Below are 72,089 nucleotides of genomic sequence, written 5' to 3' on the forward strand. Positions count from 1 at the left end.
AGGAGGAATAAAAAGGATGTACCAACCGTTGCAAAAAGCATTAAAGTAGTGAGTGAGGGAAAGGAAGAAAGAGAGCAAGAACAGGCGGATGAGAGTTGGGATGATTGTGTGTCTGACAGCAGTGATGTGCCAGGTTTTTTGAGCAGTAGCCAACAAAAAAAAATGTACTCGGCTGAAATGATACAAAATTACCTGGTGCAGACAAAAAACCAACATAATGTAATCATAGAAGAATATTTCCCAGATTTGTCAGTTTTTTGTGCCTCAGCAAGACTCCACATAAGCCTGAAAGAGCAGTCTGTCCTGGATGAGCTGGAAATATACAGACTAAAAAGAATTGTTACAAAAGTGAGGAAGCAAATGGGCAGCGTTGATTTTAAAAACCTCGATGTCTGTGTTTAATTTATTTGTTTTTATTTTGCTTTTAACATCTCACTTGAAATGGATACCTTTTAGAGTGGGAAGTTTAAATGTAAATTGAGCCAGAGAGGAAAGAAAGAGGGCTTTAATATTTCAGACTGCAAAAATAAAACATATCGATGTCCTCTTTTTACAAGAGACGCACAGCGACGTTTTTAATGAGACGGACTGGAGAAAGGAGTGGGAGGGGGAAGTAATTTTAAGCCACAACACCTCTCTTAGTGGGGGGGTGGGCTTCCTCCTCTCCAAGTCTTTTAGTCCTGTCTCTCTGGAGGTCGAGCATTTTATCAATGGGAGGTTGCTTTTAATAAAAGCACGGTTTGACCTTTTTACAGCTGTTTTTGTAAATGTGTATGCTCCAACAAACGGTACAGAGAGGAAGCTGTTTTTACTCAAAGTTAACGATGTTTTAAACGGTTGTGCCACGGAGGATTGTTTATTCTTGGGTGGGGATTTTAATTGTACAGAATATGCATCTTTGGATCGCAACCATGCAGAGCCGCATCCAGCTTCCCAGCATGCTCTGAGGCAGCTGGTCCACTCCCACGGCTTGGTGGATGTATGGAGAAGGATGCACGCAGACACCAGGCAGTACACCTGGTCCCACATCAGAGAGAATAGAATCTCATCAGCTAGACTAGATCGTTTTTATTGTTTTAAACATCATTTTAATATTTTTAAAATGTGCAGCATATCACCTGCTGGTTTTACGGATCACTCTTTGCTTTTATGTAATGTTTTTATTAGAAATGTTTTACCCAGAAGTGCATATTGGCATTTTAACTCGGTTTTAACATTTGATAAACATTTTAAAGAGGCCCTTATTTATTTCTGGAGTGTTTTTAGGCAGAGAAAGGGAGATTTTAGCAGTCTTAGGCAGTGGTGGGACCATGGTAAGACTGAGATAAGATTGCTCTGCCAACAGCACACCCTCAATGTCACACAAGACATCATTAGATCTATGAAAGACCTGGAGAGTGATATAGTGGAACGAGAAACAATACTGTAAGTGAAACCACAGGAGATCGAGGATATATTGAAATCCTCAAAGAGAAAAAAATGGCTTTAGCCAACCTGCTGGACGTTAAAGTTCAGGGTGCACTAGTCAGGTCCCGGTTCCTCAACACCAATGAGATGGATGCTCCCACTAGCTTCTTCTTCGGCCTGGAGAAAAAGAATGGGCAGAGGCGAGTGCTCCACTCACTGCTGTCAGACACAGGGCAGGAAATAACAGAGCCAAGCCAGATCAGGAGGCGAGCTGTGGCATCCCAACTGTGGCACCGTCTTACCTGTGTGGACCCTCCCTCGGGCTTACTAGCCCAAATACAAAAGAAGTTGGTGGATTTCTTTTGGGAGGGTGCCACAGGGGGTGCTGTTTTTATCTAGAGAGGAGGGGGGACAGGGCCTTATCCACCTTGCCAGCCGAACAGCCACTTTTAGGATACAGTTTTTACAGAGGTATCTGACTGGCCCGGCTGATTTGGTGTGGAGAGATGTGAGCAGCTGCATTCTCCGACGCGTGAGTAACCTGGGGCTGGATGCTGCTCTGTTTTTAACTGATTTAAACATTTTAAAGTTAAGTGGGCTACCTCCTTTTTATCAGGGTGTTTTTAAATCTTGGGCCCTTTTTAACCATAAAAGGTGTCCAAAGACTGACTCTCTGTACTGGTTGTTGAGGGAGCCTCTCATTCACAGAGCCAGGTTGGACGTCAGCAGCAGCAAAACACCCGGCCTGACGGTGGCGCTGTGCCGATCCAAGACCCTGTGCCTTCAGCAGCTGGTGGATGCAGTGGGGCCGGAGCTGAGCGATGCCCCGGCCTTGGGCTCCCTGCTGGGTCTGCACTCTGTCCGGGTGGCCGAGAGGATCCTGCAACTATGGAGCCAGATCCTCTCCCCTGATGACAAAAGACTTTTAAGGAGCTATGGACAGGGAAGAGCCAAGCCGGACCCAGCAGACCCTTTCCCGGAGATCTACTTGAGCCCAGGGCTCGGAGAACTGACCGGCCCCCTGCTCAAGGTCGCAAACCAAGGACAAATGACCATCCACACAGTTGACAAAAGGATTTTATACAAACCTCCCATAAAAAAACGTACTGCCGACTTCCAGTGGAGAATTTTACACGGTGCCTTTAATTCTTTTATCTCCATTATTAATCCTGCTGTTTTTAACAAGTGTCCATTTTGTGGTTTTAGAGAGACTGTTTTCCATGTTTTTACAGTGCAAGAGACTCACGGGTTTCTTCTCTCTTTTAACATTGGGTTTTAGTCTTTTTAGTATAGCTTTTACCGAGAGTGTTTTTATCATGGGGGCTCCATATAAAAAGACGAACAAGGAAAAGTGGCAGCTCCTGAATTACCTCTCTGGCGAAGCAAAAATGGCCATTTATTTAAGTAGTAAAAACAGGGTTGAAAATAAGAAAGGGGAAGAGGCAAAAGCGATCTGGCTGTGTAACATCAGAGCCAGACTCTGGATGGAGCATCGTTTTTATAAACATATTGGAGACTTGGATGCTTTTAAACAACGTTGGTGTTATGAGGATATTGTGTATTCTGTGGTGGATGAGGATTTGCACTTTGCACAAGTTTTTAAGACATAGGTTTTAATGTACTATTTTAAGTGATTCGTTCATTTTATTGCACAATGAAGCACTTTATTGATCGAATGTATAATTGATCGTATGTAAATAAAGTGTTTTTGCAAAAGTAAAAAAAAAGTCTTCTTCTTCTTCTTCTTCTTCTTCTTCTTCTTCTTCTTCTTCTTCTTCTTCTTCTTCTTTCTTTTCCCCCTGTGTGTAATCACCTTGCTGCCCTGTGTTTTTGCCTGCCCCCTCAATCTGTGTCTTGTGAATTTGATTAGTCCTGTTTATATGTCTGTCTATCCTAGAGTCCGTACATTTCAAAGTTCCCGTCACTGTTTTCCATGGTGTGGTTGTGTTCACTAAGGTTTCTCTCCATGTTTCCTGTCTCTGTATTCTCCTTTTTGCCACTCGTGTTTCCTCTGGCCATCCCAGTGTGTTCCTAGTTTTGTTTTGGCTGCTTCTCCTTTCTTTATTGCCTTTGTCTTTTGCCTAGTGTTTTTTGTACCAGTTTAACTTGAATAGAAATGGCCTTTTGTTGTTTACAGTATATCTGTGTCCGCTTGGTCTGTGTTTGGGTGCATCTGTCTTCCATACTCTGTGACAAAACACCAGATACTGTAACTACTGGGCCTACAGGAAGAAGGAAAGTCTTGGCTGAGGAAAGCCAAGTGTTAAAGAGAAAACAATCTGAAGGGAGTTGCGGGTGTGCTAATATTGGAAGCATATTTTCTGTTAAATAATTAGTAAATGCATGTCATTTTACATCTAATGAGTAAAGCAAACAGATATTGTTCTAAACTGTATTAAAGTAAACAGGTATTATCTTGAACTGTATTGAAGTAAACATGTATTATTTGGGACTGTTTTAAAGTAATCCTATATATATAAACCTTCTTACTTACACTCCATGACCCAGACACCCTGACACACACACACATACACTCCCTGACCCAGATATCAACACACACACACACACACACACACACACACACACACACACACACACACACACACACACACACACACACTTCCTCTCACCCTGACACACACACACAATACACTCCCTGACCTAGATATCAACACACACACACACACACACACACACACACACACACACATACACTTCTCACCAACACACACACAGGTTCTTTTCAAGGTTCTTTCTGAGGCCAATATAATCTCAAGCACCAATATATCTGTGTACAATGTTTGATACAAATATATCTGTGTACAATGTTTGATACCAATATATCTGTGTACAATGTTTGATTGTTTGCGAAAGAATAGTTTGTGTGAAACCTTCCTTGGGAAATTAAAGGAGTGGAGTCCGGTGGAAGATAAGAAGTGACTCTCCGCCCCAAATATGTCCATATATACTGTTGTTTATTCATGTCAAATGCCCCCTGTTTCTAACTGGCTGGTCCCGATACCTGTATCGCACAGCAGTAGAACTGGGAGTCCAGAGTACTCTGTAAACTTGTATTGGTGTTTTTTACCATTAAAATCAGATTATTGTTATAACTTGTATGCCGGTGTTTTGAACTCCTTTTCTTATTAATCTGACCAGGCTCATATAAACGGACGGCGTGGAGCAGAGCTGGGCTTTAACCTCTTAAGCCCGAGGGTCCCCCCAGTGGACCCCTCCCACCGTTTTTTTTACGAGACTATGTCTCAGGGCTTCTTAACATTTATGAAACTATTAATGTTCCATACCCTTTTAACGGTAAGAAACTCAGCTAACTGACAATGTGAACCATTTGTAGCTAAAAGAAACACAACAGTAATACCAAGCCTTTGAATTAGCATGGAGCGAAAAAATGCTAACTAATGCTAACGGACTTTTGCACAGCACTCACGGTAGAAATGCCCTTATTACTTATCGTAACTGCACAAACAAGATATCCGATTAAAGCTGAGACTCCACAGATTCCACACATGTAATATCATCACTGTAGGACCCCGAATTCCTGGAGCTATCAGCCAGAAAAGAGAAAGTAAACAACATCCGGTTTCAAAAATATTACAATAATTACGTCTTACCTTTTTTGATTTGTGATCAAAGGTTGTGTTCAACGGAATAAAAACGCCGCTCAAGGTTAATCCAATGTCTTTGTGTCACGTAGAATTGTTTACTGATAATCCATCATCATATTTATGGCAATATACTGGGTATAAAGTTTTGCCGTCCAGGCTTGTACTTTCAGATATGTTTCGTTTGCTTCTCTATTACGTCCGCAATGGTAATGTTTACGTGGATTTGGGAACTGCCCATTGATTCTATTGGATGTAATGGTTAAGAAAAAGGTGTAAATCACCCAAATCGACCAATGGGTTCCAGAGATATGGTCCTGCGTAAAGTATAAAGAATGCCAGCCAGCTTAAGTACATTACGCAGTAGACTTTACTTATTGTTTACTACGTAAGGAAGCAGGACCCGGAGCGGACAGCAGATAACGGAATTGCAGTTTTATTGCTTATAGATTATCATAACATTTCAAAGGGGACACGGCCACATTGAATATTAACCTATGGATTAACTACATCATCGTTTTTATCGTTGTAATGCCATTGAAGACCAGTTTAGACCAGACAAAGAGGAAGGTGAGCCATGTTAGCCTAGCGCATTAGCGCTAGCGCCACTTGTTTTGATGTACGTTTTTGTTGATATCTTTCAGTGTTGAGGTGGGCACCGTTAGATTCTGTGTCTTTACGATCATAAACAATTTGTTGGATGTGCAGCTAGGATAAGTAATAAGGGAGCTAGGAGTGCTTTTCGGTGCAGTAATTGGTTAGCATTTTTCGCTCGGGGCTAATTCAGAGGCTCACTGTTAGCATTGTGTGTTTTTTTTGAAAAAATAAATGAGAAAGATCAGTTAAATGAGTTTTTCCCGTTATATGAATATAAAATATTCATAGTTTATTAAATATTAAGGTTCCTTAGACGTTGTTTCCTGCAAATGACGCGATTTCGGGTCCGTGGGGCCTAAGAGGATAACAGAGTATGTTTTTATATATATATATATATTTTTTTTTTTTCCCAACAGTTGTATTTGGATGGAATGAATACCTATAGTGATAATTCAAAGTAATAAAATGATTTTTACGGTGAAAAAGTTCAAATGGAACTGATGGTTCCAAAATTACCCAGAGGTGAGTCCGCCTGGACTTTATTTTTCTAAACCTCTCTAAAAAGATCAGATTTAACTTGTTTTGCATCAATCTTGATACAGGGTACTTATTATATGTTATAGTTTGGATTACTAAAGCTTTTAGTCTACTAACCCATCATTCAAGGGTGGTTTTCACTATAAGTAATGGGTTTTTTTAGGCGGACATTAGAATTTACATGTTTTTACTATGTTCCATCTGAATTTACTTTAAAATAAAAACATCTATATTGATTCTGACACTTCTACATCCAACTCACAGATGTAACCTTGCTTTGAGAGAAAAGATTATTAATGTACCCCTTTTAGAAGTGAAGATATAGTCTTTGTTGTGTTAGTGGCATTTTCGAGCCTGAAACCTGAAAAACAGGCTCAGGGCTTAAGAGGTTAAGCCACCACTACTGTGTTTGCTCCAACATGAGTAGAGCTATATGTGCAGCTCTTTATGTGAGAGAAACAGTGACGTGGTTTCCCCGGCGTCTCAGTCTGAAGTGCAGGCCATATAATTGCGAGAATGATCGCTGTGAGGCCGACTGCAGTAATAAAATCACTGCATCAGACTGGGATGGTGAGGAGAGAAGTGAGCTACAGAGCAGCTCTCAATGTACTGGTGGTTCCTCACTTTCGGCCCTCATACATTTGCACCAGAGGTTAAAGGATGAGAAAATGATCATCTGTGCTCCATACAGACTGGAGGCAGCAGTGTTACTGTGTATCACCCTCACACCTCGTCTTGTATCTTTCATTCCATCATTCAGCATCAAAATCATTTTCTTTCAAGGTAATCAAAAACCGGTCATGTGTTCTGGGAATCGTTGGCTTCACCCAGTCACATCATTATAGTCCGATATCAAGAGTGAGAGAGGAGTCTCTTCCCTACAGGCCGGCAGCCGTCACTTTAAGTGAGGATCTCAGGAATAATAGAGACAGTGCTGTGACTCTGAATCGACCAACAATCCCTCTTGTACGTCAAATATAGTCATCTGGTACCAAACCGTCTTCAAGTGAGTCAGGATTACTCCTTCAGTGGTATTTACAGAGATCAAATCCACAATAATAAATAAATAAGCAATTATCGAACGGACTGGGACTGAGACAGGGGGCAAGTTGGATTTAAAAGTGTTATTTGAAAAGGGCGCAACACGTTCTGGGGAATTTGGAGCATCAAAAATATGCTTTTAACTGCTTTCTCTAATCGTTATATGTACATTACCCTTTAAGCCAAATAAATCAAGCAAGCACTTGAAATACTTACAGGTCAAACTAACAAGATGACAGCAAGGATGAAAATAGGAAATCTATTTTATTATTTTTATTTATTTATTTAACAGGGACAGTGCACATTAATGAACATTAATAAAACACATTTCATTTTAAGTAAATACAATACATTTAAAACATGCAACAGACATTACTGGGATACTTAAAATAATTTAAAATACAGAACATTAAAACAAAACAAAGGAACATGTTAAAACACAGGCAGTGGGTTGTAAGGAGCAGAAGATTGGGTCAGTGTTGGCAGAGCTGATTCCTCACTAAGCATATTTTGTTTCAATGAATGAATCACAGTTTTCCTGACTGAATATTAACATGAAAGGGCGGAAGTTGCTTTAAAGATTGAACCCAAAAAAGTTGTGAAAAAAACCTTTTAATATAATGTTTTTATCAAAGTATTTTGCAGTGGACATTTTTGTCTCGAATGACTAATTTGCGTAGTCCAATCGAATGATACCGGAGGGTTAAGATCACGTGAAAATCAAACCTCTATTTTTATTTACAGGGATTATTATGTTTGGCAAATATTCTATTTGTTATGTGTGAAAGAACATTTGTATTCAAATATAGATTATCCTTGTATGTTGTTGTTTAAAAGCTTTCTTTATTTGTTGTGTTTTTGTATAAATTGCTTTTTCCTTTTGATTGGCTAAGCTGAAGGGAGGGGCTACTTCGGGTAACACCCGTTAGACTGAGCATAAAGTATTGAAATCGTATCTTTCTTGGATCTTTTTTGACTTATTATAGAACTCGTGTTTTGATTTTTTTTTGAGTATTTATTTTGTGTGTGTAGCTATTTTCTTTACATCTTTTCACCTGAATGAACATATTGGTATCTTTGCACTTCAGTTTGAAATACAAAGCCGCCACAACAAATCTTCATAAGTCATATTAATGTTGAACGGCAGTTAAAAAAGAAAGTCATAGACTTACATCACTAAATGCTACGCACACTATATGGTGCATACGTAGTTCATAGTCTGGGTTATCAGGGGTTGATGATGTCAAAAGCTGACAGGAAAAAACTGTTCTTTTGGTCCTCAATCTTCCCGCCACAGGGGTGTCAGATTTCAGCCAATCATCTTCTCCGCATAACAATGATGCCCTAGCCTTGGACTGTAGATTTGGCTTGCCCTTGTGAACTCACCAAGGCTGTTGCTTTTATTCTGGAAAACACCCCAGTCTGTCTATTCCAAGAAAACCTGAAGATCCTCCACAGCTTCATTTGTTACCTTCTTAGATGTTTTCTTAACAGCTTTCATTTCTGGGACAGGGACGATGTGATAGGCTCCCCAGGGGCGGATCTAGACAAATATTCATGGGGTGGCAAGAGGGTGGCAGGAGAATTTCAGGGGTGGCATCCCCTGGCAGAGGTATATGCTGATTTAATCGTAGTCATATCAATCAATGTTAAGTTGGAAAGCCACAATATTGATATTTTAACTCAATAACATTAGGGGACATTATTGTGGCACATCAGTAAAGCCATACATATAAATATATAAAATGGCATACATAATTTAATGAATTTTAACTGAATGAGTTGATTTCACTCTTAGACCAGCAGGGGTACCAAATCTATACAGACTGCTGCAATAAGTACATTAATTAACTGTCTCATCGATGTGTGTCTGTATGAATATGATAATATTAACAATCATATTATTCCTATTAGCTGTCAATCACTGTTATGATTCACATATTCAGTGTTATTATTAAATAAACTATATTTTTTGGAGGAGTTAATGATGAACATTCCTCAAGATGCTTGCTCACCCTCCTTCAAATTTGAAAGACCAGTAATTACTATCATAAATCAAAATAATCAAAAGAACAGTTTAGCGCCCCTCAACTTCATTGCAAACACTTACAACCTTGACTTTACATCAGAAAGAACAAACATTAAAGAAGTGACTAACTGCATCAATTAGGGTTAAAAAACATGTATTCAGCTAAAACATATGCATCGCTGCAGTTATTATCCAGTGGAAAGTCCTTACCTACTCTCCTAGTTAAATCAAAAGGGTTAGTTTTTTTTGGCTGGGCCGTGAAGTTTTACACACCGTCCAGGGCTCAACGCTAACTTTTAAAAGTGGCTGCCAGGCTGACAACCAGGCATCAGCTTTTGGTTGCTGAAAATACGGTTGCCATTTTTAGTCACCTTATATTTTAAATAATTAAGATAGCCTACTATACAGTTATACATCAACTTAATAATGAAAATGTGACACAAAAGAATGTTCAAATGCTTTACGATAAGTAATTAACAATTATTTTAAACTAAAGTGGTAGTAAACGTGTCCACCCTCAATTGCTGGTATACTAAATACCAGTAGTGCAACTGCTGTCATGTTCTTCTTCACAGATCCCTCACAAATGAATTGAGCAAGTCACTAGTTCCTTGGTCATCCGTTGTCTCCCTTTGAAATGTGGGTTTTCTTGACCTTTGTGCTGACCCCCACCATAGATCCATTGGCCCTTCAGCATTGAAGTCTTGACCTTTGTGCTGACCCCCACCATCGATCCATTGGCCCTTCAGCATTGAAGTCTTGACCTTTGTGCTGACCCCCACCATAGATCCATTGGCCCTTCAGCATTGAAGTCTTGACCTTTGTGCTGACCCCCACCATAGCACCACAGCATTGAAGTCTTGGATTGGCCAGACTAATACATTTCTAATGTTAAATAAATAAAAACCATTCACAGTTAACAATTAGATATTAATTATTAATGCTGTAAATGACCTTTAATATGTCTAACTATATTTAAAATGTGTTACCTTTTTATAGAAGTGATTATATTTGTATGCCAATATTTTCCTATGGTAAAGTTTCGTTTTGCACTTTTATTTTGGTAGTAATAAGATCGGGACTCTAATTTTGAAGGAACTTTTACCGGAAGTGAATGCACAACATTCCTCTTTGCTTTTGGTTCGGATTCACCTTGCGCTTGATCACTTGAATCACTTTGAACATTCGTTTGAGATGTTGACGGGTTGGCCGAACTTTTTACCCCACAGTCAAACAACTTCATTTGCTTCGCCATTTTTTGTAAAACAAACACACGACGCACCGCGCACGCGAGTAAACGTGCATCGCTTTCTGGCTCCTTAATCACACCAATGCACGTGCAACTTAAGTATCAGGTTCCGAATGGTCACAACAATAATAATATAATTAAATGTCACTCTTAATAGAACAAATAATTAACATTTATCTATTTCGGGGTGCACATTTAGCTGTTTGCTGTCCTTATTTATTTATGTCAAAAACTGGTTGCCACTAATGGCAACCAAAGGCCAAGAAGTGGTTGACATTTTTTCCTGAATGGTTGCCAATGGCAACCGTTACTGTCGAGCACTGCCGTCTCATTTGACTTTCTCAGGACTTGAAACTGTTTTTTGCGGGCAGACCCCCACAAAGAAGAAAAATATATTTACACACGTAAGGTCATCATCTTAACAGTTTTTTATGCTCATCGAGTCATCCATGAGCAGAGCTTCAAGTTGGCATGCCTATAACAGCTGAATGTGGCGATTACCATGTTGTTCAGCAAAACGCCTCACAAACTTATTAAGATCTAAAGCTTTGGTGCGTTTTGATTCCATGCTGAGTACAGCCAAACTTGACAGGCTCTTCTCCGTCATTGTAGACCGCAAACAGTGGCGGCTCCAGAGTATTTGTGTTGGGTAATCTATGGTAGGGCTAACCCATACAGTGGTGGGCTCAAGTCAGTATTTGCAATGCAATTACATACACGCCCCCCTTGACGGTGAAACGCCACATGTGAGGTTTAGATTATTCCCTGTCTCAATCCAAATTGAACTGTATGAAATAAAAAGGCACATTTATCTTGCAGTAAATAAAAAGGGCGACCTGGAGCCAATCCTGCAATTTCCCCACAGGTGAAAGAGTTGACATGCTGAAAACCCAATCCCTGCAGGGGGGTCTGTGGGGATTCTCCCCCAGGAGATTTTTTGAAATACTAACATAAAATACACATTCTGGTACTCTCTTGAGAAGAAAAATAAATAAATCTATTACTCCACGACATATTTAAAAAAATGAATGCCAGATTTTTGTTGTTTGTTACTTTGTTCTGAAAGCTGAACCTGCTGCTCCTCACAGAGAGAAGAGGGAAGAGGCTGTGAATTACTTTACATTGTGGATGAGGGTTGATAGCCCCCATTGTTCTGTGTGTAAAAATGAAAGACAGCCCACACATCAATCATCAAACCGTGGGGGCTTTCATTATGTGTTGATTTCTATCAACACGTAATGTTGTATCGATGTATATAGAGATGTACTACAGCAAAAGTATTCTCCGTCGGGACTTCCTGCAACAACACCACGCCGTTATCGTGATTCTGATTGGCCAGAAGACATTATCAAAGATGTTCTATTGAGAAAACAATCACTACATGACAACAGTTTTCAAAACCGTTTCTAGTCTTCGGTATTTCCAGACAAGTGGCTACTGAAATCAATCTTACTAACTGCTGTCTGTGCAATTTACTCCACGCGAGTTGGCGGACTTTATTTTGCTTACTTTAACATCATAGTTCATGGTGAGGCTAAGCCATTTCTTGGTATGGCTGTAGCCTACCCCAGCCATACCCTGACCCTGACCGCAAATACCTCATTCCTTCTGTCTACTTGGATCCAAAATGTTTCTCGTTTTGCGCTGTCCTCCCGTTCAAATGAAATCGCCGCCAATCATATTTCCAAGCTCGCGCCAGGGGGGGAGGGGTTACAAGGCTCATGTCTTGTGCTGCATTCACTTGCACTCGGACATTAGAGATTTTCTCTCATAAATGTCCGATGAGCCACACCTTTTCTTTCAAAACAAAGCTGCCAACTGGGGTGGCAGCTGGGGTGGCAAGGCATTTTTCTGAGGTGGCAGCTGCCACCCTGTGGCACCCGGTAGAACCGCCACTGAGGCTCCCTGATAGTGCTGTAACAGTGATCCAAATCATTCTCCTCTCTGTGCGGGCATTTTATAAACTGTCTCTATTTGGGGAGGTAATGGCTGAGGTTGCCTTGTTAAAATCACAAGAACATGAATTAGGTAGTCCCAGTTTGTCCGCTCCACACGCTTGCTGTGCCTCCTGCGGTAAAATGTAAAACAGACCAGTATGAATAAAGCAATTTCACAATGGGGGTCGAAGGGTATGCACATATTAATAAAAGTAATAATACAAGTTTCCAGATCAGTGCTTTTCCTATACTTCTGCCTCTTTTATGTTGTTCATCCATTCATCTGTTTTGCACATCACAGGATCACAAACTTGAGCTGCTGTCAGTTTTGTGTAAAGAGCACAGTGACATTCTTATCAGAGGAAGAACAAAGTCAGTTGACGAAGACATCAGAGGAAGGTGTGAAGAGGTCGGACAGAATAAATGTATGCTAGCATTTGCATTCACACACACAACAGCAATGCAGTGTCGCTGAGAACAGTCATCAAGAACGATATTTCTTGATCTCAGCAGAGAGCCTTGGTAATGGATTTGTAATTCCACAAATCAATTTTTTTCCATCAGTTGTTATGATGAAGGCTGAGCTATGAGAGATGAAATACCTAATAATGTATACAAATGCGCAGTTTGAAAGATGGATGGCATTATGCTGCTGTATGGATGTCTCCCTCAACCCCTAGGTCAGAACCTGCGGGGCCAATAACTTATAACAATAACAAAAAGTCATTTTAACAATTTGTTTGATAAGTTGGTGAATTGTACAGATATTAGGTATGCTGAAGTAGCATTTTCAGGGGAAGAGTAAAGAGAAAGTGCTTCAGAACAATCCTGACTGTTGCCCATATACCAACGAGAGATAGGTAGATACAAAGATGCATACATAGACCGAGGTAGAAGGAGTGCTCAGATCCTGTACTTTGTATTTTCTGCCTGTACTGTGACATGTTTACATGTTCAAAAAGGTCTTTATACCGCAGGTGCTTTTCACCCTCTGAAACCAGAGCCTAGTCTGCTCTGATTGGTTAGCTGGACAGCCGGCTCTGTTGTGATTGGTCAACCACTTCCACATCCCGCCCGTTAGCACAAAGTGTTGGATCGCTAGGGAATTCCAATCGAGGCGTTCCCTCTTGAGATCACTTTGGGATGTTAGCCTTTGCAGACCATATACATGCACACAAACGTATATAACACACTACAGGAAAGGGAAACCCCAATCGGGCCCCTTAAATACCTTTGTGACAGGGTGTAGATCTTGTTATTTACACATTTTGAACAGCTGTTGAGAAAGACGTGTTCTTTGTAAGTCCAATGACCATTTTGTTTTCTATGTTTTTATTTATGTAGATACAGTAGGGAAGTTGTTGGAGGATGATTTCAAGTATTTATTGTTGACATCATAGAATACTGGACTACCCAATAAAAAGTAGTTGTAATCCCTCTGACATGCAGACACAGAAAATGTATAAAGAGATATTCAACATATTTTAATTAAAGCAGAATCTTGTTTAGTTCCCTGGCATGTTGGATGCTTTTTGTGCACTACAGAACATGATCAGTCCAAAATGGGATCTAAATACCCACATCATTCCTGATTGAGCGAGTCATTGAGGCATCGGGTCATCTTATGTCTGCTGAAAAGAAAAGAAAGTGAATACTGTAGCAACTAGCACAATAATTACATGAATCTATTCAAGCATTATTTGCATTATGCATCAACATGGGCTCCTGTTTTGACATACCGTGTAGAATGTACCAATTCAGTTTCTATTGTGTACTTTTAAGAAATGCAGTCAGGATTTCATACACAAGTATAAAATAACTCTTAACTGAAGGCAAGGAAAACGAGTTCAGCACCATGGACAGTGATCATCTCTGTTGATAACTACTGGCTGGAATCAAATCAAGTTTTATTTATATAGCACATTTATAAACGATTTTTGGTCGAGCCAAAGTGCTGTACATAAAATAAAAATAGCCTACAGTAGAGACACTTTACAGCAAATACAACAGCACAGATTGTTCAGAATATCAGTATGAGAAAAACGACACCCTCTATCCTTAGACCCTCACATCGTACAAGGAAAAACTTCCAGAGAAAACCCACAGTTTAAAGGGAAAAATGGGAGAAACCTCAGGGAGAGCAACAGAGGAGGGATCCCTCTCCCAGGACGGACAGACGTGCAATAGATGCCGTGTGTAAATCGAAGAGATAATACATTTTACAGCATATAGACCGAATGTTAGGAAATGCATGTGTCTGTAATAAGAAGATGAATCCACGAGGATGTCAGCTACAATCCTGTGGGAGCCATCAGGGAAGCAGCATGACGAGACCCAAGGCAGGACCGCAGAGACAGGTTCAGCCACGACCCGAAGTCCACGACTTAATCCAGAACTCAGGATAGAGGATCCAAGACACAGGACTACAGCAAGAGGATCAGCCTCGACTCCGGATCCCGGCGTAGATATAGACACAAAACAAGAAAAAAGATTTGTCTGGGTTAATCGGAACAAGAGAATACACAGACACAGACAGAGAGGGAAAAGGTCATTGGATAAAAGTTATTCTTGATAACCCTCTAGAAAGATCTCATGAACTTCCCCACTCAATCTATCAAGACCCGAGCAGTTCTATTAGATATAGATAAGAAACAGAGATAGGGAGCACAACAACCTATCTCTTCGTCAGATGCACTCTCCCGCTTATCTAAGCGACTCTGTACCCCGTTACCCTCTACAAGGCCATAGACCAGCAGAGGGGAAATGGGGGGTGTGTAAGGGTTTTTAAGAATAAACCGCGAGGGTCTAAGGGAAAATAGATGAAATATAAGGTACTATATTTTAAGTAATCCTATCTACTATTCCTATATTTGAATAATGTATAAACTATTTTTAAAATACTTTATGAAATCCTATGTTATGTTATAAATATTAAAATAAAGAACTAAATGAATAAATAAATAAGTAAATAAATAAGTAAATGAATAAATAGATAATTAAACAAAAGCCAAAGAGAAAAAGTGAGTTTTAAGTGTTGATTTAAACCCCCCCAGGGTCTGGGCCGACCTCACATGGAGGGGCAAAGTATTCCAGAGCCTAGGGCCAGCCGCTGTGAAAGCTCGATGCCCTCGGGTTTTAAGCCTGGTCTTAGGCACTATCAGCAGCAGCTGATCAGCCGACCTTAAGGCTCTGCCTGGGGTGTAGCGATGGAGGAGTTCGGCTATATAGGCAGGAGCCAGCCCATTTAGGGCTTTAAAAACAAATAAAAGGAGTTTAAAATCTATTCTGAACCGACCTGGAAGTCAGTGCAATGAAGCCAGAATTGGGGTGATATGGTCGCGCTTTTTATGGCCAGTGAGAAGACGTGCAGCTGCGTTCTGAACTAGCTGGAGGCGTCTAATTGAGGCCTGGTCCATACCCACATACAGAACATTGCAGTAATCCAGTCTCGAGGTAACAAAGGCGTTAATAACCCTTTCTAGGTCTTTAAAAGATTAAAATGACTTGGTTTTAGCCAATAGTCGTATTTTGAAAAAGCAGGTCTTGACTACAATGCTAACCTGCTTATTAATGTAAAGGCGCTGTTGAAGGTCACTCCAAGGTTCATAACAGAGGGGAAGATATTTTTATTGAGGGAGCCCAGAATATCAACCGGGGAGACTGTTGGTTGGCGTCCAAAAAAGATGACCTCGGTCTTGCTCTCATTAAGGGTGAGGACGTTTTGGCTCAGCCAGGATTTAATCTCTATTAAGCAGTCCTTCAACTGCTGTAATGAGTTGGCATTTTGATTGAGAGGCAGATAGATCTGTACATCATCAGCGTAACAACGGGAGGGGATATTATGTTTTGTAAGAATTGAACCTAGGGGCAGTATGTAGAATAGAAAAATAGAAAAAGGATGGGGCCCAGAATCGAGCCTTGGGGAACCCACAGGTAAGAGGGGCTTTGGCAGAGGAGAAGGCACCTAGCTGCACTGAGAAGCTACGGTCCGTCAAATAAGACCTGAACCATGCAAGAGCAGAACCTGTAATGCCTACGGACTGTTCAAGCCGTGACAACAGGATACTATGATCCACAGTGTCAAAGGCAACAGTTAAATCTAACAGCACCAAAACAGCTGGGCTGCCTGAATCGGCGGCTAAGAGCAGATCATTACAAACTCTTAAAAGGGCTGTTTCAGTGCTGTGCATAGGTTTAAAGCCAGACTGAAATTGTTCATGGATACCATGCGTGGTTAAAAATGACTGCAGCTGGGCGTAGACTACTCGCTCCAGGGCTTTAGATAAAAAGGGTAGCTGGGAGATGGGCCTGAAATTTGCGAGAATGGAGGGATCAAGATTTTTCTTTTTAAGTAGTGGGTTAACCACGGCATGTTTGAAGGCAGCTGGGACACATCCTGAGCTAAGAGAGGTGTTTACAAGCAATAAAACACTTGCTCCAACTGATTCAAAAACATCTCTAAGGAAGCGAGAGGGAATGCTGTCTAAGGTGCAGTTTGTCGGCCGCAGGTGCTTGACTACTTCCGAGAGAGAAGAGAGGGATACAGGCTCAAACTGGTCGAGGACAGCAGGGCACACGAAGGGAGCAGGATCTGGGCTAGCACTAGTATAGGCTAGCCTAAGAGCAGATACTTTTTCGATAAAAAATTTAAGAAATGTATCGCAGAGAGTAGTTGATGGCACAATTGGAGAAGCATCACAAGGATTAATGATCGAATTGAGGACATTAAAAAGAACTTGAGGTTTATGGCTATTTTTGGAGATTAACAGAGAAATATAATCTGGTTTGACTGCTGTCTGATAATCGGAAAGGCAAACACGAAGAATCTCTAAGGAGACATGAAGTTTATCCTTTTTCCATTTTCTCTCTGCACGCCTACAAGCGTGTCTAAAAGCGCGAGTACAATCATTGAGCCACGGCTCTGAGAGAACTTTGGTGCGTCTAAGCGTAAAAGGAGCAACGGAATCCAGTATTAGTGTGCATGTCGAATCAAACAAAGAGATAAGCTCATCCGCACTAAAAGCACAGTTCACCTCTAATTTACAAATCGGATAAGTATTAAAAGCATCTGAAAACTGTGAGGCAGTCAAGGGGTTAATTGAACGCAGACAACGAGCAGAAGCACGTGATTCGACTCCTACAGAAGGGATCAGGTTGTAAACAGAACCGGTAAATGGTCTGAGATACGCGTTCCTGCACAGATTTCATCCACAGAGATAGACAATCCAAACGATAATACTAAGTCTAAGGTGTGTCCTTTATCATGTGTTGGGCCAGCCACAGACTGAATAAGACCGAAAGAGTCGAGGAGGTTTAAAAAATCCCTAACCAGAGGTTTATACTCGCAGCACACATGGACATTAAAGTCTTCGCAGATCAAAACACGATCATATTTCACCATGATCCCGGACAGAAAGTCAGAAAAGTCAGTTATAAAATCATTATTGTACTTTGGCGGACGATACACGACTGCGCAGAGTATAGGCGAGGCTAGGTTCAATTCAAAAAGCTGCAACTCAAAGCTAGCATAGCTAGTTACTGGGTGAAGCAAACGGCATTGGAGATTAGCTCTAAACACTGAAGCTATACCCCCACCACGGCCGGTGGTACGGGGGGAGCTGAAGAAAGTACAGTCGGGAGGAAGAAGTTCAGAAAACGGTACATACGCGCCGGTGTGGACCCAGGTCTCCGTCAGGAACATTAAATCCAGATCATGAGAGGTGAAGAAGTCGTTTAACAGGAACGTCTTGTTTGCTATTGACCTAGCATTTAGCAAAACCATGCAGAGTTTTCTCTCCGGGCTGGCCGAAGGTGTAGTGCGTCTCAGCTGACGAAGATGTGCGTGTTGAACGCCGCGCGGACCGGGAGCAGTCAGTCGGGCAGGAGGAGCTGCCAGCGGGCCCAGCAGAGGCCGCAGCTCCGGAAAGACAGGGCGAATCCACCCTGGAACTGCAATTATACTTTGGTTACTGAAGCCTATTTAGAATTATACTGTAACATAATTGGCAGAAGGCAGAAGCAAAATATCTATTGATGAGGCTGGTTTATAAGGGATTTAAATTGTTAGATTTCTACATGGTTTTATTGGATTTTATTTACAATATATGACTTAATAGGCGGTGGTGGCGAAGTCCATAGGGACTTGGCTTGGCAACTGGAAGGTCACCAGTTCAAGTTTCGGAAAGACCAAGTGCTACCGAGGTGTCCCTGAGCAAGGCACCGTTCCCTACACTGCTCCCCGGGCGCCGTACATAATGGCAGCACACTGCTCCTAACACTAGGATGGGTCAAATTCAGAGAAACCGTTTTGTTACAGTACTGCACTACGTAATGACAATAAGTTGAATTTTCTTCTTGATGGATGTTTAAATTGGGCATTATTTAGGAGCTAAGTCTGCCTGTTAATTTTCCAAAAACTTTGAATCTGCATATGATTTCCTTGGAGACACAGACTGTCAATTGAACCAATCCCTGGTCAGCAGGGTGGCCCAATGGTGCGGCCACAGGAGATGAGTTTCCCAGGTCGAGCAGAGAAACACAACACTGTGGGCATGGGAACAAGGTCAGAAGTAATAAGAGAAACACAACGGTGTGTGTGTGTGTGTGTGTGTGTGTGTGTGTGTGTGTGTGTGTGTGTGTGTGTGTGTGTGTGTGTGTGTGTGTGTGTGTGTGTGTGTGTGTGTGTGTGTGTGTGTGTGTGTGTGTGTGTGTGTGTGTGTGTGTGTGTGTGTGTGTGTGTGTGTGTGTGTGTGTGTGTGTGTGTGGCTTAATTCAAGGTTGCACATCACTTCACGCCCTAGAGCGACATGCCTAAGCACAAAAGCATCAATAGATCCATGGGCATGCGCCAAAGTCATGGCCAAACTAGTATTGAAGACTGTTTAGAGGCAGAGCATCAGGTGGGATACTAATATAAAAGAAAACACCAAATGAAACACCAAAATATATCCTTATAAACAATGCAATGTTTTCTTTGTGTAATTCAAATGAGATGGCAACATTTGTTCTATCATTAGCTAAAGCAACTTGTTTAGCCAAGATGAATGAGACTTTTAAGGAAACTTTGCCTTATGAAGCAAAGTAACGTACCACCCTGTTGGGCTTCTCTCCGGCTCCCGTAGCTCTCCAGTCATCGTCTGGGTTACGCCAGATAACCGCTGGCTTTAGCAGCTTGGCTAGTGTGGTGGTGAACATGGAGGGAAGCTGAATATGGTTTAATTAGCACATGCAACAATAGAAAGCTGGTTGAAAATAAGCAAATAAAGCAACCCGATGAGACACAAAGACTAATTTAGCTAACTAGCATAAGATTTAGCTGGTTGGGCAAAATGTAAAGCTTTCACGACCCACAGTTTAAAATTAGAGATACTCCTATTGCAAAAACAGCTAGAAGACCAAAAAACGGGGCAAGATGCTTAATGTTTTGTGTAATTGTATGTAGTAAGTTGTAGATGCTAAACAATTCAATGTTTTGCAATTGTGTGTTTCAGATGCACATCCTGCCATGCTCCAGCAGGACAACATGATCAACTTCAGGTGCCAAGTCTTAACACAGCAGGGTAAGGACCAATAGCTACTCCAAAAGTAAAAGGCTAGAGGGAAAGCTAACGACTGGGACTGAAACTCTGATTGTGGGTGACTCTGCTATAAGAGATGTAAAAGGTCTGTGTAGTAAGAACAACACCAAAGTACTCTGTTTTCCCAAGGATGTGGTCTCTGACTTGGCTGAGAAGATCCTGCATATTGGGGCTGAACATCTGACTGTGAAGAATGTGGTTCTGCACATTGGAACAAATGATGTTGTGAAACAAGAGTCAGAAGTGCTGAAAGAAGACTTTAAATGTTTGTTGGAAACTGTCAGCTCTCTAAATGCAGAGGTGTTCATCAGTGGCCCTCTACCGCCAGTCAGAAGAGGAGTGGAGAGATTCAGCGGATTGTTTGCACTGAACACGTGGCTGTCAACTGCCTGTACTGACCATTCTGTTCATTTTATTGACAATTTTAACTTTTTCTGGGACCGCAGACATCTTTTCAAGGCAAATGGAGTTTGCCTGAACAAGTCAGGAGTGAAATTGTTTATCTCTAACATATTCAACTGCCTGCGTCATCAATCTGTTCCCTCTGCCAAGGACAAGCGGCAAGAGGAATCAAAACAAGAGAAAGACACAACACATCGCTCAGAAAACCCTGAAGAAGTATCACTGCACCCGCCTGAGGAATGTTCTGATTATGGGAAACCTATGAAACACACGGAGGAGTCCCCACCGCCCGTCACCCCCCCCCCCCTGTCAACGCCTTTGAGGATACTCCGTTCACCCTTTCACCTTCGCCCACCATCCTGGAGATCGTTGAACACATGAAGGAGATACAGAGGGCTGGCACCGATTCCTTCCTGGATTTCAAAGACCAAACTAAGGCGATACGCAGGGCTGGCAGCATGTCCTTTACCCCCGCTCCTCAACGACGCCCACCAAAATCACCGCAGAGACGCGCACCATCTCCCCCGTCTTCATCACCGCGCCTACGTCAACCACCTCCCCCCCCTGGCAGCATGTCCTTTACCCCCGCACCATCTTCCCCGTCTCCTGATAAGGATGTGTGTGTACAAAACGCAACAAACTCTTACTGATATATGCTGGGTCCAGGCTCAAGGGCGTATGGCACTCTCAACTCTTTCCAGGACATGCCGGGGCCCTGCCCCGGCATGATAGTGTGTTTAACAAACTTAAACTAGCTTTATTAAATGTCAGGTCTTTGGCAGGAAAAACATTTTTAATCAATGATTTTATCACTGAGCACAATCTCGATTTTATGTTTTTAACAGAAACTTGGATTGAACAAAATAACAGTGCAGCTGTTCTTATCGAATCAACCCCTCCCAACTTTAGTTTTATGAGTCAGGAAAGAATGCATAAGAGAGGAGGTGGAGTTGCTATTCTGTTCAATGATTCCCTTCAATGCAGGAAGACATCGTATGGAAAATTTGATTCTTTTGAATATGTGGCCCTTCAGCTGAAATGCTCCTCTCGAGCTCTGTTCCTAAATATCTATAGACCACCCAAATACTGTGCAAGCTTTTTTGATGACTTTACTGAACTGCTGTCTATAGTGTGTATTGACTTTGACCGTCTAGTCATTGTTGGTGATTTTAACATCCATGTTGACAACCTCCAGGACAGAGGGGCTAAAGAACTGTTTTGTGTTCTTGATAGCTATGGACTGACTCAGCATGTGACGGAGCCCACGCACAATAAGGGGCACACTCTGGAATTAATTATCTCAAAGGGTCTGAATATCTCTAAGGTTGTGGTGACCATTCCTGTGTTTTCTTTGAGAGCTCTATTTCTGTTCACAAAAATGTTCAAAAAGAGATAACCACAAAGCGATATTTAACTGAAAATACTAGGGAAATGTTTACTCAGAACTTTTCTTCCACACTTGCCCCTGCTAACATCTCAGTAAATGAGCTAGTAGATCATTTTAATTCAAAAATTAAAAATGTTATAGATGCCATTGCTCCAACTAAGGTAAAGGAAGTGACTGGGAAGAAAATATCTCCATGGAGAAAGGCCATGACCGTGAAAACAGAAAAAAGAGAATGTCGAAAAGCTGAACGCAGGTGGCGAAAAACAAATCTCCAGGTTCACTTTGAAATCTATAAAGAGAGACTTGGCCTTTATAATTTGGAATTGAAAAACACACGACAATCGTTCTTCTCTGACATCATTACCAAAAACAAAAACAACGCACGTGCCTTGTTTGCTACCGTCGACAGACTACCTAACCCCCCAGTGTCAGTAGCCTCTGAATTTCTATCCACCAGGGCGTGCAATGATTTTTCCTCCTTTTTCACTGACAAAATTCAGAAAATCAGACAAGCAGTCAGTGCCTCTGCATCAGGAACAGCAAATGTGTTGTCTCTGGGTCCACCTAATAACAATTCAAGCACCATGACACAATTCCATCAGATTAATGATAAAAACCTGGAGGACATTATACAACTTCTGAAATCCTCCTCCTGCTGCCTTGATATTATTCCAACAGGATTTTTCAAAGATGTTTTGCCCTGCATGGCCTCAGAACTACTTCATATAGTAAACAAATCTCTTCACTCAGGTATTTTTCCACAGGCCCTGAAAACTGCAGTCATTAAACCGCTCTTAAAAAAGAGTAATCTAGATGCTTCAGTAATGAACAATTACAGGCCCATATCAAACCTACCATTTCTAGGTAAAATCATTGAAAAAGTTGTTTTTCAACAGTTGAGTAATTTCTTGCATTTAAATAGTTGTTTCGATGTGTTCCAGTCAGGCTTTCGTCCAAACCACAGCACTGAGACTGCTCTTGTAAAGGTCTTTAATGACATCCACTTAAACACAGACAGTGGCAGAACTTCAGTGTTAGTATTATTAGATCTCAGTGCTGCGTTTGACACTGTTGACCACAGCATATTACTAGACCGACTGGAAAACTGGGTGGGACTTTCGGAAACAGTTCTAAATTGGTTTGAATCCTACCTAAAGGACAGAAACAACTTTGTTTCTATAGGTACATACACATCTGAGTTGACAAATATGACATGTGGGGTTCCTCAAGGCTCCATCTTGGGGCCTCTTCTCTTTAACATCTACATGCTACCACTGGCTCAGATAATGAAATACAACAAAATAAGTTACCATAGCTATGCAGATGACACACAAAGCTACGTAACAATTTCACCAGGAGACTATGCTCTAATTCAAACATTGAGTAAGTGCATTGAACAAATCAATGACTGGATGTGTCAGAATTTTCTCCAATTAAACAAAGATAAAACTGAGGTAATGGTTTTTGGAGCAAAGTCAGAACGTATAAAAGTGAGCACTGAGCTTCTGTCTGCAATGTTCAAACCAACAGATAAAGCCAGCAATCTAGGTGTAGTCATGGACTCTGACCTGAGTTTCAACAGTCACATTAAAACAATTACCAAATCAGCCTACTATCACCTAAAGAATATATCTAGGATTAAAAGACAAATGTCACAGCAGGATTTGGAAAAACTTGTCCATGCTTTTATCTTCAGTAGACTTGACTACTGCAATGGTGTCTTCACAGGTCTCACTAACAAATCTATTAGGAAGCTGCAGCTGATTCAGAACGCCGCTGCTCGAGTCCTCACTAACACTAAGAAAGTGGATCACATCACTCCTGTTCTGAAGTCTTTACACTGGCTTCCTGTGTGTCAAAGAATAGATTTCAAAATACTGCTGCTGGTTTATAAAGCACTGAATGGTTTAGGCCCAAATTACATTTCTGACCTCCTGCTAAATTATGAACCATCCAGATCTCTCAGGTCTTCAGGGACTGGTCAGCTTTCTGTCCACAGAGTCAGAACTAAACATGGTAAAGCAGCGTTCAGTTATTATGCTCCAAATATCTGGAACAAACTCCTAGAAACCTGCAGGTCTGCTGCAACTCTGACTACTTTTAAATCCAGGCTGAAGACTTTTCTTTTTGTCGCTGCTTTTAATTGAACTATTCATATCTTAGACTGCACTGTAACTTTTATCCATGTATTTTTTCTTTTTTAATATTTTAAATTTAAACTTTATTAATTTCTCCATGACATTTATGAGAGGGACTGCTCGAAAGTAGGATATTTGGGATATCCATCATAGCCAGGGTTTACGATCAGTTTTTAGGTGAGTTGTACTGAGGAACAAGTATCACAGCACCGACGGGTGAAAAATAGTGTTTTGGTAACACGGGGTGTTCAGGTAACACTTAAAGACTTTGTCATGGAACGCAAAGCAGAGTAGGGGGCTAGTACACCCTCCTGAGGGTCCAATTGTGGATGTTATGCGAGCAAAACATGGTGAAAACCGCCTGAAACTCCATGACATTTATGAGAGGGACTGCTCGAAAGTAGGATATTTGGGATATCCATCGTAGCCAGGGTTTACGATCAGTTTTTGGGTGATTTGTACTGAGGAACAAGTATCACATCACCGACGGGTCCGATTGTGGATGTCATGCGAGCATAACATGGTGAAAACAATCAGTCTAAATTAACAATCGGGACGGAAATGTTCGGATTTCCAAAGGGAGGTTCTGTGAATAAATAAAAAATCAAGAACCGAAATAATTGAACTACCGTAATTTTCTGACTATAAGGCGCACCTGAATATAAGCCGCAGCAGCTAAATTGAATGATGTGTACATATATAAGCCGCACTGGACTATAAGCCACAGGTGTTTTAATGTTTAATTACCATATGTAACGGTTTGTGCACAGAGGGGATTGTCGGGAAAGAGATGGCTGTTTGAGGAAGCTCTCAAAACCAACGAACTCCTCTTCGTCACTGTCGGAATCGAACAGCCTCGGAAGGGCCTCAGCTGTGGCGGCGTCCTCCTCTTCATCACGCAGCAGTCCAGCCTTTCGGAACCCGTTGATGATCGTGGATGTTTTGACACTCCTCCACGCTGTCAGGATCCACTCGCAAACTTGAGCGAAAGTTGCTTTTCGCATGCGACCAGTTTTGGTGAATGATTTATCGCCGCTAGTCATCCACGCCTCCCACTGAACGCGTAGTGCCACTTTGAACGCACGATTGACACTGATGTCGAGTGGCTGCAGATGCTTCGTTTGCTTTCCATAATGAGGGTTTGTGCATGAAAACTTCCTTTGCACAAACTGTCTCGCTCTCGTAAAGTCTGTCTGTCTTGCTCTCGTTCTGTCTCTCGTACCACTCTCTTTTACTTTTGCGCGCTACCTGTCTCACTCTTTTCCGGCCTCCAGCTTTTCCTGCTGGAGCCCGCCGCTTAAAGGTAGGGGGCGCGGACCGGCCATAGAGCCCATAGAGTTAAAGGTGGTGGACTTTAACCTGTAAAATCCATAGATTCAGGAGGTCCCCTAGTGGCCGTTAGCTGTAAAAATCCATAGATTAGCCGCACCGTTATATAAGCCGCAGGGTCGAAAAATGGGGAAAAAGGCGCGGCTTATAGTCAGAAAATTACGGTATTCATATCTTAGACTGCACTGTAACTTTTATCTTTTAATGTTTATTTTATTAGCTTTTCTTTTTAATGACTGATTTTAAATGCCATTTTCTTAATGTCTTTCATTTTTTGTTTTTCTTTTAATGTTTCTTTTATTATCTTTTACTGTTTTTAAATGCCTTTATCTGAATGCCCTGTCTGAATGTTTTTTGTAAAGCACCTTGAATTGCCTGGTGCTGAAAGGTGCTATATAAATAAACTTGCCTTGCCTTGCCTTGCCTTAAAGCGGCTGATTAGGGCACAATTCCAGAACTGACTTTTGAGTCTGTCTTTAAAATTGTAGTCAGTTTTCTTACTTTTCTAATAAAAAAGATGGGTCTTCGGCCAGCTACCTTCACATCAACCTGCAAGAGAGAAACTTAACATGTGTCTCTTGTGTTCTTGTGTTCTTGTGTTCTTGTGTTCTTGTGTTCCCCTACAGTCTTTCTTTGAACTGTACCTTGTGATATCCTTTTGTAATTATTCAAACTAAACAGCTGCACTGAAACAACATACTGTATTTCTAAGGGACAACTAGCAATTGCTCACACACATTCTCATCAAAACAATAAGTCTGATGTCAATTTCTTTATGTATAAAACATACACTGTTACACACAACAGCAGAAAGGTCTATCAAGCATCTGTTACCAGGGCAGAATCAGCAGGTGTGATGTCACCTGATGAGACAGCCAGTTGTCATTTCAGCTGTACAGTATATACATAATGCAGCTTTTACAGAAAATAAATGTACATCTCACCCTCTGCCTGTACATCCAATCCAATTAAAGCAACCATGTACCATGTAAGCACACACAAACAGACAAACACACACACAAAATACTCAAATTCCCAAGGAGTCATCTGCACACATTCATATTCAGGAGAGGAGGAAAGTATCAGGCTGTGGTAATGTCAGAATCAATCAGCCAATCCTGGAAAATAACAGAAACCCCCCATGGTCAGTGAGGCTGATGAGAATGAGAAAAGTGTGCTTGTGTGTGTGAGCAAGATAGAAAGAGAAGAAAGAACGAAATAATTGCCTCGGCATAGTTGAAACATTTCAGTAAATCACAGATAAAGAAGATCTTGTAATTACCTTTGCTCAGTTTGAAGTAAGAGGGAGAGAGAGAGAGACAATACATGAGAGGGTGAGCGAATATAAAAGCAAGACCTCACACTGTATTGATGTGTCTCTGTTTTGCAGAACTCTACTGCCCTCCACTGACTGAATCAGTCCAGACCAGCCTACATGAAATCCAAAGCAAGCTGTAAACAAGTATACAGATGTATGGGCCAACAAAAAAACTAAATATGAATGTGTTGGTAAGTTATTGTCTCCAATAAGCCTCAGAACAGCCTTACTGCACCGTGCAGGGGATTAAATATAAAGAGTGCACTCGGGCCCATGGGGGGGGGGGGCTACCTCAGAAATACCCCTATGTTAAAAGAAGATTTCACAGTGCCTTCTGCTATATATTCCCTTTTAGGAAGGCAAGCCATAATAGTTTTATTTTATTATTTGTTTGTAAAATAGTCACTGGCGATCAGATTTTTTTCTTTTTTCCGATGTCATTAGTTAACCTACTGCATATTGTGTGCTATAGGCTTGTGTCAGCCTGGCCTTCACAGAGGCAGAGAGCGAGTGAAACCATCAGACCGGCGAGTCCAATATTTTACAGGGAGGCAAGGGCACCCTACCAACTTGGACTGATCCTGTATTTTGTTGAAATCACTATTTTAGCACTATAATGACAATAAACACATTTTGTTACTGGTGAGTAGTATACTGAAATGTTGTGTTCTGGCGGTCTTGGTTTGATTCAGTGCACTGGTGACGTGCGTATACAAACTGAAGAAGCTAGGTGTCAGCAAGACACCCTAAAGTGTATTCAAGGTCTTCGGTTCATTGAACTCTCAGTCTCAAAGTCCCTCACTGGATCTCAGTCCCAGTATGTCCCTGACACTTCGTCAACATTACAATGTGTCTGAATGGGACCATGTACACGACATTATGCCTAGGCTGGTTTATGTGTTTTCTGAAGTGGAATCTAGATACATTTAGTTTGGAAACAGGAGGGAGGCAGACTCCCAGAGGTGGGGATTAGGTGGCATTCAGCTGGCCTTCAACTTGGACGGAGAAACCTAAGTGCCTCCACATGTTCCCACACTGCACAGCTGGTCACCGTCAAACTGCTCTCTATATTTCTTCAAATTTTGTAGCTTTACATCATCAACCTAAACATTGAGTAATATAAGAATTTGTCTTGTTTATTTAGTTTAATCTTGAATCCTGACAGGTACAGCTGGGTTATCAGCTGTTTAGATGTTGACAATCTTCGCCAAGTGTGTGCATAAACTGTACATTTGGACATTTTATTCTCAAAACATACATCTGTTCCTTATGTTGCCTCTCTAATTAACTACAACTTCAAAAATCATCCAAACTAAGCTGAGATGTTTTAATAAAGTAAAATAAACCTTTAGTTCCAAGGTGTTGCCTATGTTACCTTGCCTACGTTTGGGGATAGTCTAACTTGCTTAATGTCTGACCACGACATCAGGACTCCAGATGTGGTATTATGATTTAAAATAATAAGAATAGGTAGAACCTTCTGTCCTGTTCTTTTGAACTCTGAGAAGCTGCCTTAGGGCCCTGGATAATAAACTCTTCTCTTCTTTTATATCATGTCTTTGTTCTTTATATGACAATAAACCACCCTGATGATTTAGATGTATTAAATTGTCAAAACAATGTAGCATTAAACAGTCTTAATTAATAACAAATAGCACTAGAATTGCCTTCACTTGGCTCTCAACATGGCTAGAGCTGATCTCAGCTAACGGTGATAGCTACTAGCCAGCTAAATCTGCCGGCCCTGCTACATACACAAGATAGAGAGAAGACAGGCTGGGACAACAACACATAAACACACACATGCACCCATTCCTCTACTAATAGTGCATTTTACTGCTCAGAATCTCAAATTTTGAACTTTAAGAGCGCAAACCTTTTTGAAAGCATAATTATGAACATGTCTGTGCCCCACACTAACATATCTCAGGGCAACAACAACTATGTATTCCAATAGTGCTTCTGAAAGTGATGCCTCATGTCCTTTTCAAGTGTCCTGCACGATGGACACACTTTCATATCTGCACTGACATATTTCAGTCAGAAGTTGGCTAGGTAATGTGCAGTTTTACATTTTGTCCAGACAGGAGGAAGTAAAGGGAGACATTCTAATCTAAAAAGGAACAAAAAGGAGAAAGCCCTGGGACTTTAAAACAATCTTCTTTATGAGCCCTTGCACCATACAGATTTCCTTTAGATCTTTAATCTTTCACTGAAGCAAAACTGTCTATGATCAGTTTTAAGATTAGACACTGCACAGCAGCACTTCCATAGTTTAAGAAAAGGTAATGGTCTTGGTTTAAATCAGAAAGTTACAGTTATTTAAAGTAATGCAGCATGTTTTTGATTGGGGTGTTTAAAACCTAAAATGAATCAAAGTGGTTTTGTTTTCCTAAACCTAGCAGATTAATGTAACACTTTATTCATTCCAAATAATGTTGCCTTTGAGCATAGATCGGTGTTTTCCCCCAGGAAAGTATATGAATGTACTTCCTCCAGGTTTCAGGCTTCATCTCACATCCATCTCACATGTTGAACCTGTTGCAGGGATTCTCTCCCATTCAGACACAAGAGCATCAGTGCGATCTAACACTGGTGTTGAGCGGTAAGGTCTGGGCCATCTCCAGCTCATCTCAAAGGTGTCGATGGAGTCAGGGCTCTGTGCACGGCAGTCAAGTTCCTCTACAAACATTAAAAGGATATCATTCTATCATATGGATTCAATTACATTATTCACACTGGAGTTATGGTTTAAAAAAGTAAAAATTCACAAAATACAAGAAGACATAAATATACTGAAATGGGCAGCATTTGACAGTAACTTTGTACCAGCAAGACAAGATGAAGGTTTCAAACGGTGGGTGACCAAGGGAATCACAGCAAGGTGCACTTTGGAGAAGAAAGGGGAACTAGAGAGTTTTCAGGATATGAAAGATAAATACGATTTAGGGAAACATGACTTCTTTAGATATCTACAACTAAGGGATTATTATAGAAGACACATCAGGGGAACACCCTCCAAGGACGTGAATGAAGTGATTCAGACTATAATCAATTCGTATGGAGGAACAAAAATTAGGACTATATCTGTACTATATCAAGCACTAACAATGAACACATATTCAACCACGTGTATAAAAAAAAAATGGGAATCGGAATTCAACACGAAAATTGAAAATAATGAATGGCAAAACATGTGGAGAATACACCAATCATCCAGCAGTTTGCGGATATGGGGGGAGTTCTCTTGGAAAAATCGGATCAGTTTTTTTACAACACCCAAGGTTAAAACCAGATACTCAAATGTGAAGTTACCATGCTGGAGGGAATGTGGAACAGCAGAAGCAGATCATTCACATGTCTTTTGGAAATGTCACAAAATAACGTTTTGGGGAATGGTTCATAAATGAGTACAAAAGATAATGATTTCCCCAAGAGTTTTATGATTCTTTATTTGGGTAATTTTACGGAAAATGATATACAACCAAGAGATAGATGCTTGGTTAAAGTGTTGTTGATAGCCGGCAAAAAAGCCATCACAAGGAAATGGGGGCAAGTGGATACCCCTACCCAAGGACAATGGATGGAGATAGTAGAGGAAATCTACATAATTGAAAAACTGACACATCGGTTGAGACTAAGTCTACCAAAGATGGAAGACCAGTGGAAAGGATGGACATTATATAGAGAAGAAGACAAACACATTGGACAAGATAATCCAGGAAACAGTTGAGATTTAAACTCCTGACAAGGGCTCTTTTGGACAGTCGTTTTTTATTTTTTATTTCATTTTTGAGTTGCCCGTTACGCCTCAACATCCATCCATCCATCCATCTTCTCCCGCTTATCCGTGGTCGGGTCGCGGAGGTAGCAGTTCCAGCAGAGAGCCCCAAACGTCCTTTTCCCTGGCGACATCAACCAGCTCTGACTGGGGGATCCCAAGGCGCTCCCAGGCCAGCGAAGAGATATAATCCCTCCACCTGGTCCTAGGTCTACCCCTTGGTCTCTTCCCAGCTGGACGTGCCTGGAACACCTCCCTAGGGAGGCGCCCAGGTGGCATCCTAACCAGTAGCGTGGCGTGGGAAAAAAATTAGGGGAAGCCAATAATACGTCCTTTCTTTTGGGTCGGGGGTGTGGTGCTCAATGTAATAACGTAACCAGATGAGTGATTACAGCACCCGGTATCATTTTACACACATTTGTATCAGATGCAGGACTTACACACGCCTGTTATCTAACCGAGAGGTCCGCACGCACTCTCCAGCCGAAACTCTAATAAGCATTCATTCACAAACTAAATCAGGAGACCTTTAACGTTTTACGTCCGTTTCGCTCCTTTTTTCCTCGCTGTACACAGCTCCAGTTTGGGCATTGGCCAGTTAACAGATTGTATTTGTTGTTGCTGCTGTAGCGGAAGTTTAGTATAATTATTTTTGATGAAATACTCCAAATCTCCACCCTCCATAATTGCACTTGCTTCAGTTGCTTGCTACTTTCTAACGGCGGTGAGAGTGATGCAGGGACGCTATCTATCTTCTATCGATTAGATTTATGATTCGAAAATTATAAAAGTAGGGTAGACATGTGGATATTATCCGACTGAACAAAACTTGCATTTATCTAACAGGTTCATTTTCCACTGACCTTATTTCAAGCTATTTTCCTAAATCCTATGGAGAAATCCCATTGCTTTTTTGTCGAGGGAAACATGAGGGAAACCGAGCGCAGCTTACTTTTTTCACTGCACCACTAAATTGATGCGAATGTAGTGGTAATTTTGGCGATTTAGGCCCCGTTGTGCAGGAAGTATCATTCGGGAGGGTAGAACCGATCCGATGAAACCCCCCAAAACGAAATAGTAATTAAGAAATTAAATGTACGGTTTCTTACCATGTGGGCTGGATGCAGAGATATATGGGAACTTATGAGAGTTATACAGGGGGAGACACATGAATGTATAAGACGCTGAGGTGCCTAAAATGCATGTAGGGGTTTTACAGGGAAAGGAGACTCGACGTGCATGACATGGGATGCACCGGGGGTTTTAACGGGGAAGGAGACTCAACGTGCATGACATGAGATGCACCGGGGGTTTTAACAGGGAAGGAGACTCGACGTGCATGACATGAGATGCACCGGGGTTTTTAACGGGGAAGGAGACTCGGCATGCATGACATGAGATGCACCGGGGGTTTAACAGGGAAGGAGATGATGACATGAATAGGATTGAAATGCACATGATTGTGAGCATGGGTAATGACATGAAATGTCACGCATGTTTATGAACAGGCAGTGATATGATGAGTGATATTAAAACACCGCCACCAGTTATATGCATATTTATCTAATTAAGGCTTGAGAGATTTTTGAATTGCCAGAACGGAGTTGATGTCGGGGCGGATGTAGGATGTGAAGGCAGCGGAGGACCACCGCCCGAGTCTTTGCAGGGATGAGGATGATATGCCTTGATTAGCCGCAGAAGTAGCTGCGCCTATTCTAAAAGAGTGCCCTGAGTAGAATTGGGGTGATAATCCACTTTTGATAACTACTTGCTTTAAGTAATATTTGAATCGGGATTGTGACAGGGGAATATTCCCTGAAATTAGGAATAATTGTGAGAGGGGGCTAGAGGAAGATCTGAAGCGCAGGTAATTGATCATAGATTTGTGGGGGCAAAACGGGGAATCGATGCGGGCCGCAATGACGGAGCAAGCGCCTCCACACTTGGAGTGCTTAAGGCTTAGGCTGTAGTGACTGGCGTAGAAAGACAAGTCGGAAAAGCAAATGTCTCGGTGGGGGTCGAACGAGCGGGAAGCTGTGGAGAATTCGCCGGGCCTGAGGAAAGCGTAAAAAGCTAAAAGAAATAGTTCATCGAGTAGAGAGTCTATATATGGAGAAAATATCCCTTCTCTAAGTTTAGAAAGCATGAGGCGCAGAATGGAGAGGGTAATGGGTCGTCTGCAGTCTGGAGCAGGAGGAGAAGCTTTAGTTAGTCCTTTGAAAATGAGCTTGACTGCCTGGTTAGAGAATAAACAAGGAAAACTGGGATCATAGCAACGAACGTTAAACTGGACCCCGGCTACCAAGCCCCGAATGTATTGGGGTTTAAGGTGCCGGTCGGTGAAGCAGTAGCTCATGAAGGCACACACGGTGTGGATGAGAACAGGTTGGAGGGAATGCCTAGCGAAAAGCAAAATAAGGCGAAGGTTCTCCAGGCGAAATCATAGGTTTTGAGAGTGAGTGAGCCATTCCTCATGAATAACCTGGCGGACTCGAGGTGCCTAACTAAGGGGCTCGTGCTTAGAAGAGGGAGAGGAGATGGAGAGGGGGAATCCCGGCTTCTGGGCAGAGGTTCCGGAACGTCTGAAAGTGAAAGCGAGAGAGGGAGTCAGCGATTACGTTGAGGTGGCCGGGAACGTGACGGGCTGAGATTATGAAGTTATGGGTGATGGAGGACCACGTGATGTTTCTCATGAATGGCATAATATCGGGGCATGGAGAGCGCGCTTTATTAATGATACCGACTACTGCTTGGTTATCGCATAGCACTGATATGCGTTTCCGGAGCCAGAGGCGGCCCCACACGTATACAGCTACTGCGATTGGGTAGCTCTCATGCAGGGCGGAGGATGTGGCATGATTAGGGAAGGAGAGGGGCCAGGGACCTGCGAACCACTCTCCCTGAAAGAAACCCCCAAAACCAGCGGATGGGGCGGCATCCGTGAAAAGCCTCATTGAGTCTGAGGAGTGTACTATGTCATTGTAGAAGAAGGTGACGCCGTTCCATTGGTCGAGCAGAAGGGACCAGAAGCGCAGGTCTGAGCGGCATCCTTCGTCTAGAGGGACATGATCATGGAGGTTTTTAACAGCTGATGCTGCGTCCAGGAGGCGGGAGATGAATGAGCGTCCCTGTGGGATGACTCGCATAGTGAAATTGAGGTGCCCGAGGAGGGAGAGCAGCTGCTGTTTAGTAATGATGTGTTGTGCGCAATAGGACTTGGTGATGTCGCGTATGCGCTGCAGTTTGTTATTTGGGAGAGACGCTTTCATCTCTATGGAGTTGAGTGTGATGCCCAGGAACTCCAGACTTGTGTCGGGGCTATGGTTTTCTCCTGGGATAGGGGGACGCCTAGCTCCTGGAAACAGTTTTTCAATTTAAGCAATGAAGCGCCTGAGTTATCCCGTGGGGGGTCTATGAGAAGGAAATCATCCAGCAGGTGAAGGACGGATGGGATTCTGACAACGTTCAGCAGGATCCAGCAGAGTGCCTCGGAGAAGGAATTGAAGATGCATGGGCTGCTCCTGCAAGTGAGGCGGATGGCGAAGTAGAGCTTGGACTCCCACCTGATGCCGAACATGTTCCACTGGGACGGATGAATGGGAATGATTTTGAAAGCATCAGTGATGTCTGCTTTGGAGAGCCATGCTCCTTGACCTGTGAATTTAATGAGCTTATTTGCATTGTCAACCGAGGCGTAAGGGAGAATGGTTCTGAGGGGATGAGGCTATTGACACTGGCAAAAGGGCCGGAGCGGGGTGCAGACAGATCATAAATTAGCCTTTTCTTCTCTGAGTACTTGCGAGTGGCTACTCCTATTGGGCTAGTGCGGAACACTGAGAATGGGGATGAGTGAAAAGGGCCGATGATGTACCCTTTGCTGAGTTCTTTCTCTATAAGCTGAGAAACAACTGCGGGTTCTTTAATGGCAGACTGTACGTTTTTTGCAACAAAAGTCACGGTGGGGGAAGAGAGGACGCCTACCCTGAAGCCTTGGGAAAGCCCTGAGAGTCGATAGTCTACAAACACGGGATCTGGGTGAGTAGAAAGGACGGCTGCTAAATGTGTAATGTTAATGGGAGTGGAGGGGTGGATGTTCAGAAGGTTTTCCCGCCAGGAGGTTTCTGAAGCAGGGCAGGGATCTTGGGACGGCCGGTGCGCCTGGGGCACACGGACCTCGGGTGCGAGTCCTTGCAGAAGCTGCAGATGTGGAGGAAAGAACAGCTTTGGTAATTGCAGACACTCTCATTGAAATGATTGCAGATTTGCCTGTCTTGCCAGCGCTGCACCTGACGGCCTTGTCTGTCGTGTGGGGCTTGGAACGCAGATGGGGCTTGGAATGCAGAAGGGGCTTTAAAGCCGGAGAGAGGCACTGAAGGGCAGAAGGGGGAGAGGTGGCCCGGGGTCCCGCAGCTGCTGCATGAGATGACTTGGTGGCCGCCTGTAGTCATCACAAGCAGCTCGGTGTCCAGCATGGACCAGTCCAGACGGATGTTTGAGTGAGCTATGTGAAGGGCGGCTTTGCTTGAAAAGCCCTTATGGCATAGAACAGACTTTTCCCATATTTAAGATTGAGATCGCCTATCAGACCCAGATAGGCGTCTAATTATTTCCTCCTTTCCGGGTAGACTGAGCATATAACTTCTCGGTATATGCCGAAAGCAACCAGAAACTGCCCTATAGAAAGGTCTCTGTTGAGACGGGGGGCCGATGTTTTGAACACAGCTGTGATGTTTCCCCCGGTGGCAATGGATTTGTCGCACTCAGGGGAAGGCAGAATGAGGCTAACCAGGTTAATGTCCTGCCCTTGGAGTATTTTTGACCTGAGCCGGGGGGAAATGTTAGCGGCTTGGGGGATGTAAGGCCTACCTGTGGGAGGGGCTGGGATGGCAGAAGCCAGAGAATGAGGGGAGGCATCGGTGTGTGGGACGGGAAGGGCCTGACCCGGCATGAACCCTGGCAGCGCCATGGCAGAAAGTACGGCCCTGGTGGTTGCTGAAGTGGAGGCTTCAGCTGAAACACTTTCCAGGGACTGGAGGCGAGTGTCGATTCTCTGCATGGAGCTGGCCAGGGATTGCAGGGTATTGGCCAAGCTGTTATCCATGTAGGGCTGGTTGAATGTGTTTACGGCCTGGTCAGCGATGGGGCGAGGCTGGGAAGGAGTTGTCTTCTTTGGCGGAGGAGCAGATGGAGGCGTCGACTTCCTTGTTCTTTTACCCCCGCGCCCGCCGCGCCCTGGTCTGTCAGAGGGGCCGGCTGGAGCTGCTGGCATGGGCTAGGGAGCGATGAATTGGACTTGGTCCGATAGCTCGCGAAGCTGGGAGAGAGGGAGACCTGGGGCTGGAGAGATAGCCTGCTGCTGTAGTTGGGAGGTGAGGAGATCTTCCTCTGTTTGTGAGGTGCTGCGGGCAAGCAGGCGGCTGCTCATGCGCCGTTAGTTTGAGGAAGTAGAAGCTGCCGAGTCAGTCGGCACATCAGGGCCTCCTGAAAGAGATCATTCTCAGAGAAGTCCGAACTGGACATGTTGAGGATATCTTAGAGTGCTATTACTGCAGGTTTCGTTTGCGACTACCGTTTGTGTCGAGTCACCTGAAATGACAGCTATCAGAGGGTGAAAGAGCAGATTAAAAAGGTTTGACAGAGCGCTATGATAGGCTCTTGGAAATAGGGCAAAGTGATTGGTTAGACTGAAGAGTGACGCCCCCTGTCACTTATTGAGAGGAGAGAGAGTAATAACGTATACATGAATGAGAAAGACGGTCTTCCTGGTTGAACTTGCGCTAAGCTGCATTGGTTGTGTAACTGACCTGTGTCATTTGGCTTGTCACATCATCTTTGCTGCAAATACAAACATAAATACCACAAGACATATGCAATACAGCAGGCACCTGCTCCTGGATCAGCCTGAGGGCTGCAATGGTTAGACCAAACTACAGATAACCATCAATGGGGAGTCAAGGGGAAAATAAGGGAAAATATTTGTTTTATCCACTGTCAGGGCCCAGTGGTTATTTTATTTAATACTGTGATATTATCAGGATGAGGCATTGGCTTGAAATAATATGTTTTTAAAAACAAATCCTTGTTTTTTTTATAGAATGGTATTCCTGAAAGTAATAGTATCACTGTTTCATTATGTATTCATGTACAGGAAGTGTAACTAGCTAAATCTATTTAAAATGTTAATTACTCACAAGTACTATAATAGTAAGACACTTGCTGCTAAATGTGCTATCCTACAGATCTTTCCCATTATATTTACATTACAAATCATCTAACAGTTGTATAACCTTGTTTACTCACCTTTCAAATGAATTTGGGTCATTATCAAACTCATTTTGAAACATTTTTTTTGTTGAGAATTGCCTTGGAAAGATTATGTTAAGTCAAACCAGCGAAAAATAAGTGCTGTGCTACTTTAAAAAAAAAACATATATTCTTTGACAAAATATGAAATAACTTTTTTTTTTTTTTTACTTTTTTTTATTGAGTCAGGCACAATGAGTTTACATTTATACAGTCAATATTTTTATTTATTTTTCCCCTTTCCCTCCCTCCCGGTCCTAGCTAGTAAAATAAATAACTATATTGAAATAACTTGATGTGTTACTACACAGTTGAAGCTTTTGCTTAGGACATTAGTCCCATTGTCACACCACACGTTTTCATATATTTAATCTTTTAAATGTAAATTAAGATCTTCTAAACAATAATACTGACAACATGCGGTGCAGGCTTGCTGGCATACAATCAGTAGTGTTTAGTAGTTTATAAATCAGTACTTGAGTGCCTCCTGTCAGATTGATGCTTTCAAAATAGTTATGAATAACTTCAAAAAAGCAAGATAGTAACCAATACAAACACATTGAAATATAGTGTATAAAACAGAAATAGTATCCTCAAAAATGCAAATCATCAATTTATCAAATGATTCAATATAACTGAGTTTATTTATATATAGTGATAGTTTTATTTCAAAGCGCTAATCTAGAGTGCTGGAACATGATTCATTCATCATAACATCTCTGGACACCAATCTTCATGATGTTGGATGTTAAGGACAAATTACCTAGTAAAATATTAGTTTGCTTTTTAATATGTTACATTCAAAATATATTTATGAAGGTCATATCTATTTAATATTTTTTTATTTTAGGGAGATTTCGTTCAGTCCTATGCAGATGAATAGTAATGAGCCTAGAGCCTATTATGTGCAATATTTACTGCACAGTATTGAATTGTATTTGCAATCAATCTAAATATATGCCAGAAAACTGTATAATGCTGGTGCATAGAGACCAGAGGCACTCATTAAAACAGAAATAAAGACGTAACATGTCTTCATGGTTCAGGTCTGACTATTAGCTATTGAGAAATAAAACTGTGAAGTTGTGATGCCACTCCTTGAGGTTGATAATGCTACCTCTGTTCTTATCATATCCAAAGCAGGTCAGAACCGGATAAAGCAGGGCCAACCCCCAAAACGTAATCCCCCCCCCCCAGACACAGCCCCCTATAAAAGGCCTTCTCCTGCATCAAGCCCCGGAGTCATGTCTGAGAGGGCCAGGGCTGTAGAGCGTCTGAGGTGAGTACCATAACACAGAGACAGACAGAGAGACAGATGGACAGACAGAGAGACACAGACAGAGACACAGACAGAGACACAAACAGAGACACAGACAGGCAGAGACACAGGCAGAGACACAGACAGAGACACAGACAGAGACACAGACAGACAGACAGAGACACAGACAGAGACACAGACAGAGTCAGACAGAGACACAGACAGAGACACAGACACAGACAGAGACACAGACAGAGACACAGACAGAGTCAGACAGAGACACAGACAGAGACACACAGAGACACAGACAGAGACAGACAGACTGAAAGAGACTGACAGAGACACAGACAGAGAGACAGAGACACAGATGCAGACAGACAGAGACAGATGCAGACACAGACACATACAGAGAGACACAGACAGAGACATATAGAGACAGAGACATATAGAGACAGAGATACAGACAGAGACATACAGAGACAGACAGAGACATACAGAGACAGAGACACAGACACAGACAGAGACATACAGAGAGACACCGACAGAGACATACAGAGACAGACAGAGACACAGACAGAGACACAGACAGAGACAGACAGAGACACAGACAGAGACACAGACAGAGTCAGACAGAGACACAGACAGAGACACAGACAGAGACACAGACAGAGTCAGACAGAGACACAGACAGAGACACACAGAGACACAGACAGAGACAGACAGACTGAAAGAGACTGACAGAGACACAGACAGAGAGACAGAGACACAGATGCAGACAGACAGAGACAGATGCAGACACAGACACATACAGAGAGACACAGACAGAGACATATAGAGACAGAGACATATAGAGACAGAGATACAGACAGAGACATACAGAGACAGACAGAGACATACAGAGACAGAGACACAGACACAGACAGAGACATACAGAGAGACACCGACAGAGACATACAGAGACAGACAGAGACACAGACAGAGACACAGACAGAGACATACAGAGACACAGACAGAGACAGACAGAGACAGACAGAGACACAGACAGAGACATACAGAGACACAGACAGAGACACAGACAGAGACATACAGAGAGACACAGACAGAGACATACAGAGACAGACAGAGACATACAGAGACACAGACAGAGACACAGACAGAGACATACAGAGACACAGACAGAGACAGACAGAGACAGAGAAGGTGAGTTTACTGCAGGGCTACTGAGCATCAAGCCTAAATAATATAAATCTAATTTGCTTTTAAAAGAAAATAAAGAAAATAAATTAACAATTACTATTTGTGTTGACAAGCATGGTAGTTTTCATGTTTGTCATTGTGTTTTGGTATTTGGAGACTTTAATATTTTGTCTATAAATAGTAGCTGTGATTTGGTTGCCATTTATTTATGTGGATATTTCAAGCTCATCTATATAACAATGTTTGACCATGATCTGCTATAGATTTAAGCACAAACAGCCATGATGAGTCATTGGTTGAACTGGTGTCAGTTGAATGAAAACCAACAATAATAATGACAAATACTCATCTATAAAGAAAATACTATGATGGGATGCATAATAAGGATTAGTACTGATTGAATAATGAGTGGGTGGCACCTGTAATACTCTTACTACTGCAGCTGTTATTCCTTCTTTCCAAAAATGACACATAGTAATATTATAATAGGCAATATGATATATTATAAATTATAATAGGCAATAGTATTTCATAATAATCAGAAAAAAACGGAATGAACCATCAGTTGAGTAGCATTGTGTTTGTGCTCCCATTCATGAACTACAACAGTGATACACGGTTAGCGTATGAAATGTCTGGTCTTGTGATGGCAACATTGTTCCTAGTTTAATCAAAGGGACAAAGAAAGCACTATAATCTACAATACACAGTTCTGAGGCTCTTAATGAATAGCAAAGTAGATCATCATTTTTGAAGTGCAGCGTGTTTCTCTTGATTAAAGTGTTGTGGGTCGTTGTAGCACGTTTGCATGGGTATGCTTCCGTAACACTAGGCCTTAAAAGTTCACCAAAATTATTGTTTTGTTCCACTATCAGTTGATAAGCTGAACCACAAGACAACAGTGAGTATCAAACCCTGAACATTTAAAGTCTGGATTGAGGAAAAGTATGAAATGTTTCCTACAAAAACATAACTAAATTATAATGATTGAATGATTACCCAAAAAGTTGGTTATATTTCTGTTTCGACCAATCCAATCAACTCTTTGCAGAAACACTTAGCATCCACATGCACATAAAATTCATGATAGATATGTTTTTTACAAGAGAAAGTGAGCAAATATACAAAAGATCCTAGAACCATGGCGCAGTTAGCAGTTTTCTTGTAATATATCCGATTATATAATTGCTTTAAGCTGGAAGTATTGGATAATGGTCTTCCTTGGCAACTGGAAGGCTTTTACTGTGAATCAGCTGCAGGCAGGATTTAGTGACGGCCCGTCCACACTACAGCTTCGACAGCTTCAAAAACGGTTTCCAATGCGTCTGCCCATTCACTTTGAATGGGGTGACGTCACTTTTCGCGGAACTGCATTGTGGGAAGCAGAGCGGAGCTTTCCTGGCGTTTCAGGCTGCAAAAGTTGAGCAATATTCAACTTTTGAAGCTTCTGAAGCTTTCGGTGGAAGCGTCAGCCAATCAAATCATATGCCAGTACAAGCTCTAGCCAATCAAACCGCTGCTTGTGTGTCAGGGGCGGGAGATTCATGTGATTGGTTGTTGGTCGAGCTTCTGACACGCCCAGCTCCAAGCTTTTTTTTAAGCTGTAGTGTGGATGGGCCATTAGTCTCCAAATGCTAACCATGAGCTTCATAAAAGTGGGTCTTACTGGGTATTATTTTGGGCACATATTGTGTCAGCAGACCCTAACAATAGGATTTAATTATGCGTTGGTACTTAGGAATTCTACCTTTAAATATTACTTAAAGTCATATAGCTTTAAGGTATTAAACATTATATATCATCATCATCATCATCATCATCATCATCATCATCATCATCATCATCATCATCATCATCATCATCATCATATTTTATTCATATTGTGGAGTGGTAGTACTTTGTGTGTGTGTGTGTGTGTGTGTGTGTGTGTGTGTGTGTGTGTGTGTGTGTGTGTGTGTGTGTGTGTGTGTGTGTGTGTGTGTGTGTGTGTGTGTGTGTGTGTGTGTGTGTGTGTGTGTGTGTGTGTGTGTGTGTGTGTGTGTGTGTGTGTGTGTGTGTGTGTGTGTGTGTGTGTGTGTGTGGTGTTTCCCACAGATCTGAAATATACTTGGGGGGGTGGTGGTAACGGGGGGGGGGCTCGAGGTGACGTGCCTTTGTGACGTGCAACAACATTAACATGAACCTTTCTGTTGGTCGCTTGTTAGCAGACCCCTCACGCGATGGCAGAGTGAACAGGTAGTGAACAGGTAGAGGCAGGGCCCATAGTGATAGTCCTAGAGTTTAAATATACTACCCACAAATTAACATGTGGACAGGGGTCACTATTTTAAAATAAAAATGGTAAATGTATTTAGGAACCTATCCATGTGATTTTAAGTGGGGGTGGACCTCAAATCCTCTAGGGGGGTCCGGGGACATGCTCCCCCGGTAACGTTTTTTTTTTTTTTAAATGTTGGAGTTAAATGCATCAATCTGCTGCATTTTAAGAGGACAATAAAGAGACTAGATATATGGGAACACCTATATGAAGCAGAACTGTATACATTTCAATAATCATAAAACCATGGCCATAACCAATAACATACCATTTCCAATATGAAAAAAACACTGAAAGTTGTTGTGTTATTTTTGGTTCATTTATAGTTGTGAGTGTGTCTGTGCTCCTGAATCAGCCTCTCCTGTCTCCCCCCTCTCCCCCCTGATCCTCTTTGAGGCAGCAGCAAAGACTAGTTTTAGCTCTCAACAAGTTTTAAAAGTTACCTTTTTTCACCTAGTTAACTTTTTTATTTTTTGATTCATGCATATTTTACTAATCACTACCCTCTCAAATGGAAATATGTGTTTACATAAATGGTGACCAAACCGTTAACGTTACTTACCGTTTAAATTGACCAAATAAATGCAGCAGACAATGTTATTTAACCACAATTACAATTTATTTTATTTCAACTATATTCTTCTTATTATTATTATTACTACTATTATTATTATTTATGTAATATTTTTCACTTTTCATTTTTTTTCACTTTTTTTTTTTTTTTTTACTTTTTTCAAATGAGGGTGCATAACGACTCAACTGAGGGTGCAATGCACCCTTATGCACCCCCGTAGAACCGGGCCTGGTCTGAGCTACTTTCATTATGTCGTGCCTCAAAAGGACTTGAATATAAATGCAATAAATCTAGTTTTAATATGAAAACTCATCAATATTTAGTCTGAAAGTTTCCCTTGCAGCAGAACGTTTCGAGAGTTATGGATTTATTAAAGTTACCATAAGCCTACCATATATATATATATATATATATATATACACCTCTGAACATTATAAATATTCACCTCAATTCAACCTGGAACCTCTCATACAATAATACAATACTGTGTGTGTGTGTGTGTGTGTGTGTGTGTGTGTGTGTGTGTGTGTGTGTGTGTGTGTGTGTGTGTGTGTGTGTGTGTGTGTGTGTGTGTGTGGTGTGTGTGTGTGTGGTGTGTGTGTGTGTGTGTGTGTGTGTGTGTGTGTGTGTGTGTGTGTGTGTGTGTGTGTGTGTGTGTGTGTGTGTGTGTGTGTGTGTGTGTGTGTGTGTGTGTGTGTGTGTGTGTGTGTGTGTGTGTGTGTGTGTGTGTGTGTGTGTGTGTGTGTGTGTGTGTGTGTGTGTGTGGCTTAATTCAAGGTTGCACATCACTTCACTTCACGTGTGTGTGTGTGGAGACACTGTGATGGATCGTTGGAGCTATGTGCAACTCAAGGCATATGCTCGAACGGGAGCTGCCTGGACGCTGCAATCATAGACGAACTAACATCTCTGTTAACCGCCTTTGCTTTCTCACTGTCTCCGTCCCCACCAACTCATAAAGCTGGTAATGTCCTTGATCTCATATTCTCAAGGAACTGCACTACTCCGATCACTTCTTCATTTCATTCTCTCTACCCCTTTCCAAACATAACAAACTAATCTCTTCTCATCCTGCACCTGTCTGCCGTAACCTCCGTTCCCTCTCCCCCTCTACCTTTGCCTCATCGGTGCTCTCAGACCTCCCTTCCTCTGACTTGTTCCAACTCCTGCCTCCAAACTCTGCTGCAGAAACTCTCCTCTCTACTCTCTCATCCTCTCTGGACTCTCTCTGTCCTCTAACATCTCGGCAGGCTCGTCAGTCCCCTCCTGCTCCCTGGCTAAATGACGCACTGCGTGCTAATAGAACCGTCCTTCGGGCAGCAGAGCGGAAACGGTGGAAATCCAAACACCATGACGACCTCCAAACCTATCAGGCTCTCCTCTCCTCTTTCTCTGCTTCGATCTCTCAGGCAAAAAGCACTTTCTTGCAAGACAAGATCTAATCTTCCTATTCCAATCCTAAAAAACTATTTCCCATCTTCTCCTCCCTCTTGGACCCCCCCAAAGCCCCTTCCCCCTCCTCACTTCTGTTAAGCGACTTTGTTAACCACTTTGAAAAAAAGGTTGATGATATTCGCTCTTCTTTTTCTGACTCACTTTTACTCACCGCTGGGTCACCAGACCCTCCTTCCACCCGCACACTAACCTCCTTTTCCCCTCTCTCGCCAAGTGAGGTTCTTACCCTCATTACCTCTGCCCGCCCCACCACCTGTCCTCTCGACCCTATCCCTTCAAACCTCCTTCAGACTATCACTCCTGATATTCTACCGTTTCTCACCCATTTCATCAACACTTCTCTAACTTCTGGTCACTTTCCAAACAGTCTCAAGGAGGCAAGAGTAAACCCTCTCCTAAAGAAACCCACTCTCAACCCGTCTGATACAGGCCTGTCTCTCTCCTCCCGTTCCTGTCTAAAACACTTGAACGCGCTGTCTTTAAACAACTCTCCTGTTATCTCCATCAGAACAACCTTCTGGATCCGCACCAGTCTGGTTTCAAGGCAGGTCACTCCACAGAAACTGCCCTCCTTGCTGTCACTGAGGAACTGCACACTGCTAAAGCAGCCTCCCTCTCCTCTGTCATCATCCTGTTGGACCTGTCTGCTGCATTCGACACAGTGAACCATCAGATCCTCGTTCGCACTCTCCAAGAACTTGGAGTTTCAGGCTCTGCACTTTCCCTCATCACCTCATACCTCAAAGACCATACCTACAGGGTTACTTGGAGAGGGTCCGAGTCCGACCCTTGTCAATTAACTACAGGGGTCCCTCAGGGCTCTGTTCTTGGTCCCCTCCTCTTCTCCCTGTACACAAACTCGCTCGGATCTGTCATTAGCCCGCATGGCTTTTTCATACCACTGCTACGCTGACGACACCCAATTAATTCTGTCCTTTCCCCGCTCAGAGACCCAGGTCGTCGCACGCATCTCTGCTTGTTTAGCTGACATCTCTCAGTGGATGTCCGCTCATCATCTCAAGCTCAACCTTGACAAAACTGAACTGCTTTTCCTTCCGGGAAAGGCTCTCGTCATCTCACGCCTACACTACTGCAACTCCCTCCTGGCTGGTCTACCTGCATGTGCCATCCGACCTCTGCAGCTCATTCAGAATGCAGCGGCTCGTCTGGTCTTCAACCTTCCTAAATTTTCCCACACCACGCCGCTCCTCCGCTCCCTTCATTGGCTTCCGGTAACTGCTAGAATTCACTTCAAGACACTGGTACTTGCGTACCATGCTGCAAATGGATCTGGCCCTTCCTACATCTAGGACATGGTTAAACTGTACACCCCAGCGCGTGCTCTACGCTCTGCATCAGCCAAACGACTCGCTGCACCCTCGCTGCGAGGGGGACCCAAGTTCCCATCAGCAAAAACACGTGGGTTTGCTATCCTGGCTCCAAAATGGTGGAATGAGCTCCCCATTGACATCAGGATGGCAGAAAACTCATCTCTTTCGACTCCACCTCGAGCGATAGAATTACTAACAAAGAACTGCTAACAGAGCACTTATATACTAATAAAGGACTGGCTTATCTATAGCCAGTTGAGTAGCACTTGAAATACTTGGCTCTATGAAACCTGATGTACTTTATGATTCTGTTTTCTTCAAGGTTGTGTCTTCCTGGTCGAATGTACTTATTGTAAGTCGCTTTGGATAAAAGCGTCAGCTAAATGCAATGTAATGTAATGTAATGTAATGTTGCGTGCACTATCCGTGCTGAGTGTGCTGACTTTTCGTACAATGTCTGGCTACATGCATAATGTCAAGTGCTCGGCCAAATGTCGCTCCTCTGTTTTCATTGAAACAGCTCTTTATATCCGTTAGCGCAGCTAGCTAGCACCAGATGCTAACAACAGCAATACACGTAAGGTATGCCTCGCTCGCTCGTGCCACACATACACACACCCTCCCGGTCCTCCCGATGGCCAGTCGGTGCCTGCCGGTGAGCGTGGAAGTGTGGTCTGCCGGGTCTGCCACAAGCGGGCGGCAGGAGCGGGGCTGTCAGCATCAGCTTGTAGAATGCATTTTAAACTGGATGCTCTCTGAAACTACGGGGCGGCCGAGGACAAAAAATACACATGCGTTAAAATAATTAGTGGCGTTAATTTTATATATATATATATTAGGGCTGTCAAGTTAACAACGCGCTAACGCAAAAAAAAATTAACGCCACTAATTATTTTAACGCGATTCACGCATGTGTATTTTTTTTCCTCGGCCGCCCCGTTGTTTCAGAGCGCATCGAGTTTAAAATACCATCTACAAGCTGATGCTGACAGCCCCGCTCCTGCCGCCCGCTTGTGGCAGACCACACTTCCACGCTCACCGGCAGGCACCGACTGGGAGGACCGGGAGGGTGTGTGTATGTGTGGCTCGAGCGAGCGAGAGAGAGACCTTACGTGCATTGTTGTTGTTAGCATCTGGTGCTAGCTAGCTGCGCTAACGGATATAAGGAGCTGTTTAAATTAAAACAGAGGAGCGACATTTCGCCACAACTGCGCCGAGCACTTGACTTTATGCAGGAAGCCAGACAGTGGGACATTGTACGAAAAGTCAGCACACTCAGCACGGATAGTGCGCAACATGATTGCAGCGTCCAGGCAGCTCCCGTTCGAGCATATTATGCCTTGAGTTGCACATAGCTCCAACGATCCATCACACACACACACACACACACACACACACACACACACACACACACACACCATTTGTATTGTATTATTGTATGAGAGAGGTTCCAGGTTGAATTGAGGCGAATATTTGTAATGTTCAGAGGTTGTTGTTTAATATTCATGAGAATATTTGTCATTGTTCAAATGATAATAAACATTAGCATAAAGCATATTTGTCCACTCATATGTTGATAAGAGTATTACAAACTTGAAAAATATTCCTCTAAGGTACATTTAGAACAGATCAAAAATGTGCGATTAATTTGCGATTAATCGCGATTAACTATGGACAATCATGCGATTAATCGCGATTAAATATTTTAATCGACTGACAGCCCTAATATATATATATATATATATATTTTGGTTTAGTGTGTCAACTTGGTGCCATAATGGAAAGACTTATTTTTTTCTCCAGACTGTGAAAGTTAATGATAGATATATACTTTATTAATCATTAATGACGCATGTTAACAATAATTGGAGATGAAGAGATATGTTTATTTTATCTGATTTCACCAGTGATACAATGTAACAAAGAACAAGTACTCGACTATTATACTGAAGTACTATTTTGACATACTTGTACTTTACTTGAGTATTTCCTGTTTTATGCTACATGTTACTCTACTTCACTACATGTTGGAGGCAAATATTGTACTTTTTGCTCGACTACATGTATTACTTGCATAACACAATAATACTACATATTAAATGACATGGTGATGTGATCAAATTCTGTACCACAGAAATTACGAAATGTGGCTCCACATTGACAAACTAGAAGATTCAAATGCTCTTACATTTATTTTAGTGATACTTTTTTTGTATTATTTTCAATAATATTGTGAACAGATTCATTTAGCAAACTTGAGTACTTTTACTTTTGCAACTTGAAATACAATTTTCTGATAAAATATGTTTAATTCTACTTAATATACATTTATAATCCAGGACTTTTTCTCCTAAAGAATATTTTAAGACCATTGTATTTCTACTTACTGTAAGTAAAGGATCTGGGAACTTCCTTCACCTCTGGATTTTACAGCACACGGTTCCATCCTCTCTTGTCTCTTGTTAAGACATGCAGAAGGTCTGGTGACTGGGTCTTTGGTTCAAACAACCCGGCACTGTCAGCTGAAGACAAACGTGACACTTTGTGTGTCCTATGTTTGAACAGCTGGGGGTCAAACTGTTTCTTCTCTTTTTAAGTGCCTCGGAAAAGATGTAGAGAAATAAGAGCAAGAAAATGCTGCTCTTGGCATTTATTCGTCATTGACCGGTACCAACGAGACCACCGTTTCAATTAACCTCCAATTCAGAAGAGACATAAAACAGAGCCGGAACAGTCTTTTGGTTGATTAGTTGTGTATAAAGCAGAGAAATAAACAGCCTTGCTCTCTCCCTTGTTCATCATCACTCTTTCGTCCTGTTTTCTCTCCTGTGGTTTCTCAGCATCTTGTGTTTTGCAGTATCTGTTTCTGTTGATTATGATACAGTTCAAAGGATCTAGTGCTTCCTTTTTTCAATGCAGATATTCTCCCGGTATACCAAGTGATAACAGTGGAAATGTGGACTTTCGTAAAATGCAAAAAAATAATACTTCACATAAATTGCTACTCCAAAATGTTAAGAACAAAAGCTACTTATCACCTCATGGTTTAAGAACATATTTACATTTAAGAGAGCTTGTTCTTTTTCGTTGTGAAGTTTTTTTCAGAGCAATGACCACAAGTCAAGCATGTGCTTTCATATTTGTTATAGATGGTAATGTTGGTCAGCCTATCCTCCACGTTGGTCCAGACCAAAACATCACAAAAAAGTCCCCCTCACGAAGAATTGCCATTCCTTTGACTACCGACTTCTTATCTAGCGACATCATCATTACCAAATAACTGCAAAATTAAGATATTTTTATTTTGGCCTTGTAATTTGGTTTCCATACGGCCCGTCCACACGGCGGCGTGCGTTGAAGCTTCAACGCTTCTGCCCATTCACTTTGCTTGGGGTGACGTCACGCTTTGCCAAACTGCATTGTGGTTTCGTCGCTTCGCTTTGCTCGCTTCAAAAGTAGAGCAATGTTCAACTTTTGAAGCTTCGACGGAAGTGTCAGCCAATCAAATCATATGCCAGTACAAGCTCTAGCTAATCAAACCACGTGCTTGTGTGTCCAGGGCGGGAGATTCATGTGATTGGTTGTTGGTCGAGTTTCAGACACGCCCACCGGCAAGCTTCAACGCAAGCCGCCGTGTGGACGATGCGTTACTAATTAGACAATGTAAGCAGTTTTACAAGCTTCCCTAATATAATGAACTCGGTAAACATTATACCCACTTAGCATCTACTTGTTGTCATTGTGAGTAGGTTAGCATATTGATGTTGACATTTATGTTTACCAGACGGGCTGAAATGATAACCTTCTTCTGAAGAATGAGGGTTGTTCTTATGTGGCACACCATGGGATTCAATTAAATAAATTAAATGATACAAATATAGCTAAATTAACACATTCATATGTGTCCCACGTTACGTTCCTTATGAACGTATCTTAAATATGTTTATTTTCTACATATCTTTGCCATTTATTGTCTTGCTTATAATAATGATAATAGTCATTTATAAATATCATTTTAGAGCACACATTTGAAATCGAGAATCGGGCTCGATATATGGTTAAATTAAAATCTGTTGGCGAGGCCGTAATTTCGCCAGCTGTTACTCTCATGAGCGAGGCGGAACATAATAGATTTAACATGCCAAAAAGCTGCTGTGTTGTTTATTGCACCTCAAACATTCAAACAAATCCAGAGTTACGTGTTTCTGTACTTCCTCTAAGAAGAAAGGACAGTAACAGAAGATCTCTGTTGCAAATGACAGCGTTGGTTTCCCCAAAAGTGGGCGGGGCTGTAAAGTGACATAGATTTTACTCTCATCTATTATTCAAAACCATTCTATTTATTCTAACGTGAAATACATGCCAGTGTTTTATCTTTTTATTTAGAGATTTGTTTTTGCATGTTTAACTGGGAATGTTTTCATGTTGAACCGGAAGTACGTCACTTCACTTCGTCTTCTTCATCTCTTTTACGTTCCAGACAATGCATGGCTCAGCGTAACAGACAGAACAGCAACCCCAGGTGCGTCTACATTGGAATTACATCTTCATTACTGAAGGAAAATACTTTACCTAGTGTTTGTTAACTTTGTTAATGCAGTTGGCTTTTCTTAATGGTTCCAATATTGCTATGAGTTATATCTGAAGCAAATTATGTTTCTGAAGATGTGTAGACAATTCCACCCTTCAATGTAGCATAAATGTGAACTCTCATTACAGGAACAATACCGGAAACAGACGTAGGAAAGATCCTCAGCTCGGTGATTGTATGTTTTAGCCGCAATGCACGTTGGGATATGGTGTTTATGTGATGTGAAATGCGAAAACATTTTTAAAAAATAAAATAATAGTTGTCACTGTAGTTTGAACAGAAAGCCCTTCAGCTGGCTTCCATTGAGAAAGTTGGCATGCTAAAAATCACTGCTGAAGAAATCACTCTTTTTGGTCAACTTTTGTAAGGTAACCATATCATTTTTGACATATTTTAGTGTCAGAGTACTGACTGAACATAATTAGATAAATTGATGCACAAAAAAAGTTTTAACAAGGGTGTAATTATCTTTTTGAAAATATGCTCAACCAACCGGTCGAATTGGCCTTTTATGGTAAACTAGCAATATGACTTTTTCAGAGTTTCAGAGATATTTTCCAATAACATATGGTAAATAAATGGCTAGATTCATGGCAATATTACTAAATCTAGTACTGCCTTATGAGTCTCAGAGTGAAAGAGTGATAATAATTTATATAGCACCTTTCGTGCATGGCATTCAGGCCAAAGTTGCACACAGATGAGCAAATTAGGCCAACACAGGATATAGACATTTGCTGTTAGGCCAGTGGTTTCCTGTTAGGCCAATTCAGCATATACAGTAAGATGAGCAAATCTGTTTTTTATTATGAAAAACACTTTACATTACTTTTTTACATTTTATTTTTTTTACAATTATAATTTAGTATATTTTATGAATATATCTGGTTGTATATGTTGCTCATTTTCCATAAAAGAAACAAATGTATTTGAGTTTGTGTTTTATTTGAGTTTGATGCATACAAATACTGTACTGTATATATTGAAAATGCACTTTTACCATAGAAGGCCAGCTCGACCAGTTGGTAGAGGCTCATAAAAACAAAACTGTGTGGTCAGTCAAAAAAATAAAAATTGTTTGTGGTTAGTTGTGGCCCATTTGATAAAAAAATGCAAACAAATAACTTTTCCATAGCTTTTTTCTTGGTCTGGCCATAAAAGGGACTACCACAGGAATTACCACAATCTAGCTAAGCAGTGACAAATGTGTGGCCACCATTTTTATTTCAGGATGCCCCAATGTTTATAATGGTATGCAGAGGAAAGAAGGCAGTCCTTGAATTCTTAAAGGATATATTGTTACAAAGGGTAATGCCATCCAGATTTGGAGGTCCTTTTGGCCTCGTACAATCACTCTAGAGTTCAACATTTGCCTGCATTGCAGGCAATTCAGGTTTTTTATGTTTTTAAGGCATGCTTTAGGTGTAGTAAACTGATTGGTTTCATTGGTTGGCTTGATAGAAAAAAATCATGTATCATCTGCATAAAAACAAGTGTTTAGGAAGTTTTTCCTAATAATATTGCCTTGAGGTAGATAATACAACTTAAATTGAAGAGGGCAAAGTACAAAATCTTGCGGGACTGCATGACGAATGATAGATAAATAGTTAGTACAAACCGAGATTGCTCAGATAAATAAGACCTAAACCAGCTTAGCACTGTTCCTTTAATGCCGATTAAATGGTTCAGTAAATGTAAAATAATGTAATGGTCAATGGTGTCGAATGAAGCATTAACATCTAACAAACAAGTACAGAGACACGTCTTTTCTTAGAATGCAATTAAAAGGTAATTTGTAACTTTCACCAGTGCAGCCTCTGTGCTATGATACACTCTGGATCCTAAATATGATTGCAAAATTCTCACATCAACTATTGTTTTGAAAAATATATTTATTACACAACCATTTGCTTTCTCAAGGGTCTTATGGGTAAAGTGAATGTTAGTTTAGAAGTCTATATTTGGAGAGCAGGTAACTTTTGATTGATGATGGCTGAACAGCCCCCCGTACAAAACAGAAACAGAGAGAACAACAAACAAGAAAATAGTGTGGAAAAAACATCACAAGTTTAAAGACAATGAAAGCTGGACAAACAAGAAATCGGCAACACTAAACGGAACACAGTGTGGGCTATGGCAGTGACTAACGCTAAAATGACACAACCCACAAGCAGTTGTACTAAAGGTCCCCTATTACACTCTTTTTCATCAATATATTATAGGTCTCAGATATATATACAAAACATGTCTTTGAAGTGTTCAAAATACCAAACAGATATATATATTAAATCCCCTCTGTTTCAACCCTGTTTCAAAAGTGCTGATTCTCTGTCTGTTACTTTAGATGAAAATAAGGAGCCACTCCCCACGCCCCTCTGAGAGATATCAAAAACACAATGGTGCTCTAGGAGGAAATTCAGGTGATAAGGTGGGCGGGGGTTACCTTGATTTGTGATTGGCTAATGGTTACACAAGCCAAAAAAACGTTATGACATCATAAAGTGGCCCAAATCTGATCAGCTCATTTTCAGACAGGTTTTTATAGAAATGGATCAGGAGAAAAAGTGAGCAAATCTTTTTTCCTGAAACTTTCAGAATCTCTTTACACAGAGGGGACACATGTGCATGTAGAAAACACATGAAAAAGTGGATTTTGCATAATAGGTGACCTTTAAACACAATGAAAGCTGGACAGACAAGAAATCTGCAACATTTAAGATGACATGCATCAAGTCAACACTAAACGGAACACAGTGGGGGCTATGGCAGTGACTAACGCTAAAGTGACACAACCCCCACACTTTGTGATTATGGCTGTTTCTCCATTTGTCTCTTATTGATTTCTGGCCTTCCTGTCCTGCCTTTCAGGAGGTGTTGTTTCCCCTGCAGCACACCACGCTGTCACTTCCAGCCTCCATCTTGGTGCTCTCGAGACAAAGTCATGACTGCCTTCAAGGTCATCTGGACTCAGGAGTTCTGGCGCTGCGTCAGTGCTGAGTTCTTCGCTATGCTGCTCTTCGTTCTGCTCGGCCTCGGGTCAACCATTAATTGGGGGGCTATCGCGGAGGACCCCCGTCCCGCTGACCTGGTGCTCATCTCGCTCTGCTTTGGCCTAAGTATCGCCACCATGGTTCAGTGCTTCGGCCACATCAGCGGGGCTCACATTAACCCAGCGGTCACAGCAGCCATGGTGGTGACCAGGAAGATCAGTCTGTCTAAAGCCATCTTCTACCTGCTGGCCCAGTGTTTGGGGTCCATTGCGGGGGCCGCCATTCTGTACGGCATCACTCCAGCCTCTGTCAGGGGCGGCATGGGGGTCACCACGGTTTTTACTTTTTATTTATTTAAGCGATGACTAACAATTAACTGCTAATTTCAAGATCATGTTATCACCTATGTTTATATTAGTAGAAGTTTGGCATATCATACAGTATTTAAACTTTTGGTTATTTTTATTGGGTATTTGACAGATACTCCATATAATTATGTACTGTATATTTATTTTAATGTTTTGTTCCTTTTTCTGTTTTCATAATTTAATTTCTATATATTTGATCTATTTTGTATTATTTTATTTGATATTTGTGTGTTTATTTCTACTGTTGGTATGTATTATATATTATTTATTTGTATTTAATTTTTTAACATGGTGCTGTGACAAAAGAAAATCTCAAATTGGGATCAATTAAGTATAAATAATGTAAATGTAATTTAATGAATTCCTCACTCAGAGGGAATATTTACTATCCTACAAATCATAATACTTGACTTTTTTCCTAAATAAGGGTTTTCTAAAATGAATTGACAATTATTCTGGATAATCCGGTATATTACAGCATCAAGTCTATTTTAAAAAATCCAGAAAGATATTTATCACACAAAAAACTGCAATGAAGGCAGATTGCAATGTGTTCTACATGTCTTATATCATGTTACGGAGCTCATTTAAAAGGTAAAAAGGGGTGTTGTATTTATATATCAATGATGCTTGTGTGTTTCCAAAACAGGTGCATACAAGCATCTCCGCGGGCAGCGCATTGGTTGTGGAACTCTTCATCACCTTTCAGCTGGTCTTCACTGTGTTTTCTACCTGCGACCACAAACGCAACGACCTAAAGGGTTCTTCTTCTCTGGCTATCGGCCTGTCTGTGATTATTGGTCACCTGTTTGCTGTGAGTACACAACACTCACCCAGTTGTTACTGTAAGTAGATTGAGAGATAGCGATAGACATACACTGAACAAAAATATAAATGCAACACTTTTGTTTTTGCTCCCATTTTTCATGAGATGAACTCAAAAATCTAACACATTTTCTATATACACAAAATAACCATTTCTCTCAAATATTGTTCACAAATCTGAAAGGATCTGTGATAGTGAGCACTTCTCCTTTGCCCAGATAATCCATCCCACCTCACAGGTGGGGCATATCAAGATGCTGATTAGACAGCATGATTATTGCACAGGTGTGCCTTAGGCTGGCCTCAATAAAAGGCCATTCGAAAATGTTCAGTTTTATCACACAGCACAATGCCACAGATGTCGCAAGTTTTGAGGGAGCGTGCAATTGGCATGCTGACAGCAGGAATGTCCACCAGAGCTGTTGCCCGTGAATTGAATGTTCATTTCTCTACCATAAGCCGTCTCCAAAGGCGTTTCAGAGAATTTGGCAATACATCCAACCGGCCTCACAACCGCAGACCACGTGTAACCACACCAGCCCAGGACCTCCACATCCAGCATGTTCACCTCCAAGATCGTCTGAGACCAGCCACTCGGACAGCTGCTGCAACAATCGGTTTGCATAACCAAATAATTTCTGCACAAACTGTCAGAAACCATCTCAGGGAAGCTCATCTGCATGCTCGTCGTCCTCATCGGGGTCTCGACCTGACTCCGGTTCGTCGTCGTAACCGACTTGAGTGGGCAAATGCTCACATTCGATGGCGTCTGGCACGTTGGAGAGGTGTTCTCTTCACGGATCAATCCCGGTTTTCACTGTTCAGGGCAGATGGCAGACAGCGTGTGTGGCGTTGTGTGGGTGAGCGGTTTTCTGATGTCAATGTTGTGAATCGAGTGGCCCATGGTGGTGGTGGGGTTATGGTATGGGCAGGCGTATGTTATGGACGACGAACACAGGTGCATTTTATTGATGGCATTGTGAATGCACAGAGATACCGTGACGAGATCCTGAGGCCCATTGTTGTGCCATTCATCCACGACCATCACCTCATGTTGCAGCATGATAATGCACGGCCCCATGCTGCAAGGATCTGTACACAATCCCTAGAGGCTGAAAACATCCCAGTTCTTGCATGGCCAGCATACTCACCGGACATGTCACCCATTGAGCATGTTTGGGATGCTCTGGATCGGCGTATACGACAGCGTGTTCCAGTTCCTGCCAATATCCAGCAACTTCGCACAGCCATTGAAGAGGAGTGGACCAACATTCCACAGGCCACAATCAACAACCTGATCAACTCTATGCGAAGGAGATGTGTTGCACTGCGTGAGGCAAATGGTGGTCACACCAGATACTGACTGGTTTTCGGACCCCCCCAATAAAGCAAAACTGCACGTTTTAGAGTGGCCTTTTATTGTGGCCAGCCTAAGGCACACCTGTGCAATAATCATGCTGTCTAATCAGCATCTTGATATGCCACACCTGTGAGGTGGGATGGATTATCTCGGCAAAGGAGAAGTGCTCACTATCACAGATTTTTTCTGATTTGTGAACAATATTTGAGAGAAATGGTTATTTTGTGTATATAGAAAATGTTTTAGATCTTTGAGTTCATCTCATGAAAAATGGGAGCAAAAACAAAAGTGTTGCATTTATATTTGTGTTCAGTGTAATAACCTAGGAAGCAATAGGACGCCACATTATAGCTTAGATTGCGTTATAAACAACACGTTTCACAGCTTCATTTTTGTAATGACTTGTATTAACACAAATGACAGGGGAGGTAATGTTGTAATAGACATGGGAAATAAGGAGATAACATCCCTTTAAAGCTAATAGGCTCATTGCTTTTTTTATTAGAACATTCAGCTATAGATTAAACACAATGATTTATACCTATTATCAGCTCAGAATAGTTCTGCTTTTGGCTTCTGAATCTGATTTATGACTAAAGGATTTTGTCAAAATAAGAAAGAAATGAATAATTTAAAACAGAAATAATTCAATGTATTTGTAACAGCATCAAAGGAGGTCGAGGACTACTATGGCATACTAAATATAGATGTTTGATTACTGGACAGGCACTGATATAATCTTGCCCATCAATGCATCAGATCAGAGAAAAACGTTGGCTGGATTGTTTCCTCAGATTCCCTACACTGGAGCCAGTATGAACCCTGCACGGACCTTTGGCCCAGCCATGGTCACATGGAGCTGGGATCACCATTGGGTAACTTTATTTTGTATCAATATACTGTACATAAGCATCATTGGGTATGCACGTGTTTTTTCTCAATACAGAAATACTAATACTTTGAATCCATCTAACTACACAACATTACATTGTGTGAAGCTTTTCCAAAAGCTGACACTGTGTGCTGAGAATTAGTCAAATGTCATTGAATATTGTCTGTTTTTTTCAAATGCCTCTCTTCTCTCGTATCCTGACAACTCATTAGTACTGTGTCATTGTGTGTTGTCATAGTAGAAAATTAAGCAGATCAGACCATTTTCAATTACTTCCACTGTAAGCCCCTCCCACTTTAGTTGTGACCTGAATAGAGAATCGTTGTTCAGATACACTAATATGTTTTGTATGTAATTGCTGTTGGTTAGTTAGTTAGTTGTTTAGTTAGTTGCTTAGTTAGTTGCTTAGTTAGTTAGTTAGTTATTAATTGTTAATTGAACGTAATTCATTGTTATTATGATAATAATGTGTGTGTGTGTGTGTGTGTGTGTGTGTGTGTGTGTGTGTGTGTGTGTGTGTGTGTGTGTGTGTGTGTGTGTGTGTGTGTGTGTGTGTGTGTGTGTGTGTGTGTGTGTGTGTGTGTGTGTGTGTGTGTGTGTGTGTGTGTGTGTGTGTGTGTGTGTGTGTGTGTGTGTGTTTACAGGTGTACTGGGTGGGTCCAACCATGGGTGGGACTCTGGCTGCAGCCCTGTATGAATACATGTTCTGTCCAGACCCGGAGATGAAGACAAATTACTCTGAGACCTTCATCCACACGCCCTACTCTGCTGCTAAGCTCCGGCACGGATCAGTCACAGCCCAGGAGCCTCCGTTCACCGTCATGGATGTGGAGAGAGCCGAGAGAAATTAGCTGAAGAGGGAGGTGTCTGGAGATGTGTTGTCCTCTGTGTGACTAAAAAGGAAACACAGCACTGATCAACACTCTGAAGGAGACGGACTTCCTGTAGAGTGTCACAGCAAACTCTAATGCATTACAGAATGTGGAAAGCTGCATTCACATGATACACAATTTTCTCTTTGTTCACCACTTGGTTGGGCGCAGAGCCTTGTGCTAAAACAGCCAGATATGTTTATTTGCTACACTCTAAAAGCTAATTCAGTGGCTTTGTAAATATCACAATAATAAAAAGCTAAAGAGTATTGATGTGGCCAGGGAAAAGAAAGTTTGGGGCTCTCTGCTGGAACTGCTACCCCCGCACCGCGACCACGGATAAGCGGGAGAAGATGGATGGATAGATATACTACCTTAATAAAATCTATAAATATCACCAAAGTAATTGTTTGAGTTGGACATACCAAAATAAATGCCTAAAAATCCAACAGTTAATTTTGTCTTGATTTGTAAAATATCCATAAAGAAAAAGTAATCTGTTTACAGGTCTGTTTCATATGGGTGTTGAGAGATGTATCCATAGATCTCTTAATTATGCTCTCAAAGTGCACCAGATTGATGCATTTAACTTCATTATTAAAAGAAAATGCCCCCGGACCCCCCTAGAGTATATTAGGTCCACCCCCCACTTATAAAAATAGCACTTTACCCCTGCTTACACCTATATGCCGTGAGCTGATTATCGAGCCTTCATTGTAAGTATATTGTGTATGTGCGTGTGGGGAGTGTTGCAGTAGAAAATTCAACTGTAGCGCCCGGTAGATTAAGGGAAAACCCTAAATGTTTGAGCACCCTCTATGAAACGTCAAGCTACCCCACAGCACCCCCAAAAGAAAATCTCTGGCGCCGCCACTGCGCCGCATCTATGCACTGCCTTCATCACAGGCCTCAATTAGACGCCTGCAGCTAGTGCAGAACGCAGCTGCACGTCTTCTAACGGGCCATAAAAAGCGTGACCACATCACCCCAATTCTGGCCTCATTGCACTGGCTTCCAGTTAGGTTCAGAATAGTTTTTAAAATCCTTTTATTTGTTTTCAAAACCCTAAATGGGCTGGCTCCGGCCTATGTTGCCGAACTCCTCCATCGCTACACCCCAGGCAGAGCCTTAAGGTCGGCTGATCAGCTGCTGCTGATAGTGCCTAAGACCAGGCTCAAAACCAGAGGGTACCGAGCATTCGCAGCGGCTGGCCCCAGGCTCTGGAATATTTTGTCCCTCCATATGAGGTCGGCCCAGACCCTGGGGGTTTTAAATCAACACTTAAAACTCACTTTTTCTCAAGAATAACTTTTACCCAACACCTTTTCCCTCTCTAACCTCTCGAGTTTTATTCGAGGGAAACGGTTTGTAGAGTGGCTTAGACAGACCGGGGAGTGTTACAATTCGTAGACACAGCGTACCTCCCTATCTCTCATCAATTTCCAACTAAGGCTCCAGTGGGGACCTTGTTCCCTGAGTGTGCCTCTCCACCTATGTTTCTTACTCTCTTACTTGCAACCCTTTGCCCTCAACCTATTCTAAGGGAGTGCTTGTTCTTCCGTCTGTCTGTCTGTGTCTGTGTATTCTCTTGTTCCGATTAACCCAGCCACATTTTTTCTTGTTTTGTGTCTATATCTACGCCGGGATCCGGAGTCGAGGCTGATCCTCTTGCTGTAGTCCTGTGTCTTGGATCCTCTATCCTGAGTTCTGGATTAAGTCGTGGACTTCGGGTCGTGGCTGAACCTGTCTCTGCGGTCCTGCCTGGGTCTCGTCTTGCTGCCTCCCTGAAGGCTCCCACAGGATTGGGGATTGCGAATCATCTTCGTAGATTCATCTTCTTATTACAGACACATGCATTTCCTAACATTTGGACTACCTATGTTGTAAAATGTATTATCTCTTCGATTTACACACAGCATCTATTGCACGTCTATCCGTCCTGGGAGAGGGATCCCTCCTTTGTTGCTCTCCCTGAGGTTTCTCCCATTTTTCCCTTTAAACTGTGGGTTTTTATCTGGAAGTTTTTCCTTGTACGATGTGAGGGTCTAAGAATAGAGGGTGTCGTTTTTTCTCATACTGATATTCTGAACAATCTGTGCTGTTGTATTTGCTGTAAAGTGTCTCTACTGTAGGCTATTTTTATTATATGTACAGCACTTTGGCTCGACCAAAAATTGTTTATAAATGTGCTATATAAATAAAACTTGATTTGATTTGATGTGTACAACACACACCTACAGCTCCTAAAGCATATCATATCAGGATACAGCCGTTGTGTATTATATTATGTGAAGCACTAAACTAAAAATATCGACTCTTTGTTTGTAGATATATCTACTAAACTAAAGCATACAAATAAAGAGAGTAATCTGCCTGTTATACTGAGTGATATATATTTTACACACTGCTCTGCTTTCTGCACAGACCTCACAGTATAATATCCAGGGGATGAATGCAGAGCTGTCATTGGCTGAGATAAGTCCGGCCGTGCATCACGACTCTTTGAAACATCACTGTTGCCGGAAATACATCTGCGGAGGAGCCGTGGAGGAACCATCAGTGTATCCTCGATTATAGCTCCTCCAGAGAGCCTTATCGATGCTCGGTCCTCGATGTGCATTTAGAGAAATGAGATGTCCTTCAACATGGCGCGCTGAAATCCATTTCCGGGTCACTACCGGAAGACCGAGGAGTCGAGGATGGGAAATTAGAGTATTGAGAAGCCTCTCTGGTGTCCCCTTGTTTATAATATTATAACCGTTCCAAGCACACGAGTGCTACTTCCGTGAGTTTCGCCCCGCCCCTCGCTCCAATGACCATTAGACCATTTAGTAAGGTAAAAAGCAAGAAGGCCTCTCAGACGCTCTTCCGTTTAACACTAAAACCGCCATAGATTTTTTTATACCTAAAACCGCCACCAGGGTCAAATTGACCCAGCATTAGAATGCATTGATTGTCAAAGTAAAAGTATTGCTTTAAAAAGAAAAATGGTTCTGTGGTATTGGTATTTTGACAAGCAATTTTGTTAAATTGTTTCGTTTATTAACGGTACAGCATAGGGTTTCGTGAGGCGGTTGTCGTTGTTGGGTGAAAAGCAAACAGCTGTTTGATGCGGAGCGCAGCGCAAGCAGTCTCCCATGAGCGCGCTCCTTCACTACAGACTGTCGCTATCAATCTATCTCTCTCTCTCTCAATCTATAAGAAGCAACACCTCATGTTTGTTTACACGCAAAATCAATTGCGCGAAAATGGGTGGGGTCAATGTGACCTGCTTGGCGGAAATAGGTATAAATGGCAATTCTTTTGCCGATTTCTTCAATCTGACTTCATAGACCATTTTTAACAACATAGGGTGCTACATAACACACTTTCAGGAAAAGTCACGGACTGGGAGACTTTAATATGTTATTGAAAAAAAGTTACATACAATAAAAAACAGCTCTGGGTCAAATTGACCCTGTTGGCGGTTCTAGTGTTAATTGTTTAATAAAGAAAAACAAATGGAAGGTAGATACACGGATGAAATATCTAGGACTTGATATTACAAACTGTTACTAATTATATCCCTGAAACATTGGGTCAAGGATATTAAGCATTTACTTCCGCATTGTCTACTGAAATTGAAGATCCTGGCTCCAATCATTTGTATTGACTGTTTTCCAAATGTTTGTGCAATTACGGTAGATGTTCCATTAACTTTAGTTTTGAGTAGATGTAATTATTGGCATCAATGAGTAAATACAATTGGGTGTCAATTTAAAAGCTCTGTATGATAAAACATATTAGTCCAAAAGGTATGTAGGTAAATGGAAGTAGCATTAAACCTGTCTGTTCACTCCATGTGATAACACTATTTATCCTCACTTTTTTAGGTTGCAGCTGATGGGATGGCAATTTAAGCTCTGCACATTTGTGGCTTCAGCGAAAGGGTCGCTTCTCAAGCACTATCGAGTGAAGCACCTTACCTTTGGTCGTGGATATTCAGTACCCTGTCTTCATTTAAACTGCCCTTGCTCCTTTAAGACTTGGGGTGGCCTGCAAACACACTTGGATTGATCCCACAATTCGCAGGAAACTGACGAGTGTGAAGTTGTGCAGTCTTTAACATGTAAAATGTGTGACTAATTGTATCCTAATACAAAAGACTATTTATCAATTCCTACTTGAAAAGACATGAATGTGCTTTTGATGGATGTGATTTCAAGACAAACATATATGGGACTTATGCGACGCACAGAAGTAGAAAATACAGATCCTATTCATGGAAAGATTTTAAGACTGATGTGATCAGAACATCCAATGAAGACACTTCAATCTTTCCACCAGCAGCCAGGCCCTAACCACACCCAACTGCCACACCCAGCCTGTGTTTCGGACCTGAGGCCCATCTCATTGTTGTGGTTCTAATCTGCCAGTACTAGTAAACTCTAGAGATCAATATGGCCATCATGAACACATCCGACTGATCACTCTGGGAGGAGCTGATAGCAAAGGCCATTTGCTATCAGTTTGCAGTGCCAAACAAACAATTTACCTTACATATTTACATATTGGGTGGTCCGGAGGAGAGTTTTTGACTTATCACAGTTTAAGAGATCGTGACATCATCACTTAGAGTGTAGAGGGTCTTTACTTTACTGCTCTCATACCCAAAATATACACTCTATTCAAATCATTTCAAAAGATTTCAGTAGCTAAATGAGTCTGGCTTGCCTAAATGCCTTCATTCTATCAAACTGACCAACCATTTTGGCCAAATAGTGATCTGAGTGGCAACAAGTCCACCAATCTCCCAATAGACTCCCATGATACATTTGGTCAATTTCTTCTTCAGAAAAGCAAGAAGTAAATTAACAATAAAATAAAGAAAAAAGATAAGAGATAAAAAATGTTATTAAAATCATAAGTAACAATAAAGATAAACAAATATTTGAATATATACATTGTGGAGGACAAAGATGGAATGTATTGTTAATATAATCATTTAATAAATTAGGTACTTAACACAAATGTAGTTGTATTAAAAAAAATGTTTTAATTCATATCTTTGTAAATTAATGAAAAAATATATATTTAAAACAACATGATATTAGATTTTAAAACATAAATCTTTTTCTATTTATGTTTTGGTCAATTCATAAATATGTATAATTAGTGTGAATGCCATTCAGCCTACTTTCAGCTACAGAAACCATATTTCTATATGTATTTATTACTTCTCATTATGTTTATACATTAACTGCATAAGAAATCATACATAATGCATTTAAAAAAAATGTAACTCAAGGAAATGTATTGCCATATAAACATTATTGTATTTTAATGTTATAAAAACACTATTGTTATATTATTTATATTTTACAGATACTGTATATTGGACATATATCAAAACAGCCATTTTTTTAATTTTATGTGATGTCAATGTATGTATGGACGCCACATGTATATGTGAATTCTGCGGTTTGGATAATAAATACATGTACCTGGTAATTTAATATATGGTTAATTTCTTATAGAGTTTAACATGAAAAGTTTACCCGCAAATGAATAAAATGAATCCAGAATCTACTTGTGTCCAGACAGTTGAAATTAACTGTTAATCAATGAGCAAGATAATAACTTAAACAAAGTGAAAGGCAACCACTGTGCTGTTTATCTCGCATGAATGAATGCATGGGTTGATGTTCCAATGAGTTATATATATAGTTTTTTTCCTGATAGTCACCTTTATGAAAAATCAGAAAGGAAATTTCACATCGTTCTGAGATAAATTGCTGTATGTGCTGGTGTTTACCAGCAGATGTCGCAAACAGCCTGACTAAATAAGTTGATAATGTGAGATGTGTGAGTGAGTGAGTGAGTGAGTGAGTGAGTGAGTGAGTGAGTGAGTGAGTGAGTGAGTGAGTGAGTGAGTGAGTGTGTGAGTGTGTGTGTGTGTGTGTGTGTGTGTGTGTGTGTGTGTGTGTGTGTGTGTGTGTGTGTGTGTGTGTGTGTGTGTGTGTGTGTGTGTGTGTGTGTGTGTGTGTGTGTGTGTGTGTGTGTGTGTGTGTGTGTGTGTGTGTGTGTGTGTGTGTGTGTGTGTGTGTGTGTGTGTGTGTGTGTGTGTGTGTACTGATCAAGGTTCCTAACTCCCTCAACCATAATTCAAATATACATCCCAGTCGCTTATTATTATTCTAAGGGTATTTTCTCGATTTTTAGATGTTTTCTTAAATCCCCTTTTAAATGTATTTCTTCTAACATGGCACCCCATGTGTTACATATCAAAATGTTCAGGACAATCTCTGGTCTTGCTATATATGCAAATTACTCACCTTAGAGCACTGTTTGATGAGATAAGTAGCTCAAAAGCTTAACATTTGACATCCGATTTTCGGAAAATCTTCAAAACTCTTGTGAAAACACAAATTTACTCATGTGATCGAATTGTTTTGGTGTTTTAGATTTGGTTACCAAAATCCTAGGATCACAAAAGTAGTGACATATTTGAATTACACTGTATATAAATGTGTTATTCATGTCTAAAATTAAAAAAATTAAATTCGAATGTTGAGTAAAATAGGTGTTTATCACTCTACTTTCACCACAGCAGGGACTGAGATACATTAGGACTGAATAATGACTTCATATTACATACCAAGGTTCATGTGATGTGTACAAATACAAATTGAGCATTCAACCTTTTTTTTTCAACCAACAATTTATTATAAATATGTTTTTTTCAACCAACTATTTATATAAATATAAGAAACTGGAAAATCTAACTATTTACAAAATTGAACATCAGAACTTTCAACCAACTATTCATTATAAATGTCAAGACAGTGTCAAGGTCTTTGTGTGTCTTCCAAGACAGTGGGTCTGGCTGCTGTGAAGATGGGGGTGATGGTGCATGGGCTGCTGTGTAGGTGGGGTGTACAAGTGCTATACGAGACCTTCTTGCTGGCTGGGTTGAAGGTGATGGCTGTGGTGGAGCCTTTGTGCTGAGGTGTATCTTGACCTGGTGGCAGCCGCAGATGGAGGTGGAGGCAGCTGTAGTGATGCTGGTCTGCTGGTCCTTGGTGGTGATGGCTCTGGTGAAGGCCCTTGAGCCACAGTAGATCTTGACCTGGGGGCCGGCACAGATGGATGTTGTGGCTGCTGGATAAACGCCGCCTGTGGGCCACTAGGCCCAGACAGCTGTGAAACATCTCTGTAAAACAAATTAAAATATAGGACAATAATTACAACTAATTTCATTGAAATAAAGTTCAAGTAAAATGTTGCTCAAGCACAAATAACAATGCACACATACAAATAAAGTTTGGGAGGTTGGAGAAGGAGTCTCTCTTGATCTCTCTCTCTCTCACACACACATACAAACACACACACACACACACACACACACACACACACACACACGCACACACACACAGGTATTTCCAGTTACTTTACATTCAGTATAAAATCACAGACACACATATACATAGGCTACATCTGATTACAAAATCTCATCTGTACAGGACGGTAAAATAATAACAGGCACACATATAAATAAATCTATGACAAAGTCTCATCTGTACAGAACAGTATGATACAATAATCAATGGCAAAAACATGTCACTGTAAATGTCTCCGTTGTGGGACGAATAAATGATTAATTTAATCATCGACACATGTAATCTCACTTTTACACACCAAAATAACGTTAACACAGAGTAAACGTTTGCTAATGGAGAGTCTATTTTGTCCCAATAAAAAGTTCATGACATTGACTATCGATAAAAAATATATCAATAAACCTATTGTTCATTTTCGCGATATTCCCCACACATTTGCCAGTACACTAGGATGACCAAACGTCCTCTTTTGCCCGGACATGTCCTCTTTTCACGCCCTGTCCGGGTCGTCCGGGGGGGGGGTTTAGAAATTCATGAAAATGTCCGGGTTTCGCGGACCGTTTGCATGTACTTAAATTGACTGGTGCATTGCACAGAATACTACGGTACTCTGTTGCGTGTGTGACGTAATCCCTGAGTCTGAAGCTTTGTGGGCGGCTCTACAACTACGCTAACCAGGGACGTGCACAGACATTTGGAGGGGCTATTGCTCTAAACTGGAAAAAGGGCCTCCCCCCGAAAAAAGACCTTTTGAAAATTGTAACTTGTTTTTAAATGTACAAGAAACCAAACGATTATTACATCAACTAAATTGAACAGTATTCACATCTCATAACAAAATAAGATAAGGCGACTACTTGCATTCGGTGACTTGATTTAAAAAATGTTTTGCGGTCCATAACTCATTAAAATATCTAATGTTAGTAATTATTAAAGACAAAATGGGGACAATTCTGTTCTAATGTAGTTTGACCATTGTAACTGCTGTGCAGGACATACTCATAAAATAGGGCCTCTAACTAATTACCTAAAATAAACTCACTAATGAATGAAACCAGTTCAATACGCATTATTCTTATTCTTATCATTCTTTATGAGCGCAGTGACGATCTAATTAATCTAATTACTTATTTATTTAGTATTATAACTTAATAACAGAGATGGTCAAACTAAAGTGGTAGAGACATGGCAGAAATCCTACAATGAAGCGGGACATTGAACTGTTCACCCGTGAGAGGGCAATCAAGAAAAGAGAGCGAGTGGCCCCGTTCACTTTGAATGGGGTGACGTCACGATTCGCCGAACTGCATTGTGGGAGCAAAGCGTAGCTTCTCTCGCGGTGCTCGCTGCAAAAGTAGAGTAATGTTCTACTTTTGCCGCCTTGACGGAGGCGTCAGCCAATCAAATCCCGCGTATGCAAATCTGACAGTACAAGCACTAGCCAATCAAACCGTGTGTATGTTGGGAGAGCCAGACCGCAGTTATTTCCCATATGTCAAAAAATGGAGGAGAAAATGATCGTGGCGGTAGGGAATCACCCGGTACTATATGACCAGTCCCTCTTTACATACAGGGATACAAACCGGAGGAGCCAGGCATGGGGGGAGGTGGCAGAGACAGTGGGTGAAACTGGTAGGTTTTCGCCTGTTTTGGGGAGTTTGAATGGACATCTAGTAAGCAGAGACAGTATATTTAGCCAGCATGGATGTAGCATGAATGCTTTGCTTTGTATGTCCGGGGCGGGACATTCATGTGATTGGTTGTTGGTCGCGTTGCTCGCGTTGACTCCCCAAGCTCAAGACACGCCCACCGCCAAGCGGCAACGCACGCCGCCGTGTGTAGGCTCCGTAACTGTTACTGCCATGATGAGACAACTCAAAATCAAATTTCCAAAATCCGACACTGAGGTGGGCTTAACGCACCGGCAGATGACAGCGCTGACAAAGTGTGTTTCCCGCAGCGAGATGCTACAATACCAATTGTGGGCTCATCATGTAGATTCGGCCACAACAGAAAAAACAAAAACAAACTCTCGCTCTCTCCAGAGGGGCAGGTCAGCCAAAAATGCCAAACGGGCCGTTGCCCGGGCAACATTAGCCCGTACCTGTGCACGTCCCTGACGCTGACACACAAACAGAGGAAGGGGACAGAGCGGACCGCAGCTCACATTCACAATGCCAAAGCGCAAATGTACTTTTACAGATGAATTGCAGAAGAAATTCCAAATGTACCGACCCGGTCGGAACAAATGGGAGGCGGAGTGCACCGTGTGCAAAGCTTGCACATACGTGTGTGTGTCCAATAAAGGTGCAAGCGATCTTAAAGCGCACATGGACACAGACAAACATAGGAAAGCTGTGCAAGGTGAGAGTTTGTCGGCAAAGTTGACATACTTCTTTGTTAGACCAGGCAAAACAGAGGATGCTGTAAATGCAGCGGAGGGTGCGTTTGCATTTCACACTGAAACATCACAACAGCTACAGATCTATGGATTGCACAAGTGCCTTGCTAAAAAAAGCATTTCCAGACTCTGACACTGCCAAAAAATTCAGTAGTGCGCGCACTAAAACCGAAGCCATTGTCAATGGTGTTATAGCGCCCCACTCGATTGATGTCGCACATGAAGCACTCAAAGAAATCCAGTACTGTGGTGTTTCTACAGACGGGAGTAACCACGGAGCAGGGAAAATATTCCCAATCATAATCCAGTACTTTGACTGGAAGAGGGGTGGCATGCAAACAAAATTAATCGAGGTTAAAGACACACCAAATGAGACAGCAGAAACCATTGCACAATATCTCATTGAAACATTGGCAAAAAACAATTTGTCTGAAAAATGCATTGAATTTACGGGCGACAATTGCAACACAAACTTTGGAGGAATCTGACGTGATGAAGGGGGAAAGAATGTGTTTGCAAATGTGAAGAGGTTGCTGCAGAAGAACACTCTGATCGGTGTGGGTTGCCCAGCACACATATTGAATAATTGTGTTCATCATGGGGCAGACACAACAGATATTGACCTTGAGAATATCAATCTACCAGTACTTCCACATTTACACTGTGCGCACTGAGAGCCTGAAGGAGTATGTGATGTTGTTGACATTGAATACAGAAGGATGCTTTCTCACAGCAAGACAAGGTGGCTGTCATTGTTCCCAGGCATTGAGAGGATGATACAGATGTTTCCAGCCTTAAAGGCATTCTTTCTGTCTCAGCAAAAACCACCCATAGTGATCAAGAAGTTTTTTGAAAACGAATTCAGTGAGATCTACCTCTGGCACATGCACTCACTCATGTCTGCGTTCCACACCCACATTCAAGACATGGAAAAGGAGAAGAACTCCATTATGGAGGTAAAGAAAATAATGAACAGCATCCACACCATTCTTCTTGAACGCAAGAGCAACAACTTCATGTCCCTTAAAGTTAAGGGACTACTGGCACAAAAGCGTAGTGATGGACTTGGTAAGGAATATGACCAGTTCTGTGCTGATGTGCCAGGCCTGTACAGTACATGATGTCTGGAGTGTCTGGAGAAGTGGATGACTCCCATGGAAGAGTTCTCCACATTCACGTGGATGGATCTGAGTGAGCCACCAGAGTGGAATGATGTGGAGGCCTGCATCAAGTTCCTAGGAGAGAAGGGGGTGGTAATTGATGATGTCAAGTGTTTTAACCAGGTCACCAATCTGAAGAGATTCACAGAAAGGTGCAACCGTGATGAGGAGTTCAGTGGCCTGCAGGTGCACCAGGAGTGGACCAAATATTTTGAGAAGGCCAAAAGCATTGCATGTTACTCAGAACTACTGAAGATTGCACAGTTTGTCTTTGCACTTTCCTCTCACAATGCAAATGTTGAGAGGGTTTTCTCACTCATGCAGAGCCAGTGGACCAAGGAGAGGAACCAGCTGTCTGTGGAGTCACTGAAGAGGATTCTATTTGTGCAATACAATTTTAAAGACATGTCTTGCAAAGACTTTCATGCTTATTTGTTGAGCAACCGAAAACTGCTGGGAAAGATCAGCTCCACAGCTAAATATCGATGGGCAGACAAGGAGGATGAAGAAGAAAAGCAGGATGAAGAAGATTGAAGTATACAGCTATGCAGAGGGAAAGCTATGTAGCTGTGGGAGAGAAACTGATTTTCTATTTTCTACTATTTCATATATTTTGTTATTTATTTTTGTCCAGTAAGACTTGAAAAGAGAGCTATTATTTTGTTACAGGTTGATGTTTAAGTTATTCTTGTGCATTTGAGATTTGTCAGAGATAATTCTAGGCATAATAAAGCATGTTGATTGTTGAGTAACCTTGGTTTGGTGTGTCTTTGGTTATAGAGAGATATTGTGTTATATAGGCCTACAGTAAAATAATAATATTAATAATTGTATATCCATACAGAGGACGCATACTTTAAAATAATAAGGCATCTTTGAGTAAACGTTGAGTATCATTAAGTATCTCGAGGCTGGGGGCAGCATGTCCTCTTTTTTGGAAATCAAAATATGGTCACCCTACAGTACACTATTACTGTAATATTTACACTTACCCATGTCCAAATGGATCCTTGTTGTTATCTTTGTATTCTTCTTCTTCAGAAGAGTCGAAGACTTCAGGTTCTGAGGCTCTATCTTCACTGCTGCTAGCGAAAAAAATCTCTAGCGAAGTCGGCAACTGTAAAGTTTTTTTTAGCCATTTTCTCTGTCTCTCTCTCTCTCCGCACAGACGTAAATTGATGGGAGTATCGAAAGCCTAAAGTGCCACTATTCGCCCGTTTTTCGCACGTTCTTGACAATATAAAATATATATATATAAAATACAATTGACTTACCCTTTTCCTTAACCCTATGGAGTATAAGGATATTTTCTCGATATGTAGACGTCTCCTTAAATCACCTTTTAAATGTACTTATAACATGGCACCCCATATGTTACTTATCAAAATATTCAGGACACTCTCTGGTCTTGCTAGAGATGCAAGTCACTCACCTTAGAGCACTGTCTTACGAGATACTTAGCTGAAAATGAGAAATCCGATTTTTGGAAAACCTCAAAACTCTTGTGAAAACCATAGGTGAAAACACATTTACTCATCTCATCTATTTTTTGGGGCGTTTTAGATTTGGTTTACAAAAGTAGTGAAATAATATGAATTACACTATAGGCCTATATAGATGAAATGAAATGTTATTCATGTGTAAAATAGTTCCATCCCTCTGCTTTCACCACAGAAAAGTTACATCAGGACTGATTCATCACTTCATATTCCACACCAAGGTTCATGTGATGTGTACAAATACAAATTGAGCATTAGAACTTCTTTTTTTTTCAACCAACAATTTATGTTAACATAAGAAACTGTAAAATCTCAACATTTACAATATCAGAACTTTTTCAACCAACTATTCATTATAAATGTAAAGACAGGGGGAGCAGTGTCATGGTCTTTGTCTGTCTTCCAGGACAGGGGGTCTGGCTGCTGTGTAGGTGATGGTGCATGGGCTGCTGGTGGCTGTGTCGGAGGGAGGTAGGTGTGATTGTCCCAGGTTGATGCTGGTGGCCGTGTGGGAGGTACGTCTGCTAGGCGAGACTTCTTTGCTGGCTGGGTTGATCGTGATGGCTGTGGTGGAGGCCTTTGTACCGAGGTGTATCTTAATGTTGTGGCAGATGGAGATGGAGGCCACTGTAGTGATGATGGTCCTCTGGTCCTTGGTGGTGATGGCTCTGGTGAAGGCCCTTGAGCCACGGTAGATCTTGACCTGGGGGCAGGGACAGATGGAGGCTCTTGCTGCTAGGCCCAGGCAGCTGTGAAATCTGAAAAAATATATAGGACAATAATTACTACCAAGTTTGTTAAAATAAAGTTCAAGTGGAATGTTTCTCAAGCACAAATAACAATGCACAACTCAAAATAAAATTCTCTCTCTCTCTGGAGGAGGAGGAGGAGGAGGAGGAGGAGGAGGAGGAGGAGGAGGAGGAGGAGGAGGAGGAGCGTGTGAGAGATAGAAAGAGAGACGTTGTTAGTATTTGGTGCTAGCTCGGAGCTAACGGAGATTAGAAGCCGTTTCAACAATAAGGAGAGGGAGAGCTCTCTCCTGTGGGACTGAGAGAGATAACGTCAGCTCAGGGAGGTTTGGTCATCATTTCCATCTATGTAATATTAGTTGTATATAAAATGAGTTAATAAATCATTCCACTGTGTGCAATAGGTCAGTACAAAATAAAAAAAACACAATTTGAAAGGGGAGTGATTAGTAAAATATGCATAAATAAAAAGAAAGAATGCAGACTAGGTAAGATAAAGATAGGAGAGAGGAGTTGATCAAATATGTGTTATTGCTTGTGAGCATATTCTAATGGATTTTTGATGATTGAAATATATACTAGTACCCCCCCTAGAGGATGTGATGTCATCACAAATAAAACAGGTTCACATGGATAGGATACTAGATAAGTGTGCACACTCATTATATACACTACACATTTTTCTTGGATTTGTTAACACTATAGTCCCTAATATATTTGTAGAAAGGAATTAAATTGAGAAAATGTTTCATTGTCCCCTGTTTTGTGTCCCCCTCACTTCTCAAACCAAAGTTACACCCTTACACCCACACAATGCAAGTACACTATTACTGTAATATTTACATTTACCTATCTTCAAATGGATCCTTGTTGCTGTATTCTTCTTCTTCAGGAGAGTAGAAGCCTCCAGGTTCTGATGCTCCATCTCCACTGCTGCTAGTGTTACAAGTCCGCTGTGCAGAGCTGGTAATCAGCCTGTTGATCAGGAGAAAAGAATGAAGCAGAGGGAAAGTTGCTGCCGTCTGTGTGGTCGTTCTAGCCAGAATGTATTAAACAAATTAATAAATTCACTTACAAATTATATCTGTTTTCTCTATTTATCTAATCATTCTTTGTGTAACCGGTCTGGATTGACGCCACATGTATCTCTGCGTTGTGTCGAATGAAAACGACTTCCTTCTTGTCAACCAGGTTTATTATCTGTGCAAACAGAATATAATGACAGCAGGAAATGGCTTCACCAGCTTTCTACCTCAATACTTCGCCTCAGTGAGGCCTGAAGCTAACTGAGAATGTAAACATACATTTAGCAATCAAAATAACCGTATGACATATTTGTCTCTAATCAAAAATGGACATAAATCCACATGCCATATTATGACTTTCAAGAAGGATTAAAGCCTTTTTCATTTACAGTATATAATACAGTGATTACAGATAACACACAACCCGGTTGACTGTACTCACTTTAACATGGCTATGTTGTACGGCCGAGGCTATATACAGGACGGTCCTGTACACAGCTCTCTGAAATGGCTATATACAGGACGGTCCTGCACAGAAGCCCTGAAATGGCTATATACAGGACGGTCCTGTATATAAGGTCTCTGAAATGGCTATATACAGGACGGTCCTGTGGATAAGATATCTGAAATGGCTATATACAGGACCGTCCTGCAGCTAACGTCAAATGACTATATACAGACCGGGCTATTATAGCATGCTTAAGCAAGTTTCGCGGGTGGTAATGTAGGGATAGGATTCACAGATAAATATTCTCACGACAACATTATTTTCAATGAGTTTCCCCTCAATATAAAATTGTGGCAATTAAATCTCTTTCCATGCCAATTGCTTAGCTTTTTATGCTGATTTCAGTCTTTTTTTTGGCTTATCTTTTTATGTTGTTTCAATCATTTTCTACTTTATATTTTCAAATGCACAATGTTTTACTTGTAAAGGATATCACTGCATACTTTAAAGACTACTCGGTTTTATTAAAACTGAAGGTTTTTTTTTTTAAAGAATACGCCGACATTTCGTTGACGTGTAGTGATTTTGCATTGAAAGCAACACAAATCATTTATCGGCTACGCCGGCATTTTTATTTTAGAAATCGGAGAAACCGTCTTTTGAATTGTATGTAGTATGCTGTACATTTTTGTAATTTATCCTGCTGTAAACGTTAATTGTACACCAATTATATCCATATTTCT

At 41.5% G+C, this 72,089-nt stretch overlaps 1 protein-coding gene across 1 annotated transcript; it reads left to right on the forward strand.

Annotated features, from left to right (window-relative positions):
• Positions 1-37,905: 37,905 nt before the first annotated feature.
• LOC117445725 (aquaporin-4-like) lies at positions 37,906-56,680 on the forward strand. The gene is made up of 7 exons (XM_034081555.2): positions 37,906-37,934; positions 49,268-49,309; positions 49,507-49,553; positions 52,247-52,703; positions 53,386-53,550; positions 55,716-55,796; positions 56,458-56,680. The coding sequence occupies exons 4-7, from the start codon at positions 52,320-52,322 to the stop codon at positions 56,662-56,664; spliced, it is 837 nt and encodes a 278-aa protein (XP_033937446.1). The 5' UTR covers positions 37,906-37,934; positions 49,268-49,309; positions 49,507-49,553; positions 52,247-52,319; the 3' UTR covers positions 56,665-56,680.
• The last annotated feature ends 15,409 nt before the right edge of the window (positions 56,681-72,089 follow it).

Source organism: Pseudochaenichthys georgianus, chromosome 4 (assembly GCF_902827115.2).
Source record: "Pseudochaenichthys georgianus chromosome 4, fPseGeo1.2, whole genome shotgun sequence".
NCBI lineage: Eukaryota > Metazoa > Chordata > Actinopteri > Perciformes > Channichthyidae > Pseudochaenichthys > Pseudochaenichthys georgianus.

Bases quoted from the DNA above. Each gene is read 5' to 3' on its own strand.
- LOC117445725 (XM_034081555.2), top strand. From the start codon at position 52,320: ATGACTGCCTTCAAGGTCATCTGGACTCAGGAGTTCTGGCGCTGCGTC. The intron at 53,551-55,715 runs GTGAGTACACAA...TTGTTTCCTCAG, and splicing joins TTATTGGTCACCTGTTTGCT to ATTCCCTACACTGGAGCCAG. The intron at 55,797-56,457 runs GTAACTTTATTT...GTGTGTTTACAG, and splicing joins GGAGCTGGGATCACCATTGG to GTGTACTGGGTGGGTCCAAC.